The sequence below is a fragment of the Centrocercus urophasianus genome, unplaced genomic scaffold (genome assembly GCF_019232065.1).
Source record: "Centrocercus urophasianus isolate 14NV4802_14NV808 unplaced genomic scaffold, USGS_Curo_1.0 seq_25, whole genome shotgun sequence".
Lineage (NCBI taxonomy): Eukaryota > Metazoa > Chordata > Aves > Galliformes > Phasianidae > Centrocercus > Centrocercus urophasianus.
Genome location: NW_024884811.1, coordinates 14,383,823 through 14,455,911, shown reverse-complemented (window position 1 = coordinate 14,455,911; position 72,089 = coordinate 14,383,823). Strand labels below are relative to the sequence as shown.

Genomic DNA, 72,089 nt, shown 5'->3' with positions numbered 1-72,089 from the left:
TAACAGCACTAACATATTAGAGCTTGGAGATCCTAAGAATCATTACCTCCTTCAGGCCCATTTTCTCTTTAGTTCAGTGTTCAGTAAGTACTTAATTACTAGAAGACAGATGAGGTGAGCTGCTAACTGGCTAGAAATAACAGATCCCACTGTTCTGAAGATTAACATAAATGCTATCTGGTAACTTCTGCTTTCTCATGTGACGGACTAAGGACTCTTTGAAAGAAGGGAGAAATGAAATTCAGATCTGAGGTTTCCCTCAGGAGAAAAACAACCAGCGCTCAATGGGTGGGTGAAGGCAGAGGCAATGATGCTTCAGAAAGAGGGTGGAAGTGGAAAACAACTCTGAGCCAGACTGCAAGTGCAGAGGAGAGAAAGCTGGTACTGCATACCTCAGTGGGGGAAAAAGCAAACAATTACTATTTGATATGAACTTGAAAAAGCTGAAGAAACTGTTGGTTAATTCTTTTAAAAAATACTTATGTCTTGTATTCTTTAAAAATGGTTCAACTTTGACACAAATACTTCTTGATAAGGAAAAAATAGTATTATTTTGAAAGTAAGGATTTCTTACAAGATTGGCTTGATTGATTTCAATGTAGATTATGAGTAACATTCCTTCCTCATTCCATCCATCTTTTATTAGAGTGAGGATGTTATTTGAAAACTGATAAGAATTTTTTTGTTCTTGTTTGTGTATTTTGTGTGTTTGTGTTTGTTTGTTTGTTTGTTTTTTAAACAAGTGTGACAGAATATGTTTTGCAGTCTCTGGTGGACCACACAGCAGTGTGGCACAGGACCCTCCAATCCTTACTCTAAGTGCTAGTATCTTGAAAAGGATTGTTTTTGCAGTTCTTTCTTTAGTAGCTTAAAAACAAGATGTTTTAATTTGGTGCTGTTAACTGTGGATAGAGAATCATTTTATTAAATGACATTGTTGTGGACAACACATATGGCGGGCAGTGGAGGAACTGGTATAGTTAACAATCAAATAAACACAAACTAACGCTGCACAGAGAAGGATGGAAGCAGAAAAACACTTGATCCATGGCAATGGGTGTGGTTGTAACCAAGAAGTTGGGTGGATAACTGGTGTTAGAAGTGTACTTCATTCATATTTCTTTAGTTCATAAGTACGAAATTCAAAATGGAATGCTGTCGTGTAGTCTTGACCTTCCCTTTAACCTCTGTGGAGGAAAACATTCCTTGCTATGTAGTTAGTATAATTTTATTAAATTAAAAGAAAATCAATTATTTACTTTGTTTTGATGTCCTTAAGCTTTAAAGTAATAAAAAATAAATAACCAGTTATTAATTATTTTAAGCAGATAAAGTGTGTCTTCTGCTTGTCAGGACTTGAAAAGAGCAGGAATTAATCTGTTAGAAAAGCCTGGGAAAGTTGAACTGGCAACATGCCCTGATGCTCAAGTAATGACGGGATATGCTGGGCTAGTAGAATAGGGAGTAAATTCCAGTAAGAAATACTTAAAATACTGCTACTTTTGGGGGAAATTGGTTGCTTCAATGGCCAAATGCCACTATGCTTATATGGATTGCACTAACTTCAGACATTGTGTCATGTGTTCATGGCATTTTTCCCTTCAATCTCCCTTCTCAAAATATTTAATATTTTTAATATTGAGTAAGAAACCTTTTTGCTTTTCTTTAAGTATTTTGGATCCTATTCTTCTACTGGGAGCAATTTGAGATAATTTAACATAAATAGATAAATTAGCTATAAATCAATAGTTTTAATGTACTTATTTAATCCAATTGAGTTATAAGTTTGCCAATTTCCCCCAGAACAACTAGTCCTATTTAGTCTCACAAAACACTTTCACATGTATCCCTTATTTCTAAGAGAAGGTTCACAGATCTTCCAGCCTCCTCTGGAAACTGTCTTGGGTTCTAATGCACAACCACTAAAAAACATTTCTGATATTTTGTAACTTCTATGAAGAAAGACTGTACTTAGGAAATAGCAGGGAAACATGATTAGAAAAAGTAGAGAAGAGCAGCTCTTGGGAACAGAGGTTGAAAGTGACTCTGAAGATATACCAAAGCCATGCTATGGGTTGATTGTCACCCACCAAATCAGGTTGCCAGGTCCCCATTCAGCCTGGCCTTGAACACCTCCTGGGATGGCAAGAACTCTGCATGTTGTTAGCGCCAACTATATGACCTTAACTGAACTAGGTGTCAGTGGGAAGATGTAGACAATATGAGAGGCAAATTTTTTTGAATAGTTCTTTACATATCTTTACGTATGTACATATCTTTAGTCCTCTGAAATATTAGATTTCATGACAAAATTATTCAGTTCTATGTTGAAGTTTAATTACTTGTTGGCTAAACTCCGTATCAACTTTCTGACCCAAGCTTGTTTGTGTTCACTTGAATTTTCTGCTTTACTTTGTAGCTTTTAGATAAATTGAAAAGTTCTTATTTCCTTTCTGGTGAGGGTGTGTGAGAGGAGATGAAGAGCTTTCTGATGTATTGGTTAGATCTGAGACCTCCTCACTAGAGCCCAAGCAACTGATCCTGTAAGTAGCATTCAACTCACTTAATATTTCCCAGTTCATGCGTTTTCCTTTGTCACTTTCATTATACTTTGTCACCTGTTCTACAGAGTATATTTAGTTTTGACTGTTACTGGGGCCAGAGAGCTCTGATAACTTTCATCTCCTTTTTCCATTAATTGTACTCCCTATGTTTAAAGAAAGAATTTGTCTTAGTATAAACACATCAACTGATCTTGTATTCTTCTGGGCTTACATTCTATGTCTCAGGTGGTAATCTTTTACAGCCTCAGTTCTGTGTACAGACTGTACTTTTATACAAAACATCATCTCTTTGTTGACTCTCAGTTGAGTGAACTGTACCCATTACTCAGTAGGGACAGTTCCATGTAAAGATAGTGAACATCCTTACCCTTTGATTCTCTATCTTTAAAGTTGAATAACAATTTTCTACTTAACACTATGAAAGCCCTACATGGTACTGGTGATTCTCCTGAAGGAAATGTTACCATTCCACTTGAATAAACTTTAAAACTTTCGCTGCTAAGAGCTTAGTTGGGTTTAGTCAAATCAGTAAACTGAAAAGTTTCTGGAAAAATAGTTACTATTCAAAGGTTTAATTGATCTTTCCCCACTCAGTATGTAGGGAAAAGAGGTCACACAGAGGATAAAAGCTCGTCATGAGGAAAGTCTGTTTATGACACTGCATAGGCAAAGAATATGATCAGGACCAGAAAGCAGGATTAAATTTGTGATATGGAAAAACTTGATTTCATTTCATGTATGATGCCACTGTGCCAGTATCTGAAAACCTTTGTATCATAACTCAAATTGTCTGACTGGATTCTGGTAGGAGGAGAAAAGGTAGCATTCTACTTTTGTGATTTTCAGTTTATCTGTTGCAGAATGATCTTTTCTTTAAAAATGTTCTGTATATGTGAACATATGTGAACAACCTTCCATTGCTCACTCATTTTGAACTCATAGATTCAACTGATTAACCTTTTTTCCATCTTTTTAGTCAAATCTTCTTCTGCAGTCATGAGCAGCCATTACAACTTCTATTCATCATATCAGCCAGTACACTAGTTGCTGTCAGTGTTTGTTATGGAATGAAGATATATTTCTCCCTAGGCATGTCAGCAAGCAAATAATCCTATTCCTATGACCTTGTCTAACATCCTCATCAGGCTTTCTTTTCTTGACATCTGCAAATAATAACTAGTCTAATTGACTCCAAAGACTTGACACCATGCAAAAATAAACTTTGTTTTTATCTTTGTTTTGGTGGTGTGTGGGAAAGACACTTTGATCTCAGTTACAGCACTGTAAATAATACTAGTCCTTGTTTACAGTGAATAGTGCATGTACCAGTGTGCTAACAAACAGAGGCTGTCAGCAGGGAAGTAGAAGTCTAGGAAGTAGCATTTGAGAAGAGATAGGGCTGAGACATATGGGTCATGTTTGCTTAGAAGCTAAGTAAAAGATTTGTTCAAACCATGTTCTCTTGATGACGGGTGGTTGAAACAGAGTATGCCATGGTTGTAGTTATCTTTCAGCTCCTGGCTGGTGTGTTGGTGTAGAGACAGCTTTTTTCTACAGGACAGAAGGCAACTATTCCCCTTAGCAGTGCCAGTAGCTTGTGTCAACATTTTGCTTCTTCAAGAAACATAGCTTAACGCCTCTGAGAAAACTTATGAAAATATATGTTCAAGGATAAAGCAGCTTCTAGAAGAAATGGTTATAATTAACAAAATTCTGAAGAAAATCTGTGGTGTATCCATGCTGTCCAGAATCTACTGAACTACTGAATAAAAAGGAAGTATGGGGCGAAATAAAGAAGGAGGTGGATTCACCTTTTTCTTTTTTCTTTTTTATTTTTTTTCGGTCACTTCTTGCAAATGTCTATCCTGGTTTTCTCACAGTTTCATAATAGGCTTCAGTTCTGACAGCTGGTTTAGAACCAAGAATTACTACTCATACTGTGTAAGAATAAACTGCAGGACTTCACGATACAGGAGGTTATGGAGGTGAAAAAAGTCAAGCATGAAAAACATTTATTCATAATAATGTATCTTCCTTCCATTTTTGACCACTGCAGAGTCTGCTTTGCAGTGCTTTTCTGGATTTATCTTTCCTGAGGGAAGTCCTCAGCTCTACACTGAAACATCAGGTGACCTGGGCCCCAGATCAGAAGAACTCATTAGGCTATTCCATCTTTGGCTCCTCTTTCCCAGAAGATATAGTAGGAACCTACTAGGTTTCTAGGTTTTTGAGACACTCTATTCAGCCTTAGCAACACCTGAAAACCTGATTCAATATCATAGAATCATAGAATGATAGAATTACTTAGGCTGGAAAAGACCTCCAAGATCTTTAACAACTCTCTGCTAAATAATGTCCTGAGCACCACATCCAAATGGTTTTTAAACACATCCAGGGATGGTGACTCAACCACCTCCCTGGGGAGCCTATTCCAGTGCTTAACAACCCCTTTCTGTAAAGATGTTCTTTCCTGATATCCAACCTAAACTTACCCTGGTGCAACCTGAAGCCATTTCCCCTTGTCCTGTCACTTGCCACCAGTGAGAAGAGACCAACCCCGCTCTCACTGTAAGCTCCTTTCAGATATTGGAAGAGAGCAATAAGGTCTCCCCTCAGCCTCCTTTTCCCCAGACTGAACAGCCCCAGTTCCTTCAGTCTTTCCTTGTAGAGCATATTCTCCAAGGCCTTCACAAGTCTTGTTCCCCTTCTTTGGACCTGCTCCAGCACCTCAATGTTCTTTCTGTTGAGGAGCCCCAAACTGAACACAGTACTCGAAGTGAGGCCTCACCAATGCAGAGTACAGAGGCAGGTTTACTTCTCTTGTCCTGCTGACCACACCATTCCTGATATTAGCCAGGGTGCTATTGGCCTTCTTGGCCAAGTGGGCACACTGCTGGCTCATCCTTTTGCTGTTTAGTACAAGCCAGGTTTAATGTGTTTATAGAAATAGTGTTATGTAGCAGTGCTGTGTTTTTTATCTTGGAAGTTTAGCGTGCATCAGAGTTTTGTCTTAAGTAGCCTTATATTTCTGGTCCTGAATTTTCTTGTCTGTGATGACGGTCATTGTTAAATAGACTAATAGGTATTTTCCTCTTTTGATCCAGTGATGATGCCCACTCATATTGCTGGAGAGCCATCCCAATGGTTGGGAAGTAGAGAGGTAAGTGGAGGTGGAAATTCTAATGTACACCAGAAGTACACATCCTGCTTTTAGCATAAAAGAGGAAGAGCTAGTAAATTAATAGCAAATATAACAGCAAATCTCTTAAACATGTAGCAAGAGGGAGTGCTGGACACTTGTTATATTTGCTTTAGTCAAAAGGAACATCATGAAACTGTTATTCTTGTATGTCAGTCAGGAAGTATTTTACCACCTCTTAGACACTGGGATGTAGTTTGGAGAACATCTGTGTTTATTCCTTATTCTGTTGCGTGAGATTATCTTAAATATATCATCCTGTTGGTAGAAAAGTTATTGTTTTTCCTCTTACCAGGGATTACTCATGGAGACTGAAAGATCAGAGAGGGATCAGATGAACTCACTAAATAAAAATCTTTTTTTTTTTTTTTTTCTAATATCTTTTTAAGTAGAAGATAGAAGAGTGAAAGAGAGCATCAGGGAAATTAAAAACAATTTAAAAGAACATCTCTTTTAAATAGGAGAGGATGTACTGTTTGCTCTCTCTGGCTTCAATTCGGAAAAGCATTCCACCTCAAATCAGTTTTTAATAGTACACTCATCTTTTGAGCCTGGAGTCTGGGGAGGCCTCTGCTTCTACTTACTGTACAAGATGGTGCACAAGACTGCAAGAGGCTCCACTGAGAGATAAATTTCTGCATGTTTTGTTTAACCGGCGAGAGAAGCTTTGTCCACATATACTCAAAGAATACTTACGATTTGCACTGCTTAACTCTTATCGCTGTATGGCCCTGTGATACTAAACTGCAGTTCAAAGATGGATCTGAAGAATGATAGTTGTTGAGGAGTATTGTTTCCCTATTCAAGCAGCCTACTGATTTTTAAAGCCAAATAAATGACTCACTTTCAGAATGCCAAATACTTTGGCAGTGATTTCCCTTCATTTACACCTGGTCAGGATTCTCAGCCACGTCCAGGTTTAGATCAGGTTCAGATGTCTCCAGCATAACATGAAGACAGCAGCTGGAGAATGTTGCTCATCATCTCATCATCTGTTCTTCTGAGTAATGTTCTCAATGACAAGCTTAAATCAACATTCACAGCAGTTCATTTTATGAAGCATTCATAAACAGACTTTTCCTTCCATATAAGAGACAAACAGAACTATGCAAATAATTGATTTCTTTGATGTGGCTGTTGACTTAAAATATAAACTGGAAAGTCTGTTTTTCTTATGCATAAAAGATCCTAACTGGAATACCTGTGGATCTTAACAAATAATCTTTGATAGAACAAATTATAACACTCTTTTTCTGATAACTATCAATTTTTATGAAAAGGTCAGATTCACAGAATTTTTGAAGCCCCAGCCCAGCTTTAAACAAGCTTCAATTTGACTCTAGAGTTACCTTAGTGTTTTAAATTTCTTAATTTCTTGTAAGTGAGACACTTAGTGTAGTAGCATAACTCCAGAAAATAGATCTCCAAAATGAAATTGTGTAGTTATGGAATAGTAAATCTTTACATTTTTCTTTATTTCTATCAATCTCCTACTTTACCATGTTCCTTCAGCCTGCCAATGAGTAAGTTTTCTGCCTTATCTGCCCAAAATGAGTAAACACGATACTTATTTTATCTTCTCTGGTAAGTCTGGCTCAGCATAGTGGAGAAATTCATGCAGCTTGCTACATATATTTCTGTACTTAGCTAATTTGATTTAAGCAGCTGACAATTCTAGTAGAAAATATTGGAATAATTGTTTGTTTGAAACTGGTTGGTTAGTGTTAGAAACAAGCAGAACAAAACTTCTTAAAAACTGGTGTTAAGAGTCTTCTGTATAAGCCATAGCCAAATTTTTTAATCAGGATGATGCTGGCTAGTTTAAAGCTTACATTATTAACATTGACTGTCATACTGAAGATAGATCTGTTGTGCTCTTTGAGTGGTAGTGTCCTTTACAAACCTGAGTTGCTAACGCTGGTTTCAAGACAAACCATTGTTAATCTTAGGTAAATAAATTAGCATGTGTATTACTGAGGAAAAAGGAGGAAAAAATGGATACTCCTAAAGCAGTCAGCAGCTGTTCAGATGCACAAGAAGTAGGAAAGATGTTTATAAATATAGAGGCTAATGCAGTAAAACGTAGCCCTTATCAGAGTAATTTTGAGGTGTAATCAGAGTAATATCTTGAGGTGATTTGATATCTCCATTGTGCAATAATCAGTATACATTTCCCAAAATACATTGAGCACACTGTCATCTGATAAGGACTTTGTGACAAAGTAAAGTTTCTCCTTCCCCAGTAAGCATTCAGGCATGAACTGTTCACTTAAAATTGCACGTTAAACTGGGCTCATTGAACTCTGATACATATCCAAGCGGCAAACAGCAGAGTGAATATGATGATCTATGCTAGTCATTATTCTGATTGCTTGGAAATTAGAATTATGAGTAGCAAGACAGAGAAGGACCTAAGGATAGTACTGTTATGTTCTTCAAAGAAGCAAGAAGAAAGAATATTTATTTATATCACAAGTGAGGATACAAGCTTTATTTAAAACACTGGTGATGTGGAATAGCTACTGCAGGGATGTTTCACTCCCTCACTTAGTGTAAATAAAAAAATAAGGAATGGGGAAATTTTGTAGTGTAACACAAATAATAAAAATTCTGAGAAATCCAGCTATAAAAAAAAAAATAATTTATAAAAGTTACCAAAAAGCTCTTTGGGAAGTTTTGGCAGATTTTTTAGTAAATGGTAGAACAGCAAAGAAAATAAATGAAGAAAGATATTGTTGTATCAAACTCAAGAAAACATTAACAGTCTAGCCAGGTTAATTAGAGTGTACTCAATAACACTTAGGTTAATGAAGCCTGAGACAACAACAAAGAGTAATGTAATTCCATTAATCAACTCAGGTTTCTGAAGAAAAGATATTTTGCAATACAAGCATACTTTCTTCTATTTTAATGAAAGTTTTGATCAGTAACAAGAGTGTAACACTGACCCTCTCATGTAGTGTCCTGCAATACGTACTTAAGTTTGCAGTTTTCTGGTTCTTATAACAGGTCAATTAATATATAGATAAGAAGTTGTCCTTAATATTTGGCTATAATTTTTTGAGGAGTCTCAACTGTATAAACTCAGTGGCATGTTAATATCCTGTGAGAGAGGATATTATGAGAAAAACATAATGTTATTAGTAATAAAAGTGACAGATAACCCCAAACCTGCAGCATAAAAGAGATGGTAACAGATAATGTAGTGTACCTTGAAGTGATTTGTAAATGATTTCAAAGAAATTCCTGTGTTTTAATGAGACTAGTTTTAAAATCTGAGAATAAAGAGACATACTTGTGAGGTTAAGAATAATACCTATAAAAATAAGGAGTCTATCTTGTGAAATCGGTAGCATTAAAAAAAGTCTTCGCCATCATGATGAGCAGTGTCCGAGTCAATCGCTCACACCAGATCGGCATCCCTGGTGGCTCATGCCGAGTTTCAATGAGCCAGCAGAAATCTGGAAACTTGCACTACCTCTGTACTTAGAGTAAGACTGCAAGCACAACTGGAATGCTGCAACTGCTTTTGGTGTGAATAGCTTCTTAAGCTCCTGGCAGCTTTGAGCAATTTCCTGCTATAGCTACTGAAGACTAAAAGGAAATATCTTCTTTGAAGGGCTGGCGAGTGAAGAACAAAGAAGAGAGAGGCAAGACTTCGGTATCTTTTGTTCACAATGGAGCAAAGTTCTAGCCTTTGGATAGTATTTTCTAAGCTAGAAAATTGTAAATAATTTTATGTGTGCCTCAAAGATATTTTCCAGTGTCTTTAGTACTCAATTGAGCTGTTGAACTTTCAGTATAGGAATGTTAAGAAAATGAAATCTCTCTCCAGTTGTTGATATCTGACAGTTGGTGCTTACTTATCTCCTATGCAAGGTAAGTTTACTGATTGCTTCTCATTCAAGGCCTGAAGGAGAAAAAAATATTTAAAACAATTTAAGAGTTAGGTAAAATGTATCAATAATTATAGATCACATAAAAATGTGGTAGAACAATTTGTCAAACTTTGTTATTCCATTACAAATAACTCATTTGGATTGAGCCATTCTAGTTTGGGTTTATTTCAGCCAATGGATGTCACTGTTGTTCCACTGTATATCAGCTACAATACATATCTGCTGGTACAGAATAAAACAAATCAACAAATAAATAAAACTGGAGCAAAGCTGCAGGCAGGAAGTTTCTCTGAGAGACACGAGGAGGTAGTTTAAGATGTGCCTTAGTATAGACCAAATCATTAGCTAGGAAATTTGTTCTATTTATTCAGAAAAACTCTTTGACTACTCTTTGGAAGTTTATTACATAGAACTCTTGCAGTCTGGCATAAAACTACAATAGGTTTCAGGGGAAAAGGATTTACAGGAGAGTAAAAAAGGCCTTGCATTGCATCCCAGGAACAATTGTATTTGCTCTGAAATCCAGGAAGAAGTACAAGAGGAATGTCAATTGGAAATTGACACAGGAAATTAAAAATGGCAGCTTAGGAGGCTGCAGCATAATAGGTTGTTCAGGCTTTAGTAACTAAAAGTAGTGCAGGAAAGATCACAGAAATTGACTCAGTGACAGGACAATGGCGTAAAGAAAAAAACTCAAAAACTCAAAAGGAAATTGATTTTTTGTTTGGCTTTTTGTGGATGTGGAGGAGACTGTTGAATTCTGTCTTGCTAAGTAGGAAAATCTGTAAGTAGAAGTAGCTTTTAGGTAGGAAGAAGAGAGATGGAATTGTGCAAGTCAAGGCAAGAACAAAGTAGAATGAGGGCAAGCCCCTTTGCCTCATCCCAGACTGAATGGGTTCGTTATCCTCATGCCATTATGACCATGTCCACAGGTACATGCCAGGTGGAAGTAAAAGAAATGGGATCTCTTGTTAACGGGCCATAGCGATGCACTGATCTGCAGGACCTTCCCACTCTGGTGGGTCACAGCAGTCTCCTGACTGTCTCCAAAGTGGAAAGGTTGTGTTGTTGTATGCTACAGGAGTGTGAGGGATACAGGCCTGGCATCAGTATGCCATGGGAAAATCATACAAATTGCTTTTTCTAAGTCTCATGCTTAGCTTGCTCTGACCAAAGAACTGAGCTTCTCTTTCCTTCTTTTGCTTTCTGCTTTTTTTCCTTGGTTGCATGAACAGAGGTGATAACATCATCCTTGTCTAGTTAATGTTGCAAAGCTACTTGTCACTGAGCTGGTTGTAGTATTTCCTGTCTCTGTATACTAGTCTCTATGGTCTCGGTTTCACAAAGTTTACTGCAAACTTCCAAAGAGTTGTCAAAGTGGTTTGCTGCCATGCTTTGGGACATGGGCAGCTCTGACAGAGAGATGCATGCGTGCACATAGATGTTTACATGCCACAAAAGCAAAAGTGTCTATAAAGGCAATTGCTGCTGGATTGTGGAAGCAGCCTTTTTGCTGAGCTTGATGGTAGAGGGCTGAGGATAGGGGGAAGATTTCTGTTACTCACTCATCATGAATGTGTAGTTTTTGTTTGTCATCTGAGCACCTGTATTAGCACAGCAGCATTCTGTGGAAGGAAGCCAGTGCTAGCCCTCAGTAAGGAAGCCACCAAATTATCGAGTCTTGCAGAGGCCCCGTTTCTCTCAGAGTCCCACTGCCTACTGTTTTGGCCAAACCAGCCGAGCTAAGGTAAACTCTAGTGGCTGAGCTGTGGCTTGAAGTGGTTATGTGCAATACTGAGAAGTCATAAACAGCTCTTAAGTAAATTTACAAGGGAGTGGGGAACCTTTACCCATGTTGGATTTCTGTAAAACAGATCTGAGCTGATAATACTGTACCACACTGTTCTCACAGGATATTTTCTTTCATAAAATAACAACACCAAAATAAGCCTACCCCTCCCTTCCTCAAGCTGGGGGAAGGGGAGGAGGTTTGCTCACCTCAGGGATGCAGAATGTTCACATGCAGCTGAGGGCTTAAACATAATTACTTGGAGAGGGAGATCTGAACAGAAACTTAGTGTCACAAAGCAAATCACTGCCATACCTGTCATTTGCTGTAGGTGTGCTAGTGGCTAAAACAGCCTTACCATTTTAGAGACAAATTATTTACTAGTAGTCTCTAACAATAAGCTGAGATCCCCAACTTGAAGTAGAAATTTCTTATTGGTTTTGTTATTGTTGTTTTTTATAATTAATATTTTTTCTGTTTGTTTGAGTTTCCAAGCAATGCAATTCCTTTCTTGTTTAATTTGTGTTGCATGCAAATTTCTGAAGGAAGCAGTTGCTTCTGTTCTTGCTCAACAAACTGGGTAAGCTACGACAGTAAAGTAGAATTAAAGGCTAGTGTGTTATACAAGTACATAAAACTGTCATTATTCCCTGGAATAATTTTAGAAATCTTGTCTTTTTTTTTTTTTTTCTTTTTTTTTTGCTTAAAAGCTTCATTTCTAGCATGTCTTACTTGCATGAATTGCATTCCATAGCTTGCAATGCAAGACTGAGTTTTCATGGAGACATAGCTGTGGGAATAAAAATAGCACTTCAAAAGCTAAATTTAGAAAACTTGGATTGTTTGTGTGTGAAAAGTCCATTGGCAAATAGCTTTGGGAGGTAGGAAACTCACTGACTTCTCATGTAGGAGCCACAACTCAGGAAGTCTTAATATAGGCTACCTTCTCCTTGGAAACTGGAGATTAATATTATACACTGCTGGTGTTTTCCATGGTGATAAAAACTTTTATTTTAGTACAAAAAAACAGAATGATAGCAAATTGCTAATTTGTTTGAAGGTATAGTGGTGTTTAGTTACGAGTAAAAACAACCCAAATGTAGTAATAACTCCCTCTCCCTCATTTTATTCAAAAACACATAGAACCATAAAACTGTAAACATCTCTGCTGAGGAATAGCACACTGAAGTGGCTGAAGAAGGCTTAATATACAAAACTAGAAATCCTGCTAGCAGGCTAAATTAAACATGAAATCTCAGATAACTGCTGCTCACAACCTGAAATTTTATACAATTTATTTCAGACTGTTTCTTCACTGAGCTATAGCTTTACAGTGGTTGTATCTTTTTTACTTCTTGACCTCTCTCCTTTTTCACTACTCTTGTTTTTCAGATTGGACGTTGTTTTTCTTTCCATCGCATTGTTTCTGTTGTCCCTTCATTTTTCTCTGTGCAATTTCCTGCGGAATTTGTGCTCTTTTTCAAACAGAAAGATCAAGAATATGGATGTATCACTTCTTTGTATAAAAAGTGTTTCAGGTAGTTTAGTATGTCAGTAAACTTTGGTACCTGTTCGAGACAAACTAAGGAAGAAGATCTTGTGCTTCATCTATTTCAAGAGAAAACTTCATGCCAGCTTAGGTAGCAAATTACTCTTGAGTAAAAATACTTTCAAATAGTGATAATTTTTTAAAGTACAGCAAGACCTGAAAACAGTTCTTCCATAAACCCTAAGTCCACTATCTGGCCTTGATTACAATAGCAAAATACATCTACAGGATGTGGCAACTTGTCTGAGGCAGATTTTTTGGCCTCACATTAATTTAACTGAGAGAGTTTTGTACCCTAGAAAATATTGGTTTCCTAGGTTAGAACCACAGAATCGTAGAATCTGTAGACTTGTAAGGGACCTTTAAAAGTCATATAGTCCAACTACCCTGCAATGAACAGGGACACAAACGGTTAGATCAGGTTCCTCAGCCTTTTCCAGCCTTGCCTTTACAATTCCAGGGATGAGGCATCCATCACATCTTTGGCAATGTGTTCCAGCCTCATCACCCTCACTGTAAAAGATGTTTTCCTTGTATCCAACCTATATCTACTCTCTTTAAGTTTGGAGCCACTTCCCCTTGTTCTGTCACAACAGACTCTGCTAGAGAGTCTGCTCCTTTCTCTCCTGTGGCTCCCCTTTAGATATTGAAAGGCCACGTTCAGGTCACCTCACAGCTTTCTTTTCTCGAGGTTGAACAGCCCCGACTTTTTCAGCTTTTCCTTGTAGGAGAGGTAAAAAATGTGTTTCTACAAAATTAAGTACTGAAGCAGGTTCCCAGAGTGGCAGACTCTGAAACCTGCTTTGCTGATGTGATCATTCTTTTGCAAAAGTTTAGACAATCACTACTGAGCTTGAAAATTTAGACATGAAAGCCTTCATCCGAATATATTCAATAATTTCTTCCTAATAATATGATTTCTAGGTGGTAAGATTCAGCATGTAAGATTTAATCCAGAAATGGAAATGAATCTGCCTTCAAGTTAAATCATAAATCATGATGGATTAAGGCCCAGACCCAAAAGCCTACAAATTCAACCTGGCAACTTACTTTGAGTTCCCAGATATAAACAGTTACGCATTTCTGCAGGGTTTTAGCTGCCTGCCTCCGTAGCAATAGCCACTGCAGTGCACCATGGGGTGCAATTGGCACTTGCAGCTGTGAGCTCATAGCTACCCAGTGCCTCTTGAACATTTAGATCAGAGCTGTACACACGCTCCATCTCATTTAATGATTAATACATTCAATATATATATATGACATGCTTATTATTATTATTATTACTGTAGAAATTGTGCTCTTAAATAAATGCATAAGACTAGAGCAAATTAACAATTTTTTCTTGCTTCTGTGGAGTATAGTAACCTATCACTTGTTTTTTTTTTCACCACATTCTATTAGCATAAATAGTTATTTTTCCGTGTCTTTCATCATGTCACAGTGGCTGCCAAATATACTGTCAATTGCCTCTTAGTGGGAGATATTTTGATGACCAGGCCAAACACAAAGATGATCCTCCCTCATGAGACATGCTATTGTCCTTGACAGTTTTACTGTTAATGATGAGCAGAGTTGCCATTGGCAGCTTCTTGTTCTGAGTAAAAGTTGGAGATAGTACACAAAAAAGGACTATGTTCAGCTCGTATTTTTCTGGCTACCTACAGAGTCCACGGGGTGAACTTTATTCTGATCATCTTTAGCGTATTGAGAGGTCTTAACTCTTTAGGATCTGTTTGTTGAATGGGGATCTACCTAAACAAAATTGGTGCAAAGCACAGAAGTAGCTCAGTGTTTAACTTTAGGCTGCAGAGGAATCTGCACTTTCACTTGAGGTTCAGGGAACATATTAACACCTTCTCATCCAACACCCTTCTTCATCCAATAGCTGAAGAACTAGAAAGCCTCTCAGGAAGTGACAGCTGCCAAGGAGCTCTGAGCATTGGCCTAACAGACATTCTGACATTTCTGTAGACTTTCTTGTTGAAATACCATCATCCTTGAATAGAATAAACATCAATCTAAACAAGTGAGAAAATTTCTGATAGTAATCTATTAAGAGTGTTGATGCAGGTGGGCAGTACTTAGCAGGCCTTGTGTTGTGATTGCCTCCTGAGAATTATGAGACAGAGGAGGTATTTTAGTTATTTGTAAGGTCTTGATGAGTTAAATAAACATGGCACTGTTAGGTAAGGGACGAGGGGTGTACATAAGTGTGAAAATTGAGACCAGCTTTTATGCAATGTGAGTCTAACCAAGCATATTTCCTCAGGTAAGATAAAAATCCCAGAATGAGAAAGAGTTCCAGAAATGCCTGGGAAAAATAAGGGGTGACTTCTGGAAACTAGCAGTAGCAATTTGGTTAGGATTTATATACATATATACATATGTATATTATATATATATATGTATATAAAAAGCAGTAATCTCTGTCATGTCAGTTATACAACTATTGTTTGCAACAGTACAAGCTATTCAGCATAGAGTGTAGAAACCAGCCTGATAACTAGAGGTTTTGGAAGTCTTTGCATTAGCATTTACTAGGTGAAAAGCGATACTGAAGTACAAATGTTAGTGTAGTCTTGTCAGTCATGTGTTTGCAAGCTGAGTAGAGAATGCAGATGCAAACAGTCTGGAGAGAGTCTGCTTCTCTGCCTAGAGGTAACTGAGAGGACCAGGTTAGATATAGAACACCTCCACAAGGATCTATTGACTCCAGCTGAGGTTGCAAGTCCTCAGCAAGTATGGGAGCACTTCTACCACTATTAAGTAATTATCACTGAATGTAAAGGAACATGCGATGCCAAGATAAATATCTGTTGCCTTGTTCATTTGGATTAACTTCCATACAAGGAATTGTTGCACAGGCAAATTTTGAAAATGTTTTCTGAGTAACCTACACAAATTTAACACCTCAAATAAAAGTTTCCTTTTATAATTCTTTGCTGCCATTTCCTTTTCCTCTCTTCTAGTGCACACTTTACTTCTTTCCTTTGGGTCATTTTTAGTTGCATAGTTTTGCTTTTTTTTTCTTTCTTTTTTCTTTACTTTTTTTTTTTTCTTTCTTTTTTGAATTTTCTAGTGGGAGGAACTCAAGCATTAGCAAAATACTTGAAAGACTTTCTTTGCTTGTTTCATTACACATAACTTTTCATGTAAATCCCACTTTATCAATCACTTTTGACAGTGTCAAAACTGGTCAGAAATTAAGAAAAAAAACAAAAGAAGATTCAGGAAAAATTTGCAACTAGTTTCCCATACTACATTTTCTTTTACATTTGTTAAGAAAAATAATTTTAAAAAGCTAACATTTAGTTTGTATATTAGGCTCATCTCAAATGTCTACTTTATTTCTCCAAGGACATACTAAATATTTCTTCAAATTTATGTAGAATTACCCGTATTTTCTAATCCCATAAACTCCAGAGTCTATTCCATACTCAAACCCTTTTATTTCTAATTCCATGAACGATTTTAGAGTATTATCTACTCTGTCTTCCTCCCCTTTGTACACCTGTTGACTGTCCAAATCAGGCTTGAGTATGGCATAATTAAATCGGCAACTTTAAACTTGGGAGAATTATGTATAAATATATTAAGTATATAAATTTTTAAACCAACAGAATGGGGGATTTGTAACCTGTTTTACCTCCTGTGGCATTCCAGTGAGGATTTTTTACTATTCCCTGTTGATATTGTTCCACATAATTTGAAACAATTAAGTCTTCATTTAAGCAAGAAGTTGGGAGATAGGATAGAGGGTAGGGATCAGATATTAACTAGCATCAGCTTTTTCTGTATTTTCCTGTTTCACCAAAAATCTAATAATTTAGAATCAGTTATTTAGTGCTTTTCTTCTCCCAGTACACTACCTTGGAGAAGGCAAGAGGTGAGGTGCTTTGCTATCCCTCATACATGTAAAAGAGATGAACATGGCTTTTCAAAACGCAAATGGATGAGTCACCTAACCACTAAGACAATATGTAGGCTGCTGAAAGTAATGCCTCCTATTTATTTTCATGGAAACTACTACAGATAAAAGAGCACAACACTATTTAATAAAGAAAAAAATCTCAGCTAGAAGACATTATTTGTCAACCTATTCACCACCATTAGTTATGAATTTTTGCCAGCCACGAACAAGAGCCTGTAGGTCACACTTTAAAAATCTGCACCAACAGAGATGTCCCACTGTCACTGTCACCTCTGCTGAAAAGCAGTGTCTGAAATGCCTTCCTGTGCCAACATCCTCTGTTTGGTCTCCATAAACATTCAGCAATGTCAGTGGGTGTGATTTTTTCCACACAAAAGAATTCAGCTTCATACGCACTTCCATGTTAGATGCCGTGCTGTCAGACTGACCCTCTGCTGCCATCTGTCACATGGCAAAAAAATGTAACAATATTGATGGGAAGGTTTGGCCTCTACTGTTATACCACCACCATCTGTCTCTGATGTTGTGAGCCAACGTAATAAGATGGGAGGCATTACTTTCAGAGCTGCTGTCATCTTTTCACAATGAAGGGAATTCCTACTGGTCAAGGTATTTTGTGTTACGTAAAATAAGTCTGCCAGATCAATTCTCCCAGAGCAAGATAAGCAGATAACTTCCTATTTTCTCCAGTTGTGTCAAAGTGGATCTGAGCTACAACAGTACTATTTGGACTAAAGGATGTGTGCATGTGCGTATACATCGGGCAACACGTGGCTCAGCAACATGCCTTTTCAGCCGTGAAAACTACTTGCATATTGGAGCATCAACAAGAATATAGACAGCAGTTTGAGGTTTGTGATTGTTCCCCTGGATTCAGCAGTCCTGAAATCACTTCTGGAGTACTGTCTTCAGTACATAGGGTTGTAAGGGACCTCTGGAGATCATCTAGTTTGATCCTCTGCTAAAGAAGGCTCTCTAGAGCAAGTTATATAGGAAAATGACCTAGCAGGTTTTGAATATCTCTAGAGAAGGAGAATCACGTCCTTCCTAGGCAGTCTAACGCTCTGTCATCCTCATAGTAAATAGGTTTTTCTTCATGTTCACATGGAACTTCCTGTATTCCAGTTTGTGCCCATTGACCCTTGTTTTGTCACTGGGCACTGCCAAAGAGTCTGGCCCCATCCACTTGACTCCCACCCTTCGGATGTTTATAAGATCAGTAAGTTTCCTCCCTCAGTCTTCTGTTGTTGAGGCTAAATATTCCCAGGTGTCTCAGCCTTTTCTCACAGAGAAGATGACCCAGGACCATACTCATGTTTGTGTTCCCCTTGCTTATCTGATCTCTGACTGGATCTTCTTTGGCCAAGGAAAAGTCTTCTTTTCCCCAAACCCTCTCTCTTATCTCCTGGGTCTTGGATTCCCAAGGGGCAATCTTAGCAGTAAAGATTGAATCAAAGAAGGTATTCAGTAAAGCTGCCTTCTCAGTGTCCTCCATTTCCGGGTCACCAACCTCATTTGCGAGAGGGTCCACAAATTTTTCCTGATCTTCCTTTCTATATTGACATACATCCTGTTGTCATGCACATCCCTCATGAGATTTCATTCCAAATGGGCCTTAGCCTTCTTTGTCTCATTCCAGCATGTCCTGACAATGTTCCTATGTTCCTCTCAAGTGAACAGAGCCATTTCCCACATTCTGTAGATTTGATTTTTTTGAGTTTTTCCACGAGCTTGTCTGTCATCCAAGTGAATCTCCTGGCACATTTGTCTAATTTTTTATATTTATGCATTGATCAGTTTGGAAGAAGTGAAGTTTTAATGTCAGGCAACTCTTCTTGGACCTCAATTCCTTCCAGTTTTCTAACCCATGAAATATTTCCTATTAGGTCCTTGAAGAGATCAAATGCAGCTGTTCTGAAGTCTATGGCTGCAACTCTACTTACTGTCTCATTTCTCCCATGTAAGAGGCTGAACTCCACTATCTCGTGGTTGCTGCCTGTAGTAACCACCCATGATGTTGTCACCCATATTGGCCTGCCCCTTAATTCTCACCCGTAAGCTCTCCACTCATTGATCCATAGGCAAAGCTTGATACATTCCAGTTGCTTTCACGTAAAGAGCAACTGAGCTTTCTGGTCTGTCTTTCCTAAAAAGTGCATAATTGTCCATCACAACATTGAAGTAACATGATCTCTCCCATTACATCTCTGTGATTGCAAATAAACCGTGGCCCTATGACTGCACATGGATCTCTAGTTCTTCCTGTTTACTCCTCATGCTGTGAGCACTAGTATTCAGATACTTCAAAGAAGAAAAGAGAGCAGAGAATGCAGGTTTCCCTAAGGGGGATGGAAGAGTTCTCCCATAGCAGTGTACACCCTTGTGGTGCCTAGTCTTCTGGATTGTGTCGTGGGAGGCAGCAAAGGAATATTTATCACTCTTTTGGTTCACCTGGATTGTTTCCCATTTGGTTGCAATGGTGTGAATATTGCCATTTTGGGCCCCACCTCCCAAGTCTTTCAGTTCAGAGCCCACTTCACTGAGTTGGACAGCCACAATCTGCTGCCACATACTGGCCTGTCTCTTTCAGACAGGTGGATCTTATCCCTCCCCAGGAGGTTATAGTCTTCATAGAAAAACTCAAACTACTGTGCCAGCACCAGACATCAGAAATTGATATGAATTATTCTCTTTCTGGTTTCTCTCTTTCTTCCAAATGGCAGAACTGAAGAAAAGGTAATTTGGGCACCCAGTGTTTCTTCATTTGCACTCCCAGGGCTTTGTAGTTTTTGATTCTGCCCATTTTCCAGCTTCCAGTATCACTCATGGCAACACAAAAAAGCAATAGCAGATAGTAGTCTATGCTTTTGACAAGCTGTGGCACCCTTTCAGCAGTGTTCTGGATCTTGGCTCCCAGGAGGCAGCATATATCTCGAAACTCTCTGTCAGGCTGGCAAAGGGGAGCCTCACAGCCTTTTAACAGAAACACCCACTACAGACATGCAGCATTTTTTTTGTTTGTTTGTTTGTTTTCTTTTAAAAATAAAACACAATTATTTTCTTAATTGTAATTGTACTCTTGACTATACAAATGTAATGACCTTATGCATCAAAGCTTATGTGGCAATGTTTTTACTTATATGTTCCTTTTCACATAGTATCTAAAGATATTTATGCACTATGTGTTGACCTAGTTCCATCAGAATTCAGAAAAAAAAAATCGTCATTGAATAATGCTGTACAATATTTGCAGACAGTAGCAACATGGATGCTACATCAAATTGTATCTCATGACCATTGAAATCTGAGAATTTTCTTAACTGAACTTGGTTTAGCGGTTAGCGTACCAGGACTAAAATACTTGCTTCTGTTGAAAATAAGTATCAGCTCAGAATTTCATGTGTGTGATTATATGTAAGTGTAGCAGTGCAGATTAGTTATTATATAGAGAGTATAAGGACAGGAGTAAGTCTGATCTACCTTCTGGTCTTTTCAAATTTAAGGCTTGCACTCTGTTTCCATTACTGCTCAACTTAGTGTCTTGGCTGAAGCTCTTCTGTGTCATTGTTGATCACTAGCTCCCTGGACTTCATATGGTGCTGCATTTTGCTGCTATTAGCAGCACTGGCTATAATTGAGATTTACCAAACCTCCTTATTGCACTGTCTTCATCTTTACTTACCTGAAACTTGTTCAGATATTGACCTCTTAGTCTAAAATTTACAATTAGATGTTTTTGGTTAAATTTAATGTTTTTTCCAGACAGTTTCAGCCAAAGCAGTCTTGCCATTTCCAAGAAAATGCTGGAGAAAATGCATTGTGTTGCAATGTTAAAAGAACTCTGGCAGTCTTCTCTTTGTGTACTATCCATGCTTTGGCACACAGAGTTGAAATTTGGTCAGAGTACCGTGGTCTTTCTATCAGAAGTATTCATTTCTGTCTCCTTGAAAAAAAAATTGACATAAAGACTTGGAAAGTCTGAATCTACGTGTGAAATTCAGCTCCCTCAGTGCTCATGGGTAAATTAAATCAGGGCCCATGTACTTATGTGTATTTGGTTTCCTTAAGTGTTACCTAACATGACCCTTTTCCTCCAAAGTTAATCTTCCCAGATCCAATCTTGGCCTGGTATTCAGGCTCTTAGCTTTCTGAAAAGTGGTCTTTTTAGCAAAGACTGAAGAAAAGAAGGCTCTCACTGTGTCCTATGTTGACAGGGTTCTTTCCCAATTCAGCAGTGAGCCTACAGTTTATCCAGTCTTTCTTTTCTGATTTAAGTACCTGTAGATGCCCTTCTTGCTCCTCTTGACCAATTCAGCTCCAGCTGTATTTTGGCTTTCTTAACAGCATCTCTGCATGCTTGGCCAGTATATATGTATTCCTTCCACGTTATCTGTCTCTTCTTCCAACTTCTGTATTCTTAATTTTTGTGTTTGAATTTTACCAAGTGTTCCTTGTTCATCATCACAGGTCTTATGGCATTTTTTCCTGATCTCCTGCTCATTGGGATGGACTCTTCTTGATCTTGGGGAAGATGAATACTGACTCTTAACCAGCCTTCTTGATTTCCACTTCTCTTGGCTCTTTTGTCATGGGACCATTTCAAGCAGATCTCTGAAGTGTCCAAAGTCTGTTCTTCTGAAGCCCAAGGCTGTGATTTTGCCTGTTCCCTTGGTCTTCCCTTCCAGATCCTGAACTCTACCATATCGTGGTCAGTGTAACTAAGGTTGCCATGGCTTGATCTTACTTAATATGCCATTTCCTGTGTGAGGAGCAGCAGAGCACGTATTCTTAGTGGCATATAGATGATTTCCGATTTTGAGGAACCTCCTTAATTGCTTAGACCATGATATATTGTCTTTCCAGCAGATACTGAAATGATTGAAGCCCCCCACTAGGACCAGGCCTTCTGAATGTAAGACTACTTCCAACTGTCTGTAGGAGGCCTGATATACTTATTCTTCAGGTAGTATATAGCAGTGTGATATCTCCTGAGTTGGTCTGCTTTTTAATCCCTTCCAATAAATTCTGCATTGGCTCTGTCTTCAGCCAGAGCTTTATGTACTCCTGATCCTACAGTCACATCAAGGGCAGCCTATCCATTCCAAAGAGTCTGTACATATCCATCACAGCACTCTGATCATGCAAGCCATCTCACCATGTTTACAACAGCAAACAGATCATAGAATCAAAGAATTAATATTACAATTCTACAAAAGTTTGGAATTCTAATTTTTTAATCTTTATTGTCCAGGCTGCAAGTGTTAATGTACAAGCATTTCAGAGACACCTTGGCATGCTGATTTCCAAGGAAAAGGTCTCAGAGTGTTTCCTTGGTGGATTGCATACTTCCTTTCTTACATGCAAAAATCTTTCATGACCTCACTGAAGCTCTGACTTGTTGATTGTGCTCCCTTTCATACATGCTATCCCATGCTACCATTGCTTGTCAGCCCTCTGTGTCATTCTCTCCCAGGACTGCTTTATCACTCTTTATCACTCTTGTTTAAAGATCTTTTTAGGTCAATAAAGCAGATGTTCTGATTTCTTACAAGTGCATTCACTTCTGTCTGATAATAAAATCTTGAATTTTGAGCTATGTTTCAATGGCTTTTTTTTTTTTTGTTGGCTATATAATACTAATTGACACTTAAAAATGGAAGATTCTGTATGTAATTTAAAAAAAAAAAAAAAAAAAAAAAAAAAAGAAAGAAAAGGAAGTATTAATGCTTGTTTTCACAGACGGCAGAGGGCCAGGAAGGGAGAAAAGACTACACTGCAGTTTTGACTGTGCAGCAGACCTATGTTAATGTGTTTTGAAGCAGTTGCACAACACTTCTTATTTCGTTCTTACAGCTTACTCCATTTTATGTTGTTTGTATGCTCAAGAAAGTGAATATTCTGTTTAAATATATCAAAGTCCTATTGGTATAGCAGTGATCCTACAGGGTACAAGTAATAAAGCTTCTGAAAGCTGTCTCTGGCCTAGGACAGGTTTTGGAATTCACTCTACCCCTAGTTCTTGTTGACACTAATAAATCTGGCCAGTTGTCTCATGATTTGTTTCAAATTTTTTTTTCTACCCTTCCTCCTTGAATTTTTATTACTAAGCCACAGAGAAAACTGGAAAACAGTTTTACTTTTCTCTCTGTAAAATGTACTCTCCCTCAATCAGTTGAGGTAAATATCATTTGAATGCTGGTAATGTATACTTTCTTTATGGTGCTTACATAAAACATATGAAAAAACAAGAAATAGAATCCTGAAATTCTGGACAATAGATATGACTCTTTCATTATAGGCTCCAGTCTGGATGGGAGACTGTTTCAAAGTTTTGACAGCAGCTTACAGAACACCACTTTTGAGGACAGTTTGAGGGCTCGTTCTTTTGACGAGGAGGAGGTGAAGGGGCAATCTAATTACAACCAACAGTGATTAGAAGAAGTAATAACATTAATAGAGCTAGACTTCTCCCAGTAAGGACAGGAAGAGTAACAAGAAACAGTTGCAATATGTCTCTGTTTATAAGCCTGGCCAGTACAAAAATCTGATTCACAGCTTGGTGGTGTGGTGCTGGAATGAGCTGCCCCAGTGGGAATGGAAGTTTAATTCCTGAGTCTGTCCTGGCTTAACAAAGCCAAGACTCGAAAATCTCCTGTCTAGTGTTTTTTGTAGACCGGCTTCTTGCAATATGTCTTGGATGGCTTCCAGAGGTCCCTTTCAGCCAATATGTTCCTATGATTATGTGTGTATATCTGTGAGCTTCTGCTTTACATCTTCTAGATTTTTGCCATGTGTAAGGACAGAATGTCACAGTTATTTAGAAGCCTAATTTCTGTTCAACTCAGTGGGTGAGTGGAATCTTGAACACGATAGATGAGGTTGAAAAGTAAATGTGCAAAATATTCTGTTCTTCATCTTGATTAAGCTAAATTCCATATACAGACTGCTTAGCATCCAGCTAGTGAGGAATGGAAGAACATGATATTGTCACTCTGCAGGAACTGCTCATAAAACGTACTATATAGTCAACTGTAAGAAGGAGTCCAGGCACTAATGTGGAGAGGGTATGAAGTGATCATGTGAAATTAGTTGTGGTTGGTGCCTTCCTGTTCTTCCTGGTTAAATGAAATGAAAAGTAATACTGAAGAGGGTGCTCAGCCTGCAGCAGTAGCACTTGGATGAGATCTGGAGAATAATTTTCTATTTTTTTCTCTAAATATGGAGACAGCTGTTTACCTTTCCTTTGGGCAAAAAGATAATTATGCAGCAGTAATGAAGGAATGGAGCATTAAGAAAATTACCTTTCCTGTATCTCAAACAATATATAGTAGAAAGTTGTCTGGAGGGGAATTTGTCAGTTTAAGATTCAAGTTCTCTGGAAAGGGTATAGAGAGAGCAGGCCAAAGATTGCAATAGCCCATTGAAGAGAAGTAGTTCTGGAGGAAAATGGACATCTAAAGCAGATAGTTTTTGGTAGATTAGTTGTATGGTTGAGACAGTTGTCAGCAGTACCTGGAGCTACAGCAGGATGCAGCAGGCTAAAACTGCACAAAGAAATCTAAACCTTTATGCAATTTAAAATGTTATCTCAATTTGGAAATTTCCTTTATCCTTTAAAACAAAGGCTGTTTGTAACCAAAGCATCTGATGTTCAGTGGGATGATGAAATATTGCAAAACTAAAGCTCTCCAATTTTATTTTTTGTTTCTGTGAATGCTTATGTGTATTCACCCACATCAATGTTTCACAAACACATCCTCCTCCTGGCAAGAATAGCAAGGTGTTCCCTAGAGATCCAGATTTAGAAGACCCATCTTGCTGATTTTAAACAGTTTCTATCTACTGTGGAATGAAATTGCACATGCAGGCTTCAATCTTCACTGATGTCTTTGGGGACAGTGCGTGTGGAAAAAATATTGTATATTTTTTCAAAAATATTTGTTCATTAGACAACATTTTATTATTAGTCAAGCTACAACAAGATTCAGCATGGCTGAAAGTGAGATAGAAATTTTAAAATGCTTGTATATGCTAAACTATTGCCTTTTTTACAGGCGATGAGTCTTATTTTTAATAATGGGAAAATAAATTTTTGTTAAGCAGTAGCAATAGGCTTGCAAGTAATGTTTTATAAATGTAGTTGGGAACTGCATGCCATTTGAAATATATTCTGAACTCAGATTTATGTTCATGCTAGGAAAAAACAATTTGAGAAGAAATAAAGAAACTTCAATGAGTATATGACCATTTTTCATTTCTTGGCAGAAAATACAAGTGCCAGTTGCTCAAAAACAGGTTTCAAAACAAGAACTTCAGTGTCTAGAGAACAGTTTACTCACAGTTCATTCCCAGGAAAGTTTTGCCAGGTTTCCCACTCTGAACACTGGCAACACTGTACAAATTGTTAAATTAAAAATAGATAATTTCTTGTATACACAATTCAAGGGAATTATATGTGATCAGAACACTCAATTAAAAATCCAGAGAGGAAAACTGTGAGGTAAATAATAATTTATAGTAGATTATTATCCTGTTTTTCTTTTCCTAAATGTTTTGAAATTTTCAGGTGATAAGCTGATAGTTTCCAGAAGTAAAGGTAGATTTAAGACACCTAATATTTCTGTGTTGCTTCTCATTACAGAGTTTGGAACACCTCAAAAATGTAGCATAGTCTGATTTTTATTGTTATTCATCACATTCTACTTAAACTTCAAAATGTCTGTAATGTTAGCATGAACCAATTTTTGGTATCCTTGTGTTTGTTGCTTTCAAGGAATTATTGTGTTTAAAGGCAAAGGAAGAAAGATGGCCTAGTATGTGCAACAGTCAGTGTTCTTCAAAATTTAGATTTTTAAAGCAATTAGGAAGTGAAAGAGTGTGTGTAATAACATACAGATTAAATTATAAAACCTTAAGAAAAAATCTAGCAAGCCTTTGAATATTCTTGAATTCTGTTGGAAGTGATTTCATTGCAACTGAATCCCGAATTGTTAAGAATCCCATCTTAGATAAATAAACTTTAGATTTATATGTGTGTTGAGAGCACATCACATCAAAAACACACACCTTTTTCCTGTCATCCTCACTGCCCACAGACTTCATAATTCTCATACTTTCCTGTGAAAGAGGCAAGAGTTTGTGTGACAGTGTATTTAGCTTCTGTAGCCCAGATATCATAAACAACGCTGTTTAAAATGACAGTTTTGAAAAATGTGAGTGAAGGGGACATGTTATAAAAACTATGCACAGGATAGTATTGCACAATCACATCATGTTGTCTTTTAAACTGTAACATGTAGGGGAAAACTGTTATTCCCAGGAAATAGCAATGAAGAAGACTTCATTCAATTATTTTGCTGCCACAAGGCAGAATTAACTGTACCTACATCACTTCTGAAAGATATCTGTAAAGACCTCCAAAGACAAACTCCATAAACACCCATACAATCCATTTCAAAGCTTCATTCTCCTTGTCCTCAGAAATTTTCCCACATTATCATAGTTTTACTCATGATTTACCTCTCTAACATTTTTCCTAGCATGATGGATTGATGGATATAGGCAATATCAATCCCCCCCTTTTTTTTTCATTAGAGATAATTACAGTAAAATCCGTTGCACATCCGTGTCTTTTACCAGTGTCAGGATACTAGTAATGATTTCAAAGCCAGGACAGCTCTGCTTGCTAGATGGTAAAAAGTAGAGGATACAGAATTATCTGTAAACTCAAAAATACAATCAGTGTATCAGTGGGAGAGCTACAATTCCTCTCAGCCTATTTACTTTTTTTTAAGTTTAATTTAATTATCTTCGGGAAAACTACATGGCATATTTCTGTAGCAAGGTTACATTACAAAAAAAAAAAAAAAAAAAAAAAAAAAGTGTACAAAATAACTTTTAAAACTAAATTTGGCTAAGAAGATAGCCTGTGACTTTTAGAAGAATGTTATAGTTTCAAAGACAGCCCACATATCATAACTGCAATGTATCAACAGTTAGCTTCAAAAAGCTTTGAGCTTTCAGCGCACCCTTCCAGCTCAGCTGCAATTTGTTTAAAAAATGTATAACATTTCATGTACATCCCTGCGAATTCAGACGTTTGTGTCATTTTATTATTCATGTCCTTGCCCTTTGCTTTGTTACTAGAATGACAGAAGTTTTGTAACTGTTAATGTAATTCTGGACTCCCTTTTGTTTTGTTTTGTTTTGTTTTGTTTTGTTTTTTGTTGTTGTTGTTGTTGCTAGATTTTTTACTGCATTATCAATGTACATTTACAATATTAAAAGTAAATCACTTCCCAGTTGTAATGTTGTACCCTTAGCATTCCTCAGTGAACAAGAGCCCAGATGAAGGAGAGAGAAATATCACATGATAGATAATATAAACCCAAACCAAAGCTCCTCAGCTAAAATGGTAATAACCTAATAATCAGCAGGTTGTGTTTGGCAAAAAACAACTGTCAAAAAAATGCTAATATAATCCTAAACGTTTTTGCTCTTTTTGTTGTTTTGGGGAAATCCTGAATTCATCTGTAGAAACTTCAGACTGTTTAAACTTAGTGCAAGTATGCTGTACTGTAAAGAAAAGCATTCCAAGTTTTCAGTTATGCAAATAAATTTTAAAAATTCCAGTAAATATTTATTTCAAGGTCAGTTTGCGTTCATCAGTGAGACTAGATAGCCAGACACACAATAATGCTTAAACCACTTAATACGACTAAAAGCCTTGGGCACTTAACATGAGAGTCCTGGAGGTACCAAAGTCCAAACTCTAGATCTTCAGAACAACTCTCAACTTGCCTCTAAGGAAAAAAAAAGGAGGTATCTGGAGTTCTGCATTGCTGTTTGTTTCTGTTAAATGTTCTCTAAATGCATGATGGTCTGCTGCTGAGCAGACTCAGAACCATTTAAATTAAGACTGAGCTGTACAATCAAGTGTCTAACTCAAGCCCTATCTCCCTTAGTTTCACAAAGGAGATATTCTGCTGTTTACCTCCTTTATGGATGTAACACAACTCAACAGCTGGCTTCAACATTATAGTTGGGTGATGCTTCCTTAGCAATATCCCAATGCCACAGTTCCATGTCCATTTGTTGATTGCAGGCCTGTTATCCTGTTGCCTAGCCTAGGTGCCAACAGGGAGGCAGTAAAATGATAGGTGGGATAAAACTGGAAATCATTATCTTTTGTGGACTTCTTTTAATGTGAGAAGTGCTGATCAGTGCTCTAAAAGCATGACTTATGGACACGTGGAAGTACTATTAGCTGCAAGTGTGCTCTGTGCTAGCTGTTGTGAAAATCCTGATTTGGGAGGAAGACTATCTAGGAACATGAAACTCTCTGTCAATCTGTTGCTTCAAGTAGGTGTCTAGCCATGAAAAATTCAGAGGATCTTGGGAAGGAACTATTGAATTGTCCCTTTTTTTTAAAATCTTTGAGTGTAGTAACTGAAAATTCTTCTCAGGGTTACCCTCAGAAAGTCATTTTATTTTAAAGAAGACAGTTCTAGGAAAAAAATAATCTTTTGTGTAGGGTGCAATGCTATTAGGAAGAGCCATTTCGTTGTGCTGCCTAAAGGCTCTCTTCCTCATGTGAGGCCTGGTGAAAGAAAGACCATGGGAGGGAAGGTAAAAATAACCCAAGAAACACCTATGGGAGATTCTTTCTCTACAGGCTGCCTCTGATAAAAGGCTCAAATTCTTACTTTATCTGTATCCAAAACTTCATTTGCAACCAAAAGTCATTACCTCAGGACATCTTTCTACTAATTGCTATTTTTTTCTATGTTATCAAGTGAACAGTGAGGTTTCTTATGCATTTTATTTTTTTTAACTGTGTCATGTCAAAGTAAAATAATGGATAAATAAACAAGCTATTAGTATTCAAACAGCTAATCTAGAGTGAGTCTGATTTATATGTTCTAAGTTATAAAGTAATGGAAATTCTCAAGCAGAGGCCAAGGCTGTGATAACAACAGTTTCACTTATGTTACACAAAAATAGAGATCTTCAAGAGAATAGCTCAGCTCATCCACTTTCTGAACATAACATCCTTTGTTGAAAAGGGAAAAAAATGTAAAAGGAGTCCAGTGAAAAAATTAATGAATATATTTGTCTTTTTCAGTGATCAGGTTAATAAAGAAATAATTGCAAAACAGCTGTGGAGAGAATATGGTCTACACAGCCTGTCCTAGACCTTTGCATGCAAAATAATCCTTTGACTGCTAAGACCACTGATGTGATACATTTCTCTTGGGTTGGGTAATGTCCAATATGATGAAATAGAGATTCCAAGAGAGGTTCTGATATGAAAACAATGACTTTGCTATCCTTTATTTATATCATTGACTAGTATGCTTCTTCTAGGCGAGTTACAGCTGGGTAAGCATATTATAGTAATAAATTTAATGCTTTTTTACTCATTTGGTGTGGAATTTATCTGTTTGTTTTTTGACTTTGTTCCTGATCTGAATACAGTTGGTGATGCAGCTGGAGCACTCCCAACAGGTGACACTAGTGCCATATGAGGTGATGAGGATATATAGCAAGCAAGTCTAAAGATTAGAACAACTATGCAAAAGCTCACACTAGCTTGCAGAGCTCAGATGTCTGAGACAGTTGGGTTGAATGGATAGAGGTATAGTCAGCACTCTGCAGTTTTAAAGGTTGTTTTTTCATTTGCTATCCTTGTGTAGACTTGCAAGAGATGTTTAAGTGCAGGCTTATCAGTTCTTGTGATGAAACATTGGTGTTCCTGAGCACAATAGTCCAGCAAAAAGCAGCAGAACAGAGTAAGTGGGGGGGAACTTGCTCAGTGCCTGCAGAGCACCCCGACTCCAGTCCTCTTAGGACTGTCAAGGAAGAAAAACTTGTAGGTAGGAAAGGTAGGTAGGGATAAGAAAGCCTAATATATAACAGAACAACTGAGTTTAAAATAGATGTCTGGAGATCTTGTTCATCTCTTTTCATCAATGCCACCTGGAATAAGTTGCCCAGGACCATGTGTTTTGAAGATCTCTAGGGATAGAGGTCAACAATATCACTGGGTAATCTAAAAGTTTCCTTATATTAAGGAGGAAGCTTCTGTATTTCAGTTTGTGCCTATTGCCTTGTCCCATCATTGGACACCACTGGAAAGAACATCGATCTTGTGGACACAGAATTCTAGTGATGATCTTCTAGAGTGGAAGGATTATATCTCTTGACCTGTTGGCGCACGCTCAGTTTCATGTCCACCAGATTCCTTGGGATCTTTCTAAATAAATTCGCTGAAGGCCATGGGCCACTATTGTATTCGGGTGCATGTGGTATAGGTACAGAACTTAGCACTTCCCCTTGCTGAATTGCATGAGATACCATCATACTATTTTTCAAGCGCGTTGAGATTCCTCTGGATGGCAGTACAACCTTCTGGTATATCAGTCACTCGTCCTTCCATGATCAGCAGTCAAAAAAGTTGAAAATGTGCAAACTTATGGAAGTATAGAATCATCAAGATTGGAAAAGACTTCAAAGACCATTTAGTTCAACCATTCACCTGACATCAATGTTGCCCCTGACCTATGTTTCTTACTATCTCATCTACATGTTTCTTAAATACCTCCAGGGATGATGACTCAGCCACCTCCCTGGGCAGCCCACTCCAGCACTTTTTCGGAGAAGAAATTTTTCCAAATATATAACCTGAATCTCCCCTGGCACAACTTGAGATCATTCCCTCTAGTCCTATCACTAGTTACACAGGAGAAGAGGCCAACCATAATGTCAGAGGTGGTTTCAAGCTGCTTTGCAGATTTTTGAGCAGTGTCATTTTTTTCTTAGTACTTATGCAATTGCCTGTCTCTTGCAGTTTGTAGTGAATATGCCCTACATTTCCATATGTGCGAATTTTAAGACTACTTGATTGTTCTTTTTTGTGCTATATTTAAGCAGGAAATAAGTTTACATGTTTATTTTCTTGATGAGAATGAAGTGTAAAAAAAAATTTAAACAATATTTAAAAGCCTGCAAACAGGGAACAGAGTACGCAAACAACCGCTGTGGTGGTCACCCTCTCTCCTCACATACATGTTTGTTCTTCGGTTTCTCAGGAGAGGTAGTAAATTGTTGTATTGTCATAGTGACAAGAGACATCTGGAGCAATAGTGCTACACAACAGGGCAGATTGGAATAAAGTATTTACCAGTTAACTGGAAGATTTGTTTATTCATTTTCTATAAACAGAGGTCTTATTAAAGTTTTTTAACAGCCAAATATCTTACAATTATTGGAGCTGAATTTCCGCACTTGTTCTCTAATGAAGTATGAGGCACAAATTTGATAAAAAGGCATGTAACATAACCATAAATTATTTCAAAAGCTTTTTTTTATCAGTTTTGTCTAGCCACCCTAAACTTGTGATCTGTGATCACTAACATTGACCAATTTGATATTTTTGATCGCCATTTTTAGGGTTATCTTATACCAATTTCATATCTTCAGATGTCTTTTGTTGGTCAATCTCCTTTTAAATAAATACACCACAGAACAACAGCTATAGAAAGAAAAAGGCAAAACCTGCAAAATTTGCCTCAAAGAGAAAAGGTGAGGGGACCAGACTGAGAGTCACTTCTAAATTACTGTGTGATCTGTCCAGCAATGAGCTCTCTTTATTTGTAAGAGCCATTTCAGCTCTGATATGTACCTAACTAAGATTTTCTTGCTTCAAAGATTATTTAGTTCCAACCACCCTGATGTGAAGAGGGATGCCAACCACTAAATCAGGCACTAGCTCAGGTTGCCCAAGGCCCCATTCAACCTGATCTTGAATGCATCCAAAGTTTGGCATCCACAGCTTCTCTGGGAAGTCTGTGCCAGTGACTTACCACCCTCTCAGTGAAAAACTTTCACACAGAATCACAGAATCACAGAATCACCCGGGTTGGAAGGGACCTCAAGGATCATGTAGTTCCAACCCCCCTGCCTAGCAGGGCCACCAAACACACACATTCAGATCAGGTTGCCCAGGACCCCGTCCAACCTGGCCTTAAACACATCCAAGGACGGGGCATCCACAACCTCCCTGGGCAGCCCGTTCCAGGGCCTAACCACTCTCCTTGTATAGAACTTCCCCCTAACATCCAACCTAAATCTTCCCTCCTTCAACTTGGATCCATTTCCCCTAGTCCTGCTGTTGTCAGCCCTTTTGAAGAGTTTACTCCCCTTGTGGGTGTAGGTTCCCTTCAGGTATTGATAGGCTGCAATGAGGTCACCCCGCAGCCTTCTCTTCTCCAGGCTGAACAAGCCCAGCTCCCTCAGCCTGTCCTCATAGGGGAGGTGCTCCAGCCCCCTGATCATCTTAGTCATCCTCCTCTGGACCCTTTCCAAAATCTCAATGTCTTTCTTGTACTGAGGGCTCCACACCTGGACACAGTACTCCAGATGGGGCCTCACAAGAGCCGAGTAGAGAGGGACAATCACCTCCCTGTCCCTGCTGACCACCCCTCTCCTGATGGAGCCCAGGATCCCATTTGCCTTTCGAGCTGCCAGAGCGCACTGCTGGCTCATGTTCAGTCTCTCGTCCATCAGGACCCCCAGGTCCTTCTCTGCCGAGCTGCTCTCCAGGACCACTCCTCCCAGCCTGTACGGGTGCCTGGGGTTCTTCTGGCCCAAATGCAAAACCTTGCACTTTGCCGTGTTGAACCTCATTAGGTTCACCCGAGCCCAGCCCTCCAGCCTGTCGAGGTCCCTCTGAATGGCATCCCTTCCTTCCACCGTATCAACTGCACCACTCAGCTTGGTGTCGTCAGCAAACTTGTTGAGGGTGCACTCAATTCCCTCATCGATGTCATTAATAAAGATGTTAAAGAGCACCGGTCCCAAGGCAGACCCTTGGGGGACACCACTTGTTACCGGCCTCCACCTGGACATAGAGCCATTGACCACCACCCTCTGTCTGCAGCCTTTCAACCAATTGCTTATCCATCGAGTCGTCCACCCATCAAATCCACTTCCCTCCAATTTGGAGATGAGGATGTGGTGGGGGACCATGTCAAAGGCCTTGCTCAGGTCCAGGTAAATGACATCGGTCGCCTTCTCTTCGTCCACCAATGCCGTCACTCCATCATAGAAGGCCACAAGATTAGTTAGGCATGAACTTCCTTTGGTGAAGCCGTGCTGGCTGTCTCGGATCACATGCTCATTCTTTATGTGATCGAGCATATTGTCCAGGAGGATCTGTTCCATGATCTTCCCAGGCATGGAGGTGAGACTCACTGGCCTGTAGTTCCCCGGGTCCTCCCTGCTCCCCTTCTTGTATATGGGATGACGTGACCCTTCCTCCAGTCATCCGGGACCTCACCTGACAGCCACGACTTATCAAATATGATGGAGAGCGGCTCGGCAACCACCTCAGCCAGCTCCTTCAGGACCCTGGGATGCACGCCATCCGGCCCCATAGACTTGTATTCATTCAGTCTAAGGAGGCACTCTCGGACTTGCTCTGCCCTTACAGTGGGGAGGGATTTACCTCCTTGGTCCCCACATAGAGGTTTGGGGATGCAGGGTTCAGGGACGTGAAAAAGACTAGAATCCTGGCCACCAGTGAAGACCGAGGTGAAGAACTTATTCAACTTTCCTCTAACATCTACTTTTAATCTCTTCTCTATCTGTTTAAAACTGTTCTCCTCCGTCCTATCAATATCTGCCCTTGTAAAAAATTGATCTCCCCTCCTCCTTATAAACTTCCTTTAAGTATTGGAAGATTGCTGTCGGATCTCCCCTCTCTTTCCCTCTTCTTCTGGCTGAACAAACTCATTTCCCTCATCATGTCTTCAGAGAAGAGATGACACAGCTCTCTGATCACCTGTGTTGCCTTCCTATGGACCCATTCCAAAAGCTCTACATCTTTCTCATGCTGGGGGCTCCAAGATGAGGCCTGGTCTCACAAGGGCAGAGCAGAGGGGGACAATCCCCTCCCTGTCGCAATGGCCACTCCTCTTTGATGCAGCCCAGGATACTGCTGGCCTTTTGAGCTGCAAGCCATAGTGCTAGCTCATGTCCAGCTTTTTATCCACCAGAACTTCCACATCCTTCTCCATGGGACTGCTCTCAACAGGTTCTTCACACAGTCTGTAGATGTATCTGGCATTGTCCCAAATGAAGCATAATCCCTTGCAGTTGGTCTTGTTGAACCTCACCAAGTTTTCATGGGCCCACTTTTCAAGTATGTCCAGGTCTTTCTGGTTGACATCTGTTCTTTCTATCTTGTCAACTGCACCACTCAGGCTGGTGTTAATTTAGCTAACATTATTGGGTTTAAATGCATATTTGAAGTGTAGTATTACAGTCACCTTTTCATCTGTCTTGGTTTAATGTAGGCATTTGAAGAAAAGACTGGTATTCCTTGAAAATGTGAACTAACTGTAAATGGATACTGTTTTTCCTCCAAACTTTAAGTACAAATGTTCTTAGCTAAGATAACAATGCATCTGTGGCTAGGTATATAGAAATGAAGGAGAAGCTGCATAAGTGCATTGTATTGTATAAGATATTTGATAAATGAATACAGAATCACAGAGGAGAAAATCTGTTTCATTAGTTATATAACATGTGACTATATATTTGAGCTGAAAGCGAAATATTTATGTAAATATAGTCAAGTTCATCATGCTATTCACAATATGTTGGTGGAAAGAACAATAACATAGTTTTGTTTTATTTTGTGACAATTTTAATAGTTTTTTCTTTTGTTCTTTTTTTTTTTTTTTTTTTTTGGAAACAAATCTGTAACATGTCAGTTGCTCTGAAGAGTATACCTGCTATTTATTTCCATGGAAACAACAACAGATATAAAGAATGCAATAACATTATTTGAGAAAATTCTCAGCTACAAAGCTTTAACTTTCAGCATAGTCATCACCACTATCTACTCATTTTTGCCAGCCATGAACAAGATACCCTCACAGAAATATGTAACAGTAGAAGTCACAGTCATCACTGGTGAAATGCACCATCCAGCTCCTCACTGTACTCAAATCCACTGTCTGGTATTCACAAATATTCAGCAAGAATCAATTAATATCAATGCCATTTATTCTTCATGAAGGAATTCAGAGATTCCTTTGTAGGTACTCCTATGTTAAATGCCTGTGTCAGACTGCCCCTCTGCTGCCATCTGTCACATGGCAACAAAGTGTAATGGAATATTGGCAGAAAGTTTCAACTTCTACTGCTATGCCACCAACATCCATCTCTGATATTGTGGGCCAACATAATAAAACGGGAGAAATTGCTTTTGGAGCAGCTCTTTTATAATGAAAAAATTTAAAAATCCTCAAGAGTTTCTTTCTCTGTCAGCCTGCAGCATTCCAAAACAAAATGTGTTACATGCACAGTCTTTTAAAATTTTTAATTATCATTTCAAAAAAGGTGTATTTAATAGTCTCCATCTTAAGCAACCATGAAATACTCTTTCCTCTAGTGGCCCTAGTAAAAGGCTTTACCAGAAATATTTGAAGGTTATTTGAAGCAGCTTCTCTCCTGCAAGGTGCATGTTGTCTAAAAATAATCTCATTGGAAAGCTACAGGAAAGATGTTGCATGAAGGCTGTAAGCTACTATCTGACATTCTGATGTCTCTTGCAGTAGAAGTGCAAAAGGTTTTGATATTTCTTGGATTTTTGTTTGCTGTATTCATTGCTGCACATATGTTTGCAGTACCTAACCCCACGCAAACAAATTGTTATTGTGAGTTTTCTGTGCTCTAAAAAAGATGCATTGACCACTCAAGCTGTGGTTTAAAATAATGATTTTTGTCAATCCCCAACAAATAAACAAATACTCCTATTTTTAACAGAACAGATACTGTATAACTTGCATTTAAATTGTATTTATTGTACATGTCACTGTAATGCAGTGGAGAAAATTACATGTTTTCAATATAATTGGAGAATACTTGTTTCCAAAACTGTTATTTTTAACATATTCCATCTTGTGAACTTCTAATGTACAGAGGAAGATGGTTCTTCTACAAAATGGCTCTTTGGATTTGAACTTAAGGTTCATCCAAGGTTCATATGCTTCATTACCACTAGGCAGGAAATGAGCAAGTTAGTCTTTAGACCAATATTGCTGTGCAAATATCAGGAGAATTTGCTGACTAACATCTGATCTCTGATTCATCGCTTATAATTAACATTGTTGTTATCCCAGACTGCTAGAAGCACTGTAAACACCAGCAGTAAACATTTCATTTATGTGTTAGATAGCCAAGATTGGATATTGTGGCATAGGTAATATAAAAAGATTGCACAGATTAAAAAAAATAAAAGAAAGAGAGAGAGATTTTAAAATAGCATAAAAGCTACACTATTACCATGTTATCCATTACTTAATTTACATATGGCAGTTCTCTGACGTGGGCAGAAATTAGGCATTTTCTTTGTATGCTGTAGAAATATAAGTATTCCCATGATTTCTTCATGAAGGAACTTATTTGCTCAATTACATCTGCCCAAGCATTCTACTTATAAATAAAACTTAGTTATTGAATCAACATTTTCACTTTTGTGTGCACGTGTTGGATCCTAACCAAGATGACCCTGCTCCTAGAACAGCTGGATAAATCTTAAGGAATATGTAGTAAGTAAAGATGCATAACAGAAACAACTTCATATGAGAACAGTTTGACCTAGTTGTAAAATGATTCATCCGACTCATAGTCCTACAAAGCTATTAACATTTATGCACAACATTTATGGTAGATCAATTTTTCTGTAAGAAGCTAATGAATTTATAAACAGTTCCTGTAGGAGTATAGAGTATAAATAAAAGTAGAAGCTATATTCACTCTTTATTCTCATTGTATTTCTTACTCCGATGGTTTGATATTTACATCTAGCTTGATCAAAATTCTGCACTTATGAATCCAAAACTAGAGAGCCATTACGTTTTTTCCATCTTTTTAAGATAACTTATTTTTAATCATGGTATAAATAAATTTGCTTGTGACTCTTCTGGTGTTTGGGTTGAAGTAAATGTTCATTACTTTCAGAGCAGCCTTTGTACATAGCACTGGTAAACCTTTGTACTTCAGGGAAGACACGCTGAAGTCAGCACATGTGTTCACGTATGCTGATCATTGTGACATAACCTAGAGAAGTAGTATCCAAAGGAAGAAGTGAAAAAGCTCATTTCCTCAATTACTATAAATATTCCATTCTAAACTGAAGGGACTTTTAAGGCATAACTTGATAATATTTAAGAAAACCATTTTTCTTTTTCCTTGGGTAGGTGTTTCCAATATACACAATTTTCCTAGCCAACAAATGTTTTATATAACTAATTGAAAGACTAGGAGCATATTTTTCTCATATGCCAGCTCTACAAAGTGTATTGATTTCTAGCTGTTTTTTTTTTATAAACTACAAAAACGTATGTGAAGGTGATGAAAGTGAACAATAGTGAACAAGAAGTAAGCTATTTGTTATTTTATTTCTGATCTATTCAGTATCTGATAAAAATACCTATTGAGAACCAAGAAGGATCTTCAAAGCACTGCCAGAATTCCTTTTTTCAGAAGCCTTAGGTTTTAGTCAGCTGGGGGTTTATTGTGAATTATAGTAACACTTTATCTCTTCTTTCATCACTCTGTCAGCACTCCTGGAAGCAGTATGTGTTCTGGGAAAAGCGTAACAAGAAGAAATAAATAAATCAGGCAACTCAGACCTGCTTGGAAATATGAGCATTCACCATTTGTAGAGAAGCCAGAAAATTGTTCTATTCCCAAATAAGGTTTAATTAATAGGAAAGAGTGATTGTAGTCTGCTTGATAACTCAAAGGAGGAATGCAAGACTTTTTATTTCATCCCAGATCTCCTGTAACTAAAGACCATTACTCTCCTCTTTTAGTTTTAAGATTTGTATTGTCTTGCTGTCAGTAGCCATCTGCAACGAGCATTCTTGACATGCAGAGTAGCAGGTAAAAATGTTTAGCTGTACTTTAGCTATTCCAGTGTCTTGTAGATGTTTATGCTGATTATTCTAACCTCCTAAGGGTGTAAATACCACTGACACTCAGAAGCAAGAACTGCTTTATTTGAGACTTTGAAAGCTTTTGGTACATCAGTGCTTGAGCCACATATGCAGTATCTACAGCTTTCACATTTGTTACTTGGCATGTCTTTTTTTTCAAATGTCGCTGGGGTATGTGGCTATGCATAGGCTTCTGGTATTTTAATCCAACTGGAATAACAGCTTTTAAGATGGGCATGTCCAAACTGTGTCTTTGGCCCCTGACAAAGTTTGTTACCACCAAAGAGTACATCAAGTAACTTCTTTGCTATTCTGGGGATTTTTTGCATAGTTTTCTTTATTGATGCTCTCTTTTGGGGTTGAAATAGTGAGAAAGCAACTCTGGAGAATGAGGACCTGTTGAGTCATATCCCAACTGGACAGTCCCTTGTATCCCCGCAGAGATGTTGCTGCAGATCAGAAGTGTTTTAAGAGGCAACCCAAGTAGAAAAAGACAGAGGTTTATCTTTCATGCATAGTGAACACATGATGATGATACAGCTACTTTGTTCACTCAGGAGAAGAGGACTGCTTGAATGGCTTTATTAATAAATAAGTTATTAATATGGGCTGGAGGGATAAGCAAACAAAGCTTGTGTATGTACTCCCTCAAAATTCCTGTAAGTTGAGACCAATAAATAGGTGAAAATGCTGTCTGCCATTAGGGCAGACTGTTCTTATTACCTGATGAAGTTTTGGTAGGGAAGGCAACCACCTGCATGCTGCTCTTGCGCCCAGGGGAAGATCTTATCAGTGTATATAAATACTTGAAAGGAAGATGTAAAGAGGAATGAGCCAGGTTCTTTTTGGCAGTGGGAACAAACAAGAGGTGGTTCTGTGGGAACTTCAGGAAGCACTTCTGTGCACTGCAGGCTGCACACTGGCACAGGTTGCACAGAGGCTGTGGACTCTTCTCTTGGGAGATCTCCGAAAGCCACCTGGACACGGCCCTGAGCACCCTGCTCTGGATGACCAAGATGGGGGTGGGGTTGGGCCACATGGACCCAGAGGACCCTGACAATCTCAGACATTGGAGATTTTCTGTACAGTCGATTTATGCTCCTTGACAGCAATAACAGCAATGAACACTAGTGTATAAAGGGAGGCACAGCCATTGTATTTTCCTTCTGGAAAATGTCTGAAGACCCTGAATGTCTGGAAAATGTCTGGAGATGCTCTCCACAGAGGCCAGGTAATAGGGCACTAGCAGGGAAGAGTTTTCTACTGTTTCATGCTTTTTCCTGTATCCTGAAGAGAAGACTCAAACACAAGGCAGGGCAGGATAATGTGTCTGCAGGGACAGTGGGCATGGCAGGCCATGATAGGCACATCCTGCTGTGTGAGAACAGCACAGAAGAGGAGAAATAACTAGCATTTTAATATATAGACTCCATCCATCGGAAGAGATGCTGGAGTACAGGGTGTTACTAATTTCCTTCATGAGTGTTGCCTACTTGAGACAGATAGAGAGACCTGCTTTCTTTGGAGTATAAGGTTAGCACCGTCTGACTCAAGTTATGAGTCTAAATGGTTGTCCGGATTTCATAAAACCACCCATTTTGTGCTATTTTGTGACAACCATAATTATGAAATACACAGGAAAGAAAAATACTGATGGTATTATTTCTATTTTACTTAAGACAGTAGGAAGAGACTGAACACTGTAAGTCCTGCATTCCCAACAGTGTGAGAAAACTCTCCACTGTCTAAGCATCTGACAGCACTGCTTGAGTTCCATCCAGTCACGTCACGTCTTCCTTAATTTGCTCTCGGTGCATTCTCCTTCAGTCTTCATTCTTTTGGGAGTAAGTTGGAGACTTTAGTCTATTTGATGACCCTTGCTCTATCCATACCTCAGTTGTGTGCAATTCGTCCTCCTTAAATGCTGTACCAGCCTGGGATTGCATCCTCAGCAATTTTTTATTTATCTTTGTGGAGGAGGATGAGATTCTTCTATGTTGCTTGGATAACTTTACTTCAAATTTGTCTGAACTCCTTCACTTGTCTGCTCATGATGCTCAAGTGCCAAGGAAGGCTGTCATGACTATGAAGGTTTATTTCCAGGGTCTGCTCTTACTTCAGATTCAGACTGACACAGAGCCAGACATGCAGCAGAGCTCTGAAAGCAAGTGTGAGTAGAGCAGTTATGTAAATAATTGCCATACAATGATTAAGCATCTCAGGAAGTCAAATGGGACAATGTGGGTAAGTCCAAAGAGTAAGTAGAAAACTAGATATCTATTCAAATTGACAAATTTGACAACGTCATGAGGATTTTAGTAAAAACAATGGAAAGATATAGACAAACTTACAGAGAAAGAGCTAGAAGCATGCAAAAATGTTTCACTGTACCCAGCAGGAGTGGAATCATCAGGAGCCAAAAGCAGAACTAATGAGCACAGTGAGGAATAGATTAGTTTTCAACACCCATAAAAAGGAGAAGTTTAGCACAGAAGGAAAATTTTTATCACATTACTTGAGTGGAAAATTTCTGTACCTAAAAATCCAGGAGAAAGTGAAGTAATCAACATGCAAATTGAAACAACTGATGAAAGCCCTTCGTAATATGATCTGCGTGATTGAATGGCTCTCATCAAAGTCCAACAGATTTTTTCCAAAGTCTTTTGATGTTTTCCTACCAAGTTTTATTTTCAGAGTCTGATTATAATTTTATTGCCCTGCAGGCTTCCTCTTTTGTTTGAATATTGTTGTACTCAAGAATCCGTATCTCAGGAAAAGTTGTTTTATTGTGAGAATGGCACTTGAGATATGATAAAGCAAGTGTTCAGGGGGTGGATCCTTACTGGAAATTTGCTCTGATGTAACTGAACTTCCTGGGATATCACCAAAAAACTGAGAGGAATCAGAGTAGCTGAAACCCCTTGATTTCATGAATATTTTTATAGGTTACAGGAATCATAGATTATAGGCCCTCTAGATATTAAATGAACTAATAATGTATATAATATTCTAGATACTGACTATGCTAATCCCAATAAATTACAGTTCATACCTCTGTGTTATAAGTCAGTGTGATTTTTATCTGTGTTTTACAGAATGAGCTTTCAGAACTGCAAAGCAAATGCTACATTGGACTTATACATAAAATGCCAGTTAGCTAGGCATTTTAAAGAGTGGATGGAGAATTTTTATTATTCAGAGGGTTATCAGCTAAATAGTCAAAGAGTCAAACACACTGAGACTAGAGTGTAACCTCTCCTTTGTACCACAAACCGTATGTGGAAAAGTAACGTTCTTCACAAAACAATCAACAGAAATGCTTTGCAGCTTTGTTTGGATAACAGATGTCCTTGTTTTTCCCATGACTCTATTACCCTTCACAATTCCATCTCCTCCCTGATATCATTAATGACTGGGTCCAGACTTGCCTTGCTTTTCCTGGACTATTTTCAAGAAGTAATTTTGTTTTATATTATTCCTTCCTGACCTATTTCTTCTGCATTGTATACTCTTCTGTATTTTTAATTAAACTTGCTTGGGGCTAATGATTTTTGTTTTTAAATATGAGAGTGATGAGTCTGTGGTTTTCCTAGGCTGCTGCTGATTTATTCAAAGAACAAGACAGTGGGGTTTTCAGAAAGTTTTTGTTTTTAGAAGGTTACAAAACTGAGTCGTGACAGACACCTGAAAACCATTCTGTGATATCTGACTTTAAAAAAAAAATAATTCTGAAAGTCCCTGCCACAAACTGTGTTTTAAGAATCTATTTTATTTTTTTTTTAAGCCATCTTAACAACTTTACCTAAAGAAGTAAGTTTAAATACCAGCAAAATGCTTACTGTATTTATCTGGGAGCATATGAGGTTTATACTTCTTTCTGGATACTGTTAGCGTACTGCAGAATGATGGCCTTGCGGGGGGACACCAATGCAGGCAATATTCAATATTCTTGACTACTACACTGATTCTCTCCTTCATGATTTATAAGTGAAACATGTGATTAGAAGTTCTGTGGGATTGGAAGAGGCATCAAGGTGATCATGCTAGCTGTGATACTTTTTCAAAACAGTGAAACTGTCCCTTCTCACAGTTGCCTCCCAGTATTTCTTGGTTTCAGCTTTGCCATGTGGTGCTCAGAAGCTGGTGTATTATGGTGAGTAGTTTTCCCTAACTTTTCCTGTGTTTCCACTGAGTAAATGTCTCTGTGGTGCAGGCCTCAGGGTAGTATTTTCATTTGATGGGACAGAAGAGCAACAGTCGGAGAACAAATGCCTTTCTGTAGGAGCAGCATGTAAACAAAGTTTATGCAGCTGCTCCCAGCTATAAGTGGCATTTCAGGAAAAGAACATAGAGGTTTAAATATCATGCTTGCATAGCAGTTATAAAACCCAAACTAGCTCAGCGAAGCATGCTGTTTGCAGAGGAGAAGAAAATTTCACTTCACTATGTTAGCATAGAGCAGAACACACCCATAGGCTGCCATATCCAGCTTAGCCTGGATACCATGTCATTTTTGTCTGCTTTCTCTTTTGAGGTTGCATACATACTCAATACATCGTAGTGAGGATCTTGAACACAAGCACTCTATGGTAACTGCAAAGAAGCAGCATGTCCAAACAGCTCCATCTCCAGCTGATGCATTCCTACCACAGCTATTTCTTCAGCTTCGGGGATGAGCTTCCTTCTGCTCCTCTGGAGCCCTGTGTACTGTGGAATTGTTGCTGCAGTGTGAGAAGGAACACAAAGTTGAAACAAACCGGCTGCTGGCCTGGTCTGCAGCTTGGTAACCAACCATACAAACTATTGAATTCCTTCTTTCTCTCATCCCATGAATAACTTCCTTTAGGTCCACTGTCAGACTACTGAATATGATACAATATTTTGTGCTGTGATGCTGGAAACTGGGTAAATGCTGCAGTTTGTATTGGCATGTCAAATGTGCCAACACAGAACAAATCTTTTGCAAGCCAATGACCATGTTACAGAGCAGCTTCTATTTCAGATGACACCCGATGACATTTGTCTATGCTTGCTGAACGTTCAAGGAGAACAAACAGTGGATGTGAACACAGTGAGGAGGTGGATGGTGTGTTTCAGCAGTGGTGACAGTGACACAAAAGACAAGCCACATTCCAGATGGCCATGCACAGCTGTCGTACCATGAAATGAAGAATGTCTCAATCAGCTCATCTGTGTGAATCTGCAAATGGTGATGACTGTATTGAGAAATAGTGTTTTATAACTGAGAATTCGCTCTAAAAAATAGTGTTACTGTGGTATTTGTATGTGCTGTAGTTTCCACGGAAATAAATGAAAGACATTATTTTTGTAGCAATTTTGTGTGTACAATTAAAAAAAAAAACAAAAACATATTTATACCACAAAATAGAAGCAATAAGAACTAAATTACATTTCATTTTTAAAATTTTGTGTTATTTCCATATTTGCAAAGCAGTAAAATGTGGGTTCTTTTCACCTTATTATTAAACAGAAACAGTCATAAGTAGTAAATAAGTAAATAATAAGCATATTTACAAGAATGTGAGCTTTTTCCCCATTGCCACACTGTTCCATGCATGTCATGCACAAACAGAATACATGCTGAAATAATATGCAGTGCAGACCACTAACAACTTAGATAATAACTTAGTTTCCCAAGGTTTTTCATCAGCACTCACTCGCACTGATTGAGAGACAATTAAGAAAAGTAAAAACAAACAAGTGTCAGGTATGGATATGTTGTCATTTCTTGAAATTTGGATAGGAGAAAGATTTTTCATTGAGTCAGAAGTGCTTATCTAAAGTGAAATGTGCTAAGATGTGTCATCTTTTAATGATATAAGGTTGGAACAGTGAAGTGAGTATCAAAGATGAGGATGAATCAGAGAAATATGTAGAATCCCTGATTCATTTTACTGAAGAAGTCTTGGCAGCCTTGGCAAACATGATATATTCAGCCAGAGTAACATCCATTTCTGACAATAAATGAAAGAAAAAATTATTCAAAAATTACTGCTTCATTGGTTTTGATATTAAAAAATCTGAATCTAAAAATACAGCAACTTTGGGTAAACACTGTTAGAAGTGCAACCATAGAAGAACTTCTGTGTAAACACTGTAATTTTTGGCATCTGCACAAAACTCTGTGGACCTCACAGAGGTGACATAGACAGTAAATATTTTATTTCCTTTGCCATGGAAAAGTCAGAGTTTGCTTAGAGCTTTGTCCAGTCACCAGATCATTGTGAGTGGTGCTGCTGCACAGTTGGCCACTTCCCAGCCTGCATAGGTGAACAAAAGCCTTCCCCAGGGGCAAACCTCTCCTAACTTTTTGAGTATTTTTTTCCTATCTAAAACCTCCTGTTGATGTCTCTGCACTGATGCTATGCTGTATTAAGTCAAATGACTACATGGGAAAAGTTAATATCCTTAAATATATTGTCACCTCGATCAGGTGCGACATCAACTGAAAAATAAAGAAACAACACCACAGATTTGTGACTACATTTACTTATTATCATGGTAAAGATATTATGCCTGTATCAATACCATTCCTCTAAGAAAGAGGACTTACTTGACATCAGTGAATTTAGTTAAACAGAGTATATTTACAGAGAGGATAAATTTTCCAATGGAAGTTTTATTTGAATTTCTCTTTGGATAAAAAATCACAGATATAAAATTGAAAATTTCTATTTTTTTAAACGTATCAGATTATCTTGCTCAATATTTCACAAATGCTGTACCAGTGAGAAACAAAAAAAATCTCTGTTCATTTTCAGTAAGACTATTGTGACATTCAAATCTTCCCCATGGTCCTGGTCAGCCAAAGAGGTGTGTTCTGTAAAGTATAAACAACATATGGATTTCTCCACTGTGATGTGTTTATTTTGGCAAAAATACAGGGTGGTATGGTCCTGGCATATGTAATTGCCTTACAGCTACAAACTGTATTTTGCTGGGGATGATCTAGACTGCATATTCATTGTCTGTGAGTATGAAAATTAGGTTGTACTGTAATGATGAATGTTTAAACAGAGATGCAGTTGAAAGCTGTCTGTGTAGCTGCAAGGTTAAAACATTCTGTGCTCTACCCACTTTGTATCTGGCACACCTCGGGTGGGTAAGTGTACTTTTGGCATATCTCTGTAAGCTCTGGGTTACAAAGAAGGGCTGGGAACAAGTCCAGTTTTCAGTTCTAAATAGATATGCTCAAATATTACTCAACCTTCTCTTCAGTGACAAAGCCGTGAATATTTGTTGTGGTAGTCAGGAATAACCATCTTGGTGGACGTTTGTCATTCCACTGGCCACGCCGTGGTGAGTCCCCTTCTCCACAGCCCTGTACATGCAGCTGTGATTCCCCTCCATATGCACGCATCAGTTGTCCACTCTCAGGCAGTTCCTTTTACGCAAGAGCCTGACTGAGCACTGCCGATACGTGTTCTCAGTATGGGGATCAGAATATTTATGCAATGAGGAAACAGAAGAGAAAGTGAATCACATTTGTACAGCGAATGATTTAGTTGGTCCGCAGAGAGGGTCTGTGACATCCGTTATTCAGAGGATTTCATTAGGAATGTGGAATGTCTGGGAAATAATAATTCATGTATATAATAAAGGTGTTCAGAGCATAAGGAGAAAAGATGAGAAATGCTCAGCTCTGCAGTCAAAGATAACAGGACAAAAAAAGTAAATTCTTTCCATTACATTAATGCAGTGATACTGTTGTTAAAATCTGATTGTGGCTGAAAACTCATTATCATACTTCTGAAGAAAGATGGAGAAGAATGGTTATATAGAGCTCTTTTGTCCACTGCCGTGGTATTGTCTTGGAAGAATTTAGATTGTCCACAAACATATTTCTCACCTTGTCCTGTCTTGGTAAGATATTCTATCTTATATTTCTGAAATACAAATCAGGGATCTTTCTGTAGTCTTACACATAGAAAAGATACATAGGAATGACCCAAACTCCACATGTACTTGTAAAGAAAAAACTGTTTCAAGAGCCATACTGGGATATTCCACAGTGTAATTTTTTTTCCTTCATGTGAAGTAGCTTAACAATCAGTTTTGTATCTCCACAGTTGTATTAACCAGTTCCTCAAGGAATTCCTTCTGTCAGGCAGATCTCCTGGCACATGGTAGAAAATAATCAGCAAAGAACACTGTTCAGAATCCCGTCTGAATTCCTGGACTGGTTCTGAAACACAGAAAAGGATAGTTCTTTCTGAAAGAAGCTGTAGAAGAATGTAAATTGCTTCCTACAGTGTTCACTGTGGATATTAAATATAAGGCGAGGAAGACAGAGTGGAGGAGAATTTGGCATGAAGCAAAGGAATATTGAAGGACAGCAGAATGCGCAGTCAGGAGAGAGAAGTGTTATTATCACATGTTGTGGAAAATGCTGCAGAAACAAATCTGCATACAAATTCAGAATAGAATATTGTGAATATCCAGTAAGAACTAATATATTTAGCACTGCAAGGAGATAAAAGGGCAAATGAAAACTGAACCACAGCTATCTCATTTGGAGCACAGGAAAATAAACTTGCATCCACCTACATTTGTCTGGTTATGCATATCCTCTTCTGCAAACAACTAAAATTCCGATTTTACATAATTGCTTTTGAGCGTTGTTCTGGAATAACACCTTAAAAACAGAAGAGCAGTGTGGTAGGCATTGCTGTGTCTTCCAAGCAGTAGATTCCATTTTTCATGGAGTTTTATCTGTTCTTCCAGTGCTGTCGCTATTAATAATTTATTTTATGAACTAGACATGCTATTCTGGTTAGAGTTTGTTTTGTCTTCTCTGGAACCTGTAGCCTGTGCTTTGCCAATCCTATGCATAAAAAAAGAAGATACCTATCCCACTGGCACACTGTACATTTTTCAAAGTATTGCTAACTACTTTTCTTTCATTTGATTAGCCTTATGCTAATAAGCCTGATACAACTAAAAAAAGATGTAGAAAATAATGTCTCTCAATTGTTCAAAACATATGCAACACTTTATACAGAGAGGAAATTTGCTGTGGTTTTTTTTTGTGTGTATGTTTTTTTTTAAAAAAATTTGTTTTTTAATGATGGAGAAGATGTGATAGCAGACGAAGCCCAAACTGAGGACTAGGAAATGGTTAGATGAAATGATATGGTGCCACTGCTATGCTGAACTGCTCAGCTGATAGAGATGAGTTGTTCAGATTCAAGGACATTTTGATATGGATTTTGTATTGCTCCTGGGCTACCATTTTTTTGCCTTATCTTTGGGTGATAGTCTGCACCAGCTCAGGCAGTCACAGCTTCAGAGCTTGCTCACAGCATCACTGCGTGCCAACATTCTGACCTAACCTGCCTGGAACCATCTATAGTTTTTACTATCATAGTCTCCATCCTTATGATTCTGTAAATAGGAGTATAAATTTGCATATTAAAAGCAGACTCGTATTCCTTGAGATGCCAGATTGCACCTTTCCAGAAGAAAAAGTCCCATTAGAGACAGTCAGGAAAGAGAAACTCCATTTCTCCTTACCTTTCCATGGAGTGTTTCAAAGCACTCTTCAATCTCCGCAATTTGCAAGTCTGTACTTTTTCTGTATTCTATTCACTTCTTGACCACTTTCTCAGTAACTTTGTACAAAGTGAATAATCAGACTTTGATTTTTTGGTAAGGGGTCATGTGATTTCCATCTGAAGCACTCAGTAGAATCAAATTGTACCAAATCTTAGAAGAAGTACAGCAGGCAATATATGACTACATCTCACACTAACCACAGTTCTTGCTGGATATTTTAATCATGATGATGCTTTTTTTGGAGCAAGATTTTTTTGAATCTTCCACAGTCCTTATTGGCTCTAAAAGTAAAAACAGAAAAGATATACCACATCAGCATTTATACTAATTTACCTTGTAATGTGAAGAAAGGTTAAAGATTCATGAGAAGCGTGGGAGCCATATTTCTTTGCACAATGTCATAACAGAGCTTTCAAGGCTTTTTTTCCTCTGGGAATGTCTTTTACGATCTAATTGCATGTTATGATCTGCCCAGGTAAGAAATTCAACACGTACATCAGTAAGACTGGCCTTGGCCACATGTTCTGCCATAAAATCTTGTTATGGAGAGATATGCTGGAAATGCTGGGAGCTGCCTGATTGCCTTGTAAATGATTTTTGGCAGGAGCTCAGATGTAAGCATAGATTAGGTTTGTGACCATTTGAGGAACCTGAACGTCCACAAGTCTGTGGGTCCCAGTGAAATATATTCCAGAGTCCTGATGGAATTAGATGATGTAGTTGCCAAGCCACTATCAACAGTATTTGAAGAGTCATGGCAATCAGGTGAAGTCCCTGGTGACTGGAAAAAAGGAACATCTCTACTATGAGGACAAACTGAAAGAGCTGGGGCTTTTTATGCTAGAGAAGGGAATTATTCGAGGAAACCTGATAGGAGCTACAGGAAAGAAGGGTTCAGACTCCATAGCAAGGCTGTGGAGATAGAATGAGGGGAAATGGTTTCAAGCTCAAAGAGGGTAAATTTAGGTTGGATATAAGGAAAAAGTCTTTTATAGTGAGAATGGTGAGGCACTGGAACAGGTTGCCAGAGATATGGTCGCTGTCCTGTCCCTGGAGACTTTCAAGACCAGGTGGATCAGAACCTAGGCAATCTGATCCAGCTGTGGATGTCCCTGTTCTTTGCAGGGGAGCTGGACTGGATGCCTTTGAAGATGCCTTCTAACTTGAAGGATTCTATGATTCTGTTTTGCTGCTGGTACTTTTTTTTTTTTTTTTTAAGTAAAAAAAATGGGCAATGGTATAGGAATTTTTATTCAAAGTTGACATGCATAATTACTAAATATGGTACAAAGAGGTACTTTGGTGGATGTACAGTTCCCTTTTTGAGAACTTATGTTGAGAACCCATCCAAGTCCTGTTCGTTCTGTAGATCAGCTCCTTCAAAAACATAAAAGCAGTTAGCATGCACATGGATGTCAGAAAGGAAAGGGGACAGAGATTGTCTGCATCTACTTCATTACATTTATCAGATCTTATTTTGAATCTATTCCTAGCTTTGTTGAGCAGTCTGGCTTTGCCAGACATTCCCATTTTATCAGTCCTAAATTGAAAAAAAACTACTTAGTTGCCAATCCCATGACATCACAGCAATCTAGTTTAAGAAAAAACCTTCATTCCCACAGCGAGAAATGTCTTGAATACAGTTCCTGAAAAGAAAGCAAAATTCAGTTAATCCTATAGATGTGAACTTAATTTCAGTTTGTTTCTTTGGGAAAGGGATACTGCAGAATTCTGGTGCTCAGGGACTGAGCAGCTCTTGGTGTCTGAGTGACTGAGGACTGGGAGAGCTGAAGTTTAGCTGTCCAGCTGAGTTCTCATGGTATTCCAAGTCAGCAAGGCCCGAATTTCCATGTTTACAAATAAATGTGATGCATTTGGAAATTCCCAGCACTACATTCTTATTCAGACAGAGATTAGACTCTGGCATAGTCTAACTCATAGTAAAAGGCATAGTTTCCATTTTATTTGTGGCTGAACAATGATGAAGATTCAAGTTTGGTGAGACTTCTGTCATACTGAGTTGGGGTACATGGAATTAGGATGTTTGATGCCTTTAGGAGCACAACTATTTGCAAGGATTATGTATAGATAAATATGCTTTTGATATATTATCTGATTTCTTTTTGTTGTAGATTGAAGAAGTATTGAAACTGTTCTCTTGACACCAATATGCAACTGTCCCAACAATAGTAAGATAATTAGTACTATGTCAGGGAATAGCTGCATTGATAAATTGAATTAAGAATATAGTTCACAAAATGGAGAACTAAAACAAATAAATAAAAAAGCTCAAAAACATTTAACGTATTTTCTGATGAAAGGAAACTGGTACAAAAATAAGTAAAATCTAGCTTGAACATCTGCACAAGGTTGTCTAATCTATCAGAAAAGTTTTCTGTCACAAAGATCATTATGAGCTTAATAGGAATAGGAATAGTGTCCTAAACCTAACACACTTCACATGCAGTACTTAATTAAATATAAGCAAGTCAAATTGCATCTTCTGTTGTGGAGACGCGTTAGATATAATATAGTCAATCTGTTGCATGATAGCTCCATAAGAAAGAAATTGTTATATAGAGGTAAGACTAGAATATAGATCTGGTGCTTAAGTATACTCTTAATTTGACCCAAAAAATACACATCAAATATAGCTGAATCAAATAAGTATATTTAAAAGTTACAGTATGACAACTTTCTGCAATCGATGTAGTAGTTTTAATCACTGCAAACACTAAAAATAGCATTCAGACTGAAGAAACTACAGGTGTAATCATGAGACTAAATAGCAAATAATTTGTTCCATTGGTGGCTCTAGCAAGTGGTGAAGTTGAAATTTATCTTTTTAACTTTCTAGAAAGTAGAAGTAATTTTATACTGATATAAGAAAACTGCAAAATATATTGTGGATAAATGTCCTTTACACATGGTGAGTTCTGTCAATTTTATGAGAGTTGAGAAAAGGAATAAAATAAATAGAAATAAATAAAAATTGAGAAAAGAGGCAATAGTAAAAAAGGCAGTGTAGATATCAATTCCTACCAAGGTTTGATATTTAAAAGATGCCTTCTACCTTGTTCCCCAAAGAAGTTCCCATTTACCAAAGGTAGGGGATCAACAATAACTATGTGCAGATTCCATTGGGAACATAAAAGAATAGGTATGGATTACAAACCAAAAGAATTGGAGCACCTGGTGTTGAACATTTCAAGACCTTTGGGACAAAACATAAATAAGGCCAGAAAAAAAGACGTCTAGAGTAAATACTTGAGCACTACTTTTCCTAGTGGCAGGTAAGTAATCACAGAATATATTTAATTGGCTTGGCTGAAAGACAATAGCTTTTCTCTGCCAAGAAAATTACTGTCACATTTGGGTATTGGTACAATTTTGGAAAACAATTCTGTCCTGATGACTTTGCTCAGTGTGATACTCTCCTATCATACTTTTGAGAGGACTTAAACTTCTTTGTTTGCTCATTCTACTATTTTTAATGAAGTGAGTTCTATGAGACTGAATGAAATCTATGAAAGGCTTGATTCTTAGTCTCTTAAAATATCCCACTTGCTGTAAATTTTAGTAATGATTATCTATACAAATTGCTCAAAAAGAATGTTTATGCAATTGCTTAGGGCAGGAAATCCAGAAAACACACATGGAAGGCATAAACCCAGCAGGGGTATTCAGAGGAAGTCAACAGATCATCAACAGATAATGAAGCACAGATGATGTATGTCACTTGCTCCAAAAGTAATGCTATTTATTTTCATGGAAACTCTGACAGATACAAAGAATAAATAATACTATTCAATACAGAAAATTCTCAGCTACAAAACACTATTTGTCAAGACAGTTACCATTAGCTATGCATTTTTGTCAGCAATGAACAAGAGCCTGCGTGCCACACTCATAAATATCTGCACCTGCAGAAGTGACCCACTGCTATTGTATGAACTGCTGAAATGCACCACTCACCACCTCACTGTTCTCACATCCACTCTTTGGTATCCATAAATGTTCAGAAAGTGTCAGCAAATGTCAGTGGGTACCATTTTTTCCATGTGGAGGAATTCAGTGACACACCAATTCTTCTTACACACTTCCATGCCAGATGCCATTTTGTCAGACTGCACCTTTGCTGCCATCTGTCACACAGCAGCATGTGGTGGGGTACTGGTGGGAAGATTCAACATCTACTGCTGTACCACCAACATCAGCCTCTGACGTCATGGGCCAACATAAAAACAAATGGAAAGCATTACTTCCAGAGCAGCTGTCATATATTTGCATATTAAACTATGTTCTGATGTAAATGGATTCAGGTATTACTTACTCTGATTGGAGATGCACTAATAAAGATGTAGGATCTGCCTATCAGTTTTTCAAAAAAATGTAACCAATCAGTATCTCAGTTTTTCAGATAGATTTGCTGTCCTCCCATATGTATACAGTCTGCTATTCTATGAGTTACAAGCTCAGGTGATTAAAGATATAGCAGAAAGTAGTAGGAAGGTCATAATGAAACATTGCCACTAGTTGTTTTTAGGATAGCAGATGCTCCAGAAAGAAAAAAAACTAATCACGAATGACCTCATCACTTGTAGTAAATTGTTTTAAAGGTTACGTACCATTCAATTAACCATTTACTTCAGAGTTGAAGGTATCCTAAGGTAAAAACTGGGTTGCTATGCATCTTTATTGCATTCCAGGGCGAGGCAGAACAAGAAAACTTGCCGTTCTTGGATTCACTGCATCACTCCCTGGGACTTAAATCCTACTGGGGAGTCGTTTTAAAGGAAGAAAAAAATGTTTCAGTCTTGTCTGTACCATCTACTGCAAATAATCCTCTGTGGGATTTACTGGTGAATGCTATTTAGCATGGGCCAAAATTCTACCAGCAGCTATCGCAACCTGCAGGATGAATCATCATGAATTATCACCTCTTATTCCCTGATCCTCTCTTGTTTAGTAATATACATGTAGCTTGCTATTTGGGGCAACCTGCTGTAAGCCCTCCTTACCACAAAAAAACAAAAGACCAGAGAAATAAGAATGCCACTGTCATCTTTTCTCATCTGTTTTCTACTTTGCTCTGCGATATCTCAAGGTGACAGAGACCCACTGCAATCTCGAAGTTTGGATGTCAGTGTTCTTATGAAGAATGAAATAGCAAAATTGTCTCCCTTCAAGTCTAGGAGTTTTCAGATGCTCCGGTAAAAGAGAGCCTTTAAACTTTCTCTTGCTCTGGAACAGAGATTATGTAGCAAAAATAAATAAAGTTAAGTAAGCAAGCAGTTGAACCTCCTGATTCTGAAAATGTTATCAGAGAGTAAAGTGTTAACAAGAAAAAAAGACCCCTGAGGCTGTTTGCACACATCTATGATACAAAACTTCCTATACTTCTTTGACACGGACCTGTGGAAAAATTCTCATCTTTATCCCTAGGTTTTGTTCCTTCAGTAAAGGTTGCTACAGTCTTAAATCCCATAGCGAGGTCAATTAGACAAAGCAACAACGGCCATTGATTCCTCAGCACTAACATATGGTTCTCTCTTTTTCTTAAATGTTAGGTAGCTCTCAAGTGATTATAGAAGGCAGCAGAAGGGAGTGGACTTTAAAGGTCACATTCAAAGTCCGTGTAATGTAATTAAATGAACTACTCTGAAACGTGTTTTAAAATCTCATTAACCACATATATATCTGTCACAGGAAAGTTTACCCAGATAACAACTGGAAACACGTTGTAGTAAGGTCAAAGTCTTCTTATGAGTGCATGCAAAAGGACTTTTTTCTTTTTTTTTTTCCTATGACGCTATGGGGAATGAAGTGATCTCAGAGTTATTCTAGTTTGTCTGTATGAACAGAATATTACACCTTTTAAATTTAGTAAAAACTCTATAGAAAGGGAAAACTGCATTGTATCCCCATTTCACCTCACAGCAGTCATGGTATCTATGAGGCTGGTTGCAGATGCTCCAACCTACTACATAGCTTCGTGGCTGAAGTTGGAGAGTTAGGCACTCAGTGTGGCCTGGAACACGAGGAAATATTTTTCTATATTTTAAATTATTTTTTAATAATCTTGGCTCATGTACCATGCAGCTTCCTTAGCTAATTTTTTCATGGATCATTAGAAGACAACACATGTCACTCTATGGTTCCTGCAGTGTATCTGGTTTAGTCTGATTTACTGTATTTTCTGTATGTTAATGGACTGTTTTAACTTGCGTCTTGGTTAAGCTGCAAACACTTTGCAGGAAATTTCATATTCTCTGATTTCTCCAGATTGTGCCAAATGAACTGCTAGCATTTTGCTTTCTTTATGTTAGTTCTCCTTAGTCCTGGATTCCTCTTTTCATACGGCATGCTGAGAAACTGAGGCAGAGGGTGAACTGCACTTTGCTAGGACAATGTCAGAAGAAGTAATCACAAAATACTCTTTTAGGAGTCAACTTAGTGTGTCTCATACTCATCATTCCCTGTTAAACATTAATTTTCTTAGTGTTCCAGCTACTTACATAATCATGCTTTTTTTTTTTTTTTTTTTTTTTTTTTTTATGTGAAGAACTCAGCCCTTACTTTTATTGGTGGAAGTTGTTAGACTTTATTATAAAGCAAAATTTTAAATCACATTTACATGGAACAAACAGATGATAACTAGAAGTTTCCAAAGTGCTCTATTTTTGATATGCAGTTATGACTGTATAATTCAAGATATTAAATATGATTTTTTAAGTGCTCTGTACAGACCAACATTGATGGCTACCAGAAAGTAATCCTTGAATCAGCTAAGGATATATTGTATGTAAATAAAATTATCAAATATTCAATCAAATGCAATTTTTGGTTATTTTGACATGTTGAAGTGCTTGCTACCTCTTAAAGCTTCTCCCCAGTTTACAGAGACTAACATAGGAATTTTGTCTGATTTTCATTCCCTGAATTTAGCAGGCATGCAGACCTACAAGCAGAACTAAGAGATAGAGGTGCTCTGGTTTGTTCCTTGTGCTGAATAAAGTTTGTTTTCTGCTTTCTTTGCTTTATGTTGCTGCATCACACCTTCCTGCAAAGGATATTTGCTGCTGGTGCATGTTTTTCATACCCACTAAAATTCTCACCAGCCCCCATGTATGAGAAATGAGAAAGTAGAAACACCTAATGAGACATAACGTGTAAGTTAAACAGTGGTGATTTTTATTTTAATGTCACTGTGAAATTGACATTTGGATTAGATTTTTATTACAAAATTGCTTTGTAATGTGAGGCTTCTTTGCCCAAATGGCAACTGCTATAATTAGATAATTTATGATCTTTTTAAACAGGGAAATTCCATCATTACCTCCTCCTCACTTCCTTAAACTACAAACAAACTCTGCATGACAAAGTCTTCTTCTGTGCTGGACAAACTGAGCAACGGCAGTACATAAGAAATGAAAGTATCTTCTGCCTTTTTTTTTTGACCTTTTTTTTTTTTTTTTTTTGACTATTTTTGCTTGATTTTAACTTACAAGCTACTGTGTAAAAGGCTGTGTTCCCATTTATAAGCACATCTCCTCCTCACATCATGAGCAGAAAACAAAGAGAGCTGTACCCTCTGAGCTTCCCTGAAAAATGAGTGATGATAACCCCTGAAAGCCCTTCTGCAGATCCTTCTGCAGGTGTGACGTCAGGAAGGTTATCCTCCCCTCTGCTTTGCCTTGGTGAGGCCACATCTGGGCTGCTGGGTTCACTTATGAACTTGTCAGTTGAAGAAAGACAGGGAACTACTATAGAGAGTCCATCAGAGGTCTATAGAGATAATTAGAGACCTGCAGCATCTCTTATACAAGAAGAGGCTGAGAGACCTAGAAGTTTGAGAGGGGATGTCATTACTGTTTATAAATATCTGAAGTGTGGGAGTCAAACGAGTGGGGCCAGGCTCTTTTCAAAGGTGTACAGCAGTAGGACAGGCACGAACAGCAAAAATGGGAACACAGGAAGTTCCATAGTAACATGGGATATGGGGGGGAACTTTACTGTGAGAGTGACAGAAGCTGGAACAAGCTGCTGTGAGGTTGTGAATTCTCCTTCTCTGAATATTTAAGACCCTTCTGGATGCCTTTCTGTGTAACCTACTGTATAGTACTGTAGGGAACCTGCTCTAGCAGGGATTTGAACTCCATGATTTCCAGACGTATCTTCCGAGCCCTACAATTCTGTAGTTTTGTAACTTCTCATAAAGGATATTTCTCCTTCTCTGAACAGCTGGGCAGCAGGGAAAGAAGACAGATGTTTAAAAAAAAAAAAAAAAAAGAGGGAGATTGGTTGCTCTGTCCCTGGGGAAACATGGGGAGTGGTGGCCCTGGTCGTGCTTGCCTGCACAATGCCCTGGGAGCGGGTGCCACAGGCTGATGAGATCAGTTGTGCCTGCATGTGCGTATGGCAAGGTCAGCAGAGCCAATTAATCACTGCTGCAGGAGGAGTGATATACTACTTCCAGTCTGTTATGATAAACAAATTCTTAATCATCTTTTTCCCAGTCTGTTCTGAAACACAAGTCAGGGAGAAGCTTGGCCTTAATCCCATCAATATGAAAGCCTTTTTCCCTAGGTTGGATAAAAGCTCTTGTGGGCGTTGCACAGGAAATGTATATGCTGTGTGAGCTATTTCATGGGGTGGATACCCACAACCCCAGTCCACTCATTCTCCCCTGACATTCAAGCACATTCAGAAGACGTCTGTTCTGTTTTGGACCTCCCTCTACAAACAAGTACCTATCAGCCACATATCTGAAATAAATTAGGAAAAAATTTTGAAAGTTTATTTTTCTATGGGAATGTTAATTTGCTCATCTGCTTATCTTTACATTCACTTATAAATGTTCAAATAATAACTAAGATTAATTTCTCTTTATCATTCCGGTATTTTTACAGTAAACTCAGATTCACTATACCATCTCCTCTGCTTGCCTCCATGTCTCATGTCATCTCAGTGTATTAATTATTAAGGTGTATATTTTGGTTTTTAAGGAATGTTCCATGTTTTTTAAGTTTTTCCCTAAAGCAACTGAAATTAGCTTTTTGTACCTGATTGTGCATCTTCACTTATCATAAAATTGAGTTAAGAAATTAAGTCTGGTCTTAAATTCTGTTACTCGTGAACTGTGTGTGAATAAATGCAGCCAGGAAATAACAAATTTTAGACATCACATCTAAAATAGAAGATGTGGGAGTGAATTACTTACAAATTTTGAAGTGGAGTGTTAGTAACTTCATGAAAAAAATCCTATGTCTGAACTTGATGATACGGATTCCTTCCTATCCTTCATTCCTTAATCTAACTTTCAAAGCAGCCTCAAATTTTGCGTGATCCAGGTGCTCAAATCATTACAAATACAGAAATTAAAATCTATTAGCTATAAAAAATCAAAATTTCATGCAAAAAGCTATAAAAATACTATAAAATTTCAACTTCACTCTCTGGCAGTGCCAGAACAAAACAGTCTAGAAAGTTCAAGACTATTAAACCCTTAGCTTTACAATACATATTCCACTTAGTAGATTACAAAGCAAAATGCATTGTATTTAGTGGTAAAGTCTCCTGGTGGCTAGTTAAAGGTTAATTTTGGATAAAGTCATTGAAAAGACAAGTTTGAATTATGCTTGATATCTTGCTAATTAGACAAGAAAGTATGCTGTGAGAGGCAACTGCTCTTCTCAGACCGTTTCTCTGCCACTGAGCTAATGGAGAAATTCTGTGTTTCAGTCTAGGAACAGACATTCTTGTAATTGTCTGCAGTCTCACACTAAATGCTTCATTCAGTAAATAATGTTTAGCTTTAACTCGTTTTCTCTACTTCAATATGCTGTGTGTTCAAAGATACAATTAAAAAGTAGTGCTGTTGTCCAACAGCAGTTTAGTCTAGCAAGCAATTGTTCACCATCTGGAGGGTAGGCTGCAAAAATAATGATCTAGAAAGAAAAACATGCTTGTCTTTGATTCCCTCTGAAAAATATACCCCTTCATGTTCTTTTTTTTTTTTTTTTTACATATATATCAAGAGGAATTCTACTGTATACTCATCATAATTGTATGTTAATACCCATTTGCTTAGCAATGCAAAGTAGGAAAAGAATAAATGTTTATTTCTATTCTTTTGTACTGCTTTCTGCGGAAGCATCTGCTCTTGCCAAATGAGGATATGAGGTAAAACTTTCTTCAGCCCTTCTCTAACTGAGAAGGTCAGCACTGAAAAATATTTGGCTTGTTTCATCTGATGGCAAAAAAATGTGAAGCAGAAGGAGCGCTCTTGTAAACTATGTGTTTCATGGTAAGTCCCATGATATTTAGCTTGATCATAAAAAAACAAACAAACAAACACAAAAAAGGATCAAGCCTCTGGTTTCTCCAGGCTTTTGGAAATCTTGTTTTTATTTTGTGTTTTTATAAACTTGTTCCTGATATTGGTGGAAAAACAACAACTAGCAGAATGAAAAGCACATTCTCAGAAGTCCAATGAAAGTAGATATGGTTTTAAAATTTCAATTCTTTCGAACTAAGTTGTGATTAAAGGTCATAGTAGAGGAAGTGATATATTACTCTTATACCCTTTGGTTTGGCCTTACTGAATTGTGCAACTCCCAAACTGCAGCTCTGGGGGAGGTGATGAGGTGTGCATCTGGGCCATCCCCACGGCTCACTGCTTCCCATTCTCTTCACCCTTACTTTTCTGTTCTTGTTTTTGCAAAGATTTTGAACCTCCTTCTAGAGCTCCTGATCAGTTTCTCTGCAGTTTGAATTTGAATGTTTGGGGTTGTTTTTTGTTTGCTTGTTTGTTTGTTTTTGTACATTTCTATACAGCTTTCTTTGTGTAGGTAATAAAAATATTGCAGGAGAAATTTGCTCTGGTGTTATGCAAAAGAACAGGAACAGTTAAAAAAAAAAAAAAAGTATAGTATCATTTGCAGCTTCTCAGTAGGAAAGTCTAAAGAAACATCTTGCAGTGTCCACATGTCTTTTCATTTTGAAACAAGACTATTCACGTGAAGTAAGAAAAGAAATGACAACAATAAATTTGACATGCTCCCAGGCAAAAACACTGAGCGTAGAAAATCCATATCTCATTTAGTTCACTACTTAACATTTTCCTTTCCTCTTTATGTTTAGACTTCGCTAAGTGTGCATCTTTGGAGATTTTTCACTCCAAAGTAAAAAAATATGCACAGAATCACACAGAATCACACACAATCACAGAATCACCCGGGTTGGAAGGGACCTCAAGGATCACGTAGTTCCAACCCCCCTGCCTAGCAGGGCCACCAAACACACACATTCAGATCAGGTTGCCCAGGACCCCGTCCAACCTGGCCTTAAACACGTCCAAGGACGGGGCATCCACAACCTCCCTGGGCAGCCCGTTCCAGGGCCTAACCACTCTCCTTGTAAAGAACTTCCCCCTAACATCCAACCTAAATCTTCCCTCCTTCAACTTGGATCCATAGTAAATGCACTTGTAAATATTTGAGTGCCCTTGAAAATACACTGAAGAAAGGAGAGAAAGTACAAATCACTGCTCTTTGAGGGTTTATTTCCAGCTGCCTTGTCAAGATAGGAACTGCAACCACTAAAGATGAAACACAGTTTCAGATCTTATTTCAAAGACATTCAAATGAAGAACTGCCAGTTGTGACGCGTGCCCTTCTATTATACTAAAAATGATTGATATCTTGCTGGAGGCAACAGTACCTATGATATGTTATGCACCTTTTAAACAACGCCAGTTCTGTCTGCTTTAAATAGTACAGTATTTTGTCTAGAAAATGACCGAAGAACAAATTATTTTTAATACTGCTTTCCTAGTTATGTGAACACTGTGGAGTTCTCCTTGAGATATGTTGCATGTACAAACAATTGTATGGACATAAAAATAGTGTATATGCATGTGTGGAAGATGATCTAAAATCAACTCTGTAAGTGGGGTTAAAATATCCTTTAAAGTGTCTGTAAAAAGATAATAGAAAACCCTGGCTGAAGCAGGTGCTAAAGAAATCTTCCTATTAATATTACTAACCATTGCTATGGAGGGAGAGGATGACTGCAACAATGAAGCTCATTCTTTTATTGCCACTCCTATTGTCATTATCAGAGGGAGAACACTGAATGTAAAAAATACACTAGATATTTCTTGTGATGGAAATTGAATGAAAAGGAAAGCTATGTGAGATAAGAACTTAAAAATTAGATTAAGTAGCAACTAATCTGAAAGAAGTTGAGCGTTTTTAATTTCTATAATGTTTTTCCTGTCTTAATAAGATACTTTGCAAATTTGTAAGAAAACACTTCCTGAACTGAAAAACATCAAAATGGATTTGAAACACTAATCTTTTTTTTTTTTTTCCATGTTTTTATTCACATTGTTCTTACGTTGTTCTAACAACTGACACGTTGTTAATTTAGATCCATATTTCCTTACTGCGGTATACCTCCTATTTTGTAAGCTATTTTGCTCTACATAACAATCTTACAAATTTTCTGATTATTAGCTAGAAAGCTACAAAACTTGGAAAGCTGTTAAACAACACATTTCCTTGAAATGTTTATTAGGAAAATGAATTTGAACTGAATGGAAGATGTGAACAACTGAACGAAAGTGACAGAAGTCAAGATCTCATTTGATACTGACCAGTTAAAGTTGGTTCTCCCTTCCCTTTTGTATCCTATGTTGAGATATCTGAATCTACATCTCTTAGCTTGCAGGAGATGGATGTAGAGGAGAGCAAGAAAGGGTGAAAGGTTTCTCATTTGGCTGAATGATAACATATGAGCTAGATGATCAACAGAAATAAGTTATTGAGTATATTGAATCAAAACTTCTAATAATTTGCAGAGTGCAACAACTCTGGTACAAATACTATGAACAGAAGTACTTCATTCCTACCTCCTTACCTGGCCACCTATGGCCATGGGTGTGAGAGTCTATGAGAGTCTATTTTAGTTTCTGCACAACCATCACTCTTCTTTTTATTTAACTACTATTTAAGTTCTCCTTTCCCTGGGGGGGGGCGGAAGCTTCAAACTTGTGAGACAATTGGAATCACATTTTTTCCCAAGTGTATGACTACTGAGTATTTTTAATTTATCCCAGATAATATATCCATAAGCATCTCTCCACATGAAGCTCTTCAATGAAATTTCACTGTTAATGTGTACTTGAGTCTGAAACCAAGCTTAATAAACAGAGGATTAGTTCAGCTCTGAGTAATATCATCTCTCTTTTGCCAATGAATTAATATTAGAAAAATGCTTGTTGTGCTGTACCACTAATGGTGTTGCTCTTCACCATCTCTGCCAAACTGAAAGTCATTTTACAGCTTGAGCTTCTAACCCAGAACACGCTTGGTGGCCTAAACTTTCTTGAGCCAAGAAAATGTCTTCAAGATGATTTGGTTTGATTTTAAGAGCAAAAGTGGATGCTTAATGTTTACCACATGATAATTTCTTAAACAATTACAAGTGAAACTGATGGGAAGCTGTCTTGGGATGTGCTCCATTCTTTGTAGAAGCATGTTTTTTTGAATGAGAAAGTGTTTGGAGATCTTCCACTAGAAAATAGTGGTCTTGAAAAAGGAGGCTTCTTAAAGTAGAAAATTGCAGTGATGTGAAGTGCCACTGACTGACCATTTACACAAGTGATATTTCTTGCTTTAATTTTTTGTCAGTCTCAAAACAAAAAAAATCCAGGCAGAGAAAGAAAGGAATGAGAAGAGAGATGGTCTCAAGAAAATTGTTTATAGCAGAGTAATATCGGCCCATTGCTCCATATTTTAAAGTAATATATGGCAAATACTTGTGGCAAAAGAGATCAGTTTTTAGTCATTTGTAACCTTGTTCCAGATGAATCTGTTTTTTCTATCCACGCTATCATTTCAAAATATTTTATTAATTATATTTTAATGTTGACTTTAGTGACAATGTTGCTATCAGTTGCGAAGATAAACTCTCAGTTTTAGAGAGAATGATAATGTAAGATGGAATTAAAGTATACAGGTTTAATTGAAAGTTATGTATGCTCTTATGTGAACTATTCTCCTCAGCTATTTGATATCATAATTAAGCATGATCTAAAGGACCAAGATTTCAAAAGTTAGGCCTGTTCACAAGGATACTTTGGTTTATTTTGTTTTATTTTTATAGAATTGTCTAACAAAGAATGCGAAATATTTCCCTAGCAAACAAATGTTGGAGAGCTAATAAAGTGACTTATCTTGGGAAGAGAAAATTAATGGTTAATTTTCTTTCCTGTAAAGATATAGGGGAAAGGCTGAAGCAATCAATTTTGTCTTAACATTCTGTCTTTGATAACTATTTTTAGTTCTATCCCATAGGCAAAATAGATAAAATGCAATTGGAACACAAATTCTTTCTGCAGGTATAAGACAAATACCAGTCCTGTGAGAACCTGTTCAGAATTGTCTAGGATTTTTATACATATACTGTGAATGTGTAATTATCTTCTTTACTGCATTTTATAAGGAAAATGCTTTTTATGATAAGGGTGATGAGGCACTGAAACAATTTGCCCAGAGAGATGGTAGATGCCCCGTCCGTGAAGCTATTCAAGATCAGGCTGAACCAGGCACTGAGCACCCTGATCCGTCTGTAGATGTCCCTCCCTGTTCATTGCAGGGGAGTTGGACTAGATGAGCTTTGAGAGTCCCTTCCAACTCAGGATTCTGTGATACTCTGATTTTGAAAGATTAACAGGAAAATGAAGTTTCATTCAAAAAAATGTTGAATTTCCCATCTCTTCTTATGCTTTTCTAATCAGTTTGGTTGAGAGCTGCTCTCCAAAGCACTATTGTACTGTTGCTCCAAAACACTTCATGGATTCACAGAATCATAGAATTGCTTAGGTTGGAAAAGACCTTCAAGATCATCAAGTCCAACCACAACCTAACCATACTACCCTAACAACCCTTTGCTAAATCATGTCCCTGAGCACCACATCCAAACAGTTTTTAAACACATCCAGGGATGGTGACTCAACCACCTCCCTGAGAAGCCTATTCCAGTGCTTAACAACCCTTTCTGTAAAGAAGTGTTTCTTAATATCCAACCTAAACTTACCCTGGTGCAGCTTGAGTGCAACACTTCACTATTGCAGAACAGCAGTATATGTCAGTATGATATTCAGTCAGACTGCCTACTCAGTTGCTCATAAAGATGAATAAATATTTCAGCTGAACATGGTACCCTACAGCTATGGACAAGAAATTAGGCTGATATTGAGTTCATACACCAGATTTCAGCCCTCTCTGCCAGCATTAAGAGGAGACAGATCTTTGCTAGTGGCTTGTTTAAGACATGAGTTGAAAACGGAATCTGTTGCCAAAATAAAGACATAAGTGAATCCTACTGTTCAATGACCAGATAAGCTTTTTTGTAGAAAGGGATGTGGGGTAAAGTTTCATTTTAGAAGAGTGAAAAGGCTCCAAAGAACTGAGGAAACGGAGTCAGGTTTTCTCCTGATCTTTGCTAGGAGCCATTAAGAGGCATTAGAAGACAGTAGAGGCAACATAAGGTTTCTGGCTGTGAGGTGCTATCTGGTGATACAAAGCTGAAACTTATTTGAGCAGCCAAACTGTCCTGTGCCCTTATAGAGGGCCTGTGTTTGTTCTTAAAACCAAAATGGTAGGACACAGTCTTCTAAGAGGCTGGAAAAAAATGTAGGTTGAATTTGTATGCATTATTCATCCCAAAGGCCTCTGGTCAGTGTCCAGCTTTGGAAATCATAGAAACATAGAATTGCTCAGGTTGGAAAAGACCTTAAAGACCATAGTCCAACCGCAACCTAACCATACTACACTAACTGTAACAGCCCTCTGCTATATCATGCCCCTGAGCACCACATCCAGACAGTTTTTAAATACAACCAGGAATAGTGACTCAACTTTATAATGTCTATTTTATGATTAAAATTCCAGATTGCCTTTGTCTACATAGAATACATAATGATTTTTATCTGTTAACAATTCTCAAGTAATTTTGCCTTCTCCTTTTCCATTTTTAAAGCCTCATTTCTATCTCCGTTTCAGTTTAATGACAGAAATGCTCAGTTTTGTTTGAAGTCATATGCTATGTTTATGCACATATGTATATGCATGCAAATATGGTATGTGTACAGTATTAGAAGATCCTTGAAGAAGTCAATACTCTTTCCAAATTTCCAAAAGGAAATTATCATGATTTTCAAAGACCGAATAATGAATAATAATAAATTCAGGAGTAAATTTAAAGTCCAAGTGTGCATGGATGAATTATCTGTATAGGAAAAATTCTATTCTTCATTATAGAGAAAACAGGTGTCAGAATGGATACCCACACTTGTCAGTCTCTTGAGACACATAAGTACACTAAGATACCTCTGGTACTCTGCGTGCTTTTCTTCAGGTCATGCCATCTTCAGATATTTAGCTTTATACCTTCTGGTGTTTTTCATTTAAAAAGGAAACATTTGATTCTCTAACGATGCTCCCTCCAGGCTTAGCAGGCAATCAGACAGGAACTGTTTTCTGGTATTTGGAGAACAGTGGCTGAAATGATTCTCTCAGTTCTCTCAGAGCAGCTTGGGTACTCTTTCTCTGTTTAGAGAGATGATTGGGAAGGAGGTTACTCCACAAAGTACAGTTTAAAAGGATCATGTCTTCTGCTGACTCACTGCAGTGCTGGTTTTACGGAACACTGACATTTGAATCTATTTTGGGTTGGTGAGCAGATTAAGCCACAGAAAACACAGATGAAATCGCCTTGACAGACAGGAGATTTGAAGCTGATGTCCATTACCGTAGTTTAAAGGAAACCTAAGTGTAGCTGAACACTGCAAAACTGAGGTCACACAGACCTATGAAACAGCTTTTTGTAAGCTGATGGTATCTAGTTACACCAGGAACTCTAGGGCACTGCAGGGGTGCGCCAGGAGATGGGAGAAGCGACCACTGCTTTCCCTGTTATTTCCACATTTTAGGAATTATTTTCACAGTATAGATTGTATGTTTGTTTGTTAGCAATAATTTGATTGGCTTCAAAGATTTCAAGTCGACTACTTTCCATGCAGTTGAACTATCTCCTTGAGTGGTCTTACATTTGCTTCGTTTTGCCTGACGCAGCCTGTGACATGACAAATATTTGTCTGCTGTAGTTTTTGGCATTTCACCTTGTGCCTACACCAATAGAGAACTCTTTACATCACTGTTCAAAGACAGAATCTGTGTGGGTATTTCTGGTATAGGGGATGAGAAGATTGAAGAGCAAACAAAAGTCTTGTGTTAGTTCCCTGAAGAGTGGTTTCTTTTCCCTTTGACCTCCAGAGGGCATGGACAAATAAACAGTTTAGTTTGTGAATCTGGAAGCAGATTAGCATGTTTGTTATGCTCAAGTTAAGCGCCACCAGCTTTAGCTTCAGAAACTGCTAGACAAATTAGTATAGGAATTAGGCAGTCTATCGGAATACACTGCTATAAAATCAAGGCAGCTTCAGTGGCAAAAAGTATGTATGGGTTCTTATTTTTCTGTGTGTACTGAAAGAGCTGCTAAATCTTCATTACTTTCCAAGAGCAGAATGAAGGAAGGAAGCCAGGTGATTTGGCTCCTATATCATCAAACTGAAGTCAGAGTCCCTGCAGGAGGGAGATGTTTGATAGCAGTGCAAAATTATCTGTATGGTGATGAGAGTGGCTGCATAGTTGTCATGATTTTCAAATTACTTTAATAGAATAATCCTGCACATTTTTCGTAGAGAAATATGACAGTATTTAAAATTAGACCTGTGGGAACTCAGTGGGGAAAAATGTGCCTGGCAAGAAACGTGCATTTGTTTTGATTTTGCTGCTTTTTTTTTTTTTTTTTTTTTTTTTTAATCTTTAAGAAATTGTAAATCTCTTTCACTTTTGTAAAGCTGAGCACCATCACAAGAAAGACCATAGAAAATTCTGCTGGCAAAGAAAAATAATGCAACTAATGTTTTCCGAGCCACTAGTCAATATTTTTTTGATGTCATTGTAGAATGGATCGTATGCATTAGAAGAAATATGGGCCTTACAGATCATAACCTTCAAGCTTGCTTGCCCATTTACATTTTTCTAGCACAAATCTGGAAGCATCTCATTTTGTGTGCCATCAGCCAAGGCTAAGCAGTCAGGGTTGAAAGGAGTTTTCTTGCTACTGAAAGAATTTTTCAAAATAATTGCCCAGTTCTTCTGAGTTATTGCTGCATTGAGCACTTTTCCATGACGAACTTTAATTCAGTTGCATTGCTTTAAACTATTCAAGTCTATTAAACACAGGGTCTTTGCCAAATAAGGATGCTGGCGCTGCATACAAAATAACTTGAAAGTTTCAGTATCAGAATATCAAAGTGCATCCAAAGATTTTTCAGCCAGAGAAATCTGCTTACAGAAGCCAGAAGATTTCATAAAAGCAAGTAGTCAGTATATCTCATCCTGTATTTTACTGATGTATTTATTGATTAAGTGGAGGAGTTGGAAGGGAAACAGGTTTTGCTCAAATTCAAAAAAATAACCAGGCATGGGAAGAACTGATAACAGCATGGAAGTGTCTAAATCACCAAAGTTCTATGTACCTAAGCAGTGAAAACAAATTGTTGGAATAGGTTAGATATTCTCAAAAATGGACAAAGGATTTGGGATGCATTCATTTTCATCCAGCACATCTATCCACAGTGAGTATGCATTGCACAATCCATATGAGAGAGATACCAAGAAAAACCCTGATAATTTTTTTCTGTGCTATTTCTTTGTTTAAAAATCTGTAGAAATCTTTTATAAAAATCCCTTAAGAATCATATGAGAAATAATTTTGCATTTACACAGCAGTAAAGAGGTGCTTCTTACCGAAGTAGAACCCTAGCTGTGAAAACTTGAGCATCTCTGACCACAACTGACATTTAAAACATCTACTGCTAGAAAGTCAAACTGAAAATGTTCTCAGCATAGCAAGTAGTCTGATCAGTGAGTCACAGGCATGCCTGCTTTCCCTTGTGGCTGTCAGTACTGGCTTACAGAATTCTGGGAATTATGTTCTTTTGAAGACTTTGTCCTTGTCTTCAGATCTCTGCTTTGAATCCAATTAAACAAGATTTTATCTTCAAGATAGTGTTCTCTGCAGGCATAGCTAGAAAAGCATTCTTAAAATGGCATTCTTGGTGCAGAGTGAAGAGTGCAGGTGGTAAATATAATTCCGTATTATAAAAATGTATTCTAACATTTATTAAAAGTGATACTTTTTTGGCATTTCCAGGTGTATTTATATGAATCACAATTAAGATTTTTATGACTCTGGAAAACTCAATGGAAACAGAACCTAGAAAAACTCTTTCAGAAAAGGATTTCCATAATTCGAATCTCATGTATTTCTCAGAGCATTGGTAGATTATTATGTTATGAAAATATGTGAATGTTTAGAATAAGGTAGATTACCATAAGTAACTTCAGTATTGCTTCTTGCCCTTTGTTCACAATTCTAGATGAGATTAATATGTTCTCAATGGATACTGTTGTTTCCCAACATCTGGTCTTTGATGAAGAACTCAGTTCCAGCAAGCCCTCAGAGAACCATTGCTTATGATAGATAAGTGTTTTATATTTTAGAAAAAAGTTACAAAAAATAAAGACTAGTGTCTTAGATACATCTATTTTATGTCTTCATGATGCTGTATGTAACATAGTCTACAACATCTCAGAATCATTTTTTGCAACTTGGCCACTGCTCAAGGTTCAATAAATTTTGTTTCCTCACTCAATTAAGTAACATATTATGACATTCACAAGAGGCAGAAGGAGTTTGCCAAAAAGCAATCAAATACTCAGTTGTAGACTTTCTTGGGCCACGTTTTGGAGGGGCGTTTCTACTGGAGAAATAGATTAGGTGTTGTTTTGACAGATCCACACTGATACTAAAAATCTGGCTCGTGGAACCACAGTGCTTGCTTGCTCAATGCCTAGTATGGCTTCCTAGCTGTAGATTAAAAATAGCAGGACTTGGCTTTATATATGGAAATACAAATTGCTACGATGAAGGGAAATCTTTCTGCGTTGGTGGTGTTATTTTGAATAGATTCTTTTATTAGTGGTTTTTATCACAGCATGAACCTCCAAAGGCATTGGCCTTTTATTTTAAGAGGAGGTACTGAAATGTAAATGGTGATACTATCTAAAACTGCTGCAAGCTGTCTGTTTAGCAAAAGGCAAAAATGTATATGCAGGGTTCTAAAATTAGATGCGTATGTTCTCATTTCTATTTTGGCATTTTAGTAAGTTTTCTCAACATTCAGTCCTGAGAACCTCCAGATGACATGAAGATAAATGGGAGCTGCATTTCTGACTATCAACACTGCATCACTGCATGCCAAAATATAGTTGTCCTGTGTTGACAATCTGCAGGCAGAAAACTAAGGTAGATGACCTTTCAGCATTACTTGAAAAAAACTAACTTTCCTGAAAGAAGGATTCATCTATGCTCAAGTAATCTATTACTGATAACTCATGTATATAAGCCAAGCAGGAAATATCTTATATCTAGTTTTTCTCAGAGTACTAGAGCCTGGAACAAAATGGAATTTACACTGTGTTCTTTGAGAATGAATTATGGTCCCTTTCACTATCAAAAAACGACAAATGTAGTAAAAGTGTCCATAATTTATTTCTCACCTCTAAAAATAACTACTACTTAATGTGAAAATTATGAAATGATTTATTACACATCAAAGCCATTTATGATATACTGACCTAATTAAAATATATCAACATTTTCTAAGATGAAGGAGGTGTAAAGCAGCTGTATTTGTTGTCACAGATAATATTGTTCAAATGCATTTTTATCAAATCTGTATGTTAAATAACTGTAGAAATACGCTGAGATTTTGTGTTTGCTATTATGTCTTAAGTTATAATGTCCTAGCTTTAAAACAAGAACGCATTATGCTAAGTTCAGCAAGCCAAATGTTTTGGTTTCATTCTACAGAAAGGACTAGGGAAGAGACATGCATATCACCCAATTCCCATAATCATGAAAGCTCCCAGGCATGGAAAGTGACTTTTTCTGCCTTCAGTTTCCTGTTCTGTGGTCTACCACCAGCTAAATTATTCAGTTCTCTGAATAAACATTCTTCACATGCTTGGAGGGAAGAGATGCCAGAGACACTCTCACAGTGTGTGAGAGTGCTATACATATGGAAAGAATAGCAAAGAGCAGTGCATATAGGATTGAGTTAAGATGATGGCTTGGTTACCTGAGTATGTAACAGATCTCAACAGGCTTCTGAAGGTAACTGAAGCAGATCTGAGCGCTTAACTATTAAAAATTGCTTTCTAGATGGTTCATTCACTCCTCACTGACTCTATAAAGAGAAATGTAGTATCGATGTCTTTTCTCTGACCCACTGAATTTAGTAGAGGGGGACGACTGCTGAATATTACTGGCTTTAAATGTCCTCCAGGGATGTTGTCAATCTCTGTAATGAACCTTGGTAAAGATGCTTAAGGAGTTATTTTGGAATGAAAAGGAAATTCATTCAATTCAAACTACAGCCTCCATGGAAAATCTGAATTGAATGATTTGATATACAGTATTCTGCGTAGCTGAATCTGTAGGTACCAGCAGACTTAATACAGTTAAAGCAAATAACCACAATAAAGAGAGAATAAAGTAAATGATACTTTCCTTGTTATATCTTTTTAAAAGATGCCTTCTCCTCTGTCATATCACCATGACATTCAAATGTTAGATTATTAAATAAAATGTTAGAATATGAAAGGTTTCATAATAACAGCTATGCCCATGATGAGAAAATAGGCATTGAAAGTAACCTCTGACTTTCTGAGAACAGTTCTTTCATTCTGTCTTAGCAACCTAATAAATTATTCCCTATCAGAGAATTGCATTTGGCTTGTAAACAGTGACCTTGTAGACCCCTCTACATAAATTAAGACATAGTAGTTTTCAAATACAATCTTTTGCTCTGCCTAATTTATACCTCTGATCAGGCGATAACAATGCAGCCATTGCAGGCAAACATGAGAGAAAAGTGGAAAATCTCTTGTTCAGTTCAAAGTGACATTATTAGTTTCTACTGCCAAATGGAGAAGGAATTTTGAAGTTTGTGTATTCTTGTTTCTGAAACATATCTGAATCAGGACAGGGAATCAAATACCAGAATGAGCAAGGAATACAATCTGTTGAAAAATGTGAGGTTCTTTAATGTATGTGATGAAAGATAGCAATTTTGGGGGGGTTGATTGTGGTGTGGAGTGTCTGGGCAGCAGAAGGAAGGTGTCTGAGCTGGGAAGTACTTTTCAAGTGCTGTGGAGCATATCTATGTTACCTGGAGGGGAGGGAGTACCTACTGGAGTGCCAAACAGAAGAGACATTAACAACATGGAATCTGTACTTTTAAGCCTGAATGCAGTCCATAACTTTGTGTGTTCATTCTACAAGCCTGCAGGACTGCAAAAAATTATGGTATGAGAATCACCTTCTGCTCATTTCCAGAGTATTGGCTAGTTTCTTCAATTTATCAAATTTCTCTTAATTTTCATTTTATAATCCCCAAGTTCCCATTAAGTGTTTTGTAGAAGATCCAACTCCGAAAGTTTTTTCCAGGGAATAGTAAAGCTTTTTATTCGTATAGTAGCATTTCCACATGTGTCACCAGCACACAGCATGTTTGTGTACTGTATCTCTGTTCTGGTGTCCTGGCAGATATGTACACTAAGACATGCTTTGGAAAGTGGAACTGATACCAATAAAACTCTATATTTCACAGAAACCTTTAGGAGAAGCATAGGTATGTTGTTGATATCTCCATATGTTTTTGAGAACAGGACCTCAGATACTAGTAGACAAATAGTAAAATTTGTGCCCTGTTCACATCATTACTTCAGGGTGTGTCTGTCTCTGTTTCTGTTTCTAATCAGAAAACTCACATGCTGATATTCACAGAATCACAGAATCACAGAATTGTAGGGGTTGGAAGGGACCTCCAGAGATCATCGAGTCCAACCCCCCTGCCAAAGCAGGTTCCCTACAGTAGGTCGCACAGGTAGGCATCCAGGCAGGTCTTGAACATCTCCAGAGAAGGAGACTCCACCACCTCCCTGGGCAGCCTGTTCCAGTGCTCCGTCACCTCACTGTAAAGAAGTTCTTGCGCACATTTGTGCAGAACTTCCTATGCTGCAGTTTCCAGCCGTTTCCCCTCGTCCTGTCTCCACTCACCATTGAAAACAGTCTGGCCTCACCATTCTGCCCCCCACACCTTAGATATTTATAGACCTGGATCAGGTCCCCTCTCAGTCTCCTTTTCTCAAGGCTGAACAGACCCAGTTCACTCAGCCTATCCTCGTAGGAGAGATGCTCCAGGCCCTTCACCATCTTCGTGGCCCTCCGCTGGACTCTTTCCAAGAGATCCTTGTCTTTTTTGTACTGGGGAGCCCAGAACTGGACACAGTACTCCAGATGAGGTCTTACCAGGGCAGAGTAGAGGGGGAGGATCACCTCCTTCGACCTGCTGGACACGCTCTTTTTAATGCACCCCAGTAAGCCATTGGCCTTTTTGGCCACAAGGGCACACTGCTGGCTCATGGCCAACCTGTCATCCACCAGGACACCCAGGTCCCTCTCCGCAGAGCTCCCCTCCAGCAGGTCATCCCCCAACCTGTACTGGTGCATGGAATTATTCCTCCCCAGATGCAAGACTCTACACTTGCTTTTGTTAAACCTCATCCGGTTTTTTTCTGCCCAGCTCTCCAGCCTATCCAGGTCTTGCTGAATGGCAACACAGCCTTCAGGCGTGTCAGCCAATCCTCCCAACTTCGTATCATCAGCAAACTTGCTGAGGGTGGCCATTATCCCCTCGTCAAGGTCATTGATGAAGATGTTGAACAAGACCGGACCCAGCACAGACCCCTGAGGAACACCACTGCTCACAGGTCTCCAACCGGACTCTGCACCACCAATGACGACCCTCTGTGCTCTGCCAGTCAGCCAGTTCTCAACCCACCTCACTGTCCACTCATCTATCCCACATTTCCTCAGCTTTGTTATAAGGATGTCGTGGGGGATGGTATCAAATGCCTTGCTGAAATCAAGGTAGACTACATCCACTGCTTTCCCCCTATCCACCCAGCCAGAGACAACATCATAGAAGGCTACCAGGTTGGTCAAGCACGACCTCCCCCTTGTGAACCCGTGCTGACTACTCCTGATAACCTCCTCTTCTTCCAGTTGTCTGGAGATGACATCCAGTACAAGCTGTTCCATCGCCTTTCCAGGGACAGAGGTGAGGCTGACTGGCCTATAATTGCCTGGGTCTTCCTTCTTGCCTATTTTGAAGACCGGGGTGACGTTGGCTATCTTCCAGTCTTCAGGCACCTCCCCCGTCCTCCAAGACTTCTCAAAGATGACAGAAAGCGGTTCAGCAATCACCTCTGCCAGCTCCCTCAGCACCCGTGGATGAATCCCATCGGGTCCCATGGATTTGTGACCATCGGTGTTGCCTAGGCGCTCCTGGACCACCTCTTCC

At 38.1% G+C, this 72,089-nt stretch overlaps 1 long non-coding RNA gene across 1 annotated transcript; it reads right to left on the bottom strand.

The window, feature by feature from the left end:
* Positions 1 to 44,472: 44,472 nt before the first annotated feature.
* On the bottom strand, positions 44,473 to 51,522 carry LOC122164101. The gene is made up of 3 exons (XR_006170127.1): positions 51,494 to 51,522; positions 47,477 to 47,799; positions 44,473 to 46,148 (listed from the first exon to the last, which is right to left on the bottom strand). It is a non-coding gene; the product is annotated as an uncharacterized LOC122164101 (long non-coding RNA).
* Between the last annotated feature and the right edge of the window lie 20,567 nt (positions 51,523 to 72,089).